Genomic DNA, 71,894 nt, shown 5'->3' on the forward strand with positions numbered 1-71,894 from the left:
TCTTTTTTTTTTTTTTTTGCTGGTAGGGTTTCGCTCTAGCACAGGCTGACCTGGAATTCACTCAGGGTGGCCTCAAACTCATGGTGATCCTCCTACCTCTGCCTCCCGAGTGCTGGGATTAAAGGCGTGCGCCACCACGCCCGGCTTCATTCTTTTATTGTTGTTGAGTGTGGTGGCGCATGCCTTTATGAGAGAGAGAGAGGGAGAGAGAGGAAAGAGAAAGACAGAGAGAGAAATGGTGTGCCAAGGCCCAAACACTGCCATCAAACTCCAGACACGTGTGCCACCCTGTGCACAGGTGTGACCTTGTGCGTCTGGCTTATGTGGGACCTGGAGAGTGCAGCCTGGGTCCTTAGGATTTGCAGGTAAGTACCTTAGCCACTGAGCCATCCCTCCGGCCCATCTCCCATGTCTTTCAACACGTAGGGGCACCAATTAGGGTAAAATTCAGCTCTGCATTACAAAGCAGTGCCAGAAAACAACGCAGTGTAACAGTGGCCTTAAACAGGGTAGAAGTGCCAAGCAGTCTAGGGCTTTGCCACGGTATCTTTGCACCCAGGTGCGTGCAGACAGCTTCCATTTCTGCCCCAGCGGTGCTTGGTGATTGAATGGGTTCTGGGTCAAGGCACACACCAGAGGTGGAAGTGGGGGGGTGTAGGAGGCGCATGCCGTCCCTGTCTGGGAAGATTTCCCCAGAGCCACACATCATTGTGTGACTTTTTCTGGGCCGATATGAACAAGCATCTACTTATCTCAGATAGGGCACCAGCGACGGACTGAAGAAACGGTGCCAAGGCAGTCTAGGGTGGTGAGTTGTGCTTTACCGGACCTGCTTTCAGGGGCATGGGTGATACCCACAGCTGCAGCAGCGAAAAAATCCCTTCCCGGTTTGGGAGACCGCTCATGCAAGCTGGGGCTCCCCACCCAGCTCATGGGTTCCCTGCAGTCTTCTCTGCCCCAGCGAGACTGTTTATACTCACAGAGCCTTAGACAAGGGCCTCTCTGGGCTTGCTGAGCCCGGCAACTCCCACGAGCTTCCCAGCTCCCTCGCGCTTTGCTCCAGGCGGGGATGGTTGGGTTCACTAGAAAACAGCGGTGCACCCTTGCTTACATCGCTGTCAGAATGTTCGGGAAATATGGCCACCCCATGTAGATTGGGGTCATGTTAAGAAGGAGACGAAAATATTAGAGGTAGGTATTAAAATGTTGCATCTTGCAGAAGACACAGGCCAGGGGTGGTGAGTCGCTACCAAGTAGCGGTGTGATATCAGCAAAAGACACAGGGGCCTGGTGGAGATAATCTGGAGCTCAGAAACAGAGCCGGCCCGCCTGACTTGGCCCAGGAACTCTAGAGTGCTGGGAGGCATCCCTTTCTTACTGGCCATGTTTTCTTCAAAGCATAAAAGCTATATGTGCAGGGAAACACGCTTCTACTCTTATCAAGAACATGAGGAGACAATGTGTTTTTGTTCAAATGTTGCCATGACTTTGCCAGAAAAAAAAAAAGAAAAATGATAGGGTTTCCTCTGGAGACTCACAGAAGAAAAGAGAGAGAGAGAGAGAGAGAGAGAGAGAGAGAGAGAGGCCATGTCTGGATTAATTGATATTGAATGGGGCCCTTTCTGAAGGCTGCGGAATAAATTAGATTGTGTTTTAATTGATCTTTAAAATGAGTAATAAAAATAAATAGGTTTAAATAGTTCTTATTGGATTTTTAAAAAGTAACCAAATCGATATCCTGTTATTACGAGCATTGGGATGTGGCCAGATATGTTTTTTAATTTTTTGTTTTTATTTTTATTTATTTGTTTGAGAGCAATAGAGAAAGAGGGGGAGAAACACACACACACACACACACACACACACACACACACACAGGGGGCGGGGGGGAGGGAGAGAATGGGTGCGTCAGGGACTCCAGCCACTGTAAACGAACTCCAGACGCATGCACCCCCTTGTGCATCTGGCTAACGTGGCTCTTGGGGAATCGAGCCTTGAACCAGTGTCCTTAGACTTCACAGGCAAGCGCTTAACCACTAAGCCATCTCTCCAGCCCAGTGGGCCAGAGATTTTTAAAGCACTTAAAGAAGTTTTGGGACATTTAAATGTTTGAAATGCAGCTCCCACTGAACCAGCAGCAAACAACAGCTGGGCATTGACTTTTGTATCATCCATTCCCTTAAACAACCGGCACGTAACAACAATAGTAATGTAATAGCGTCGTCGTAGTAAGTACGACAACAACATACGGTGGTAAAATCATGTTAGTTTAATATCCAACCTCAACAAATTGGGCACACAAGCCAACAATAATTTCAAGAATCAGGAAACGCAGCAAAAACTAAAAGTAAGTAGAAAAATAAAACAGGTCAGGGACCAGGGTTATTCCAGCTTTGTGCACGGACTCCACTTTGAAATTGAAGCTTCCACTGCATATTTATGAGGCATAGTAATGAGGAAAGATGCCAGGTGACGGTGAATGTCACTTGTACCCATGGATCCCTGCGCTCACGGTTCAGTTAGTCTCTCATCAATAAAGTACGATGTTCGCCAAGGCAGACTGACCCTAAATGAAGATCGCCCAGTGACATGGTCTATTTTTTTTTTTTTTCTGGGTTCTTGTCTGTCCACTGGAAGACTGGAAGGGACAGCGAGCCCAGGGGATGCATTTACAAGGGAATGTGATAGCACCTTGAGTGCAGATTGGACTCCTGGCGGCCGTGGGTTTGCCAGCCCACAGGGCACGATGGTGTTTCAGCTCCGAGTCACAGTGGTCTTGGGGAAACCAGACAAGAGGCCCTGAAGCAGGACCCGAGACCACCTGAGCAGCAGCTGTCCCCTGCAGCTAGAGCCCATGCGGAGGCCAAGGCGGTAAGTCCACCGGCCGCTCTCCAGCCACCGGGGGCGCAGGTGCCAAGGAGAAGCGGGTCAGAGGCTGGAGAAAGTTCAACACCCAGAGGAGAAGTTCTGGGGACTCTTGGAGGCACAAGCAGGTCAAATGGTCTGTACAAGAGGCTCTGAAGTCCCCCAGGGGTCTCGGATCTAGTAGCCCAAGCAGCTCCCACGTGTCTTGGTTCTGATCCCCCAAACAGCACCCCCCAGAGGCTTCAGGTCTGGTAACCCAAGCAGCTCTCCTCTAGGACCAGCCAAAGGGAATCTTGTCACTTCCGAGTCCGTGGGATCTGCATCCTGAGGAGCTGAGGGCAAGGGCTTATATGGAACTCGGGCGGGCACTGATTGATGCGTGTGAATGAGGTGATCTCATGGGGGCCCATCAGAAGAGCCAGCGAACACTTGGACATTACAAAGGTCTCTCCAAACTCCCCATCTGCCACGGCACCAGCACTCACAAAGACGCCCAGCGCTGAGGGCAGTGGGATTCTGCCAGCACCCAATTGGTATGGGGAAGGGTCCCTCGTTCCCTGGCAGTGGGTGTGCTTGGATGTGAAAATGTACAAGCGACCATGTGCGGTCTGCAGCTTGCACCTGAGATTTCTCTGTGGTGCTGCCCACTCTGGTCACCTGTGGCATTAGTGTGACCGTCCCTGAGGTAGGGGACACGTCTGTCTCTAGGGGATATCGCGACAAAGACCTTTGGATTTTGATTCCTCTTCTAGATCCACAGCGACCAGAGGATTTTTTAAAGCAAATTTGATACACGGGACCTACATATCAAAAGTTACTTCCAGGGCTGGAGAGATGGCTTAGCGGTTAAGGCATTTGCCTGCAAAGCCAAAGGACCCAGATTTGATTCCCCAGGACCCATGTAAGCCAGATGCACAAGGGGCACATGTATCTGGAGTACGTTTTCAGTGGCTGGAGGCCCTGGCGTGCCCATTCTCTCTCTCTCTCTCTCTCTCTCTCTGCCTCTTTCTATCACTCTCAAATAAATAAATAAAAAGGAACAAAAAAATCTTTATCAATGACATGCATGTTACATGTACATTTATGTATATGTATATAAAGGAGATATGCATACATGAAATAGGAAATAAATTCCTCTGGCTTTCAAGTTTAAAGATCCCCAGTGAAGCAGCCATTCTTTTTAAGTGTCTGCAGCCGTGTATTTCCTTGTGGCAATGGAAAAGAGCTGACTGAAGAGAATGAGGTAGAAATGCGTCAGTGTGGAAGCTTCTCAGAGTAAGCAGAGGAGTGAAGTGAAGGCGGAAACCCAAGTCATTCCTCCTCCTGACCCTGTGATTGTCATCTACCATGAACCTCCCACTAGAACGCTACCTGCTTATTCCGGCCCACATGTTGTGAATGAACAAACCTATTTTATTTATAACGTTCACCTGCCTTGCGATTTTGTGATAGTAACAGAAAAAAGTCCAATATGAAATCTGTATCTTTCAAGACATCACTTCTATAAGCATAGGTGATTGGTACCAACTTCTATTATGTAGGCACAAGGCCATACTGGTTCTTTTCCTGTCTGTCTTGTGAAGGTGTAATTGACAAACTACAATCATACACACACACACACACACACACACACATATGTGTATGTATATGTATGTATATATATATTTGTGAACTACAATGTGATATTTTGAGATATGAAATGATTAAATTTAACTGACATGTCTGTCAGTTATTTTGTGTGTGTGTGTGTGTGTGTGTGTGTGTGTGTGTGTGGTGAGAACAATTAGTCAAGATCCAGTCTCTGTAATTTTCAAGCACAGAACGCATCATTAACTTTTGTCACTAGTCTATACAATAGAAACCTGGAGTCTTCTCTTAGAACCAAAACTCTGTGGGCTCTGGCTAATACCTTCCTGAAAGTCATCATTGCTACTGCAAACCTAAACACTTTCTCCGATGACTGTGTACTTGTATTTCTGTACTCAGGAGGGTGTGTGCCATAGAAGTTTATCCCCTAAAAGAACCCGGCTCTGAAACTCATCCACGAATCTGGATTCCCCTTCAAAGCTCATTAGCAACTAACCACTTAGACAGTTATCACCAGCACAGTGTTAACCTTTCGCAATCTCTTCCGTTGTTTCCTGCCAGAATTAATGTGTGGCTGTGGTGGGGAGGGGTGACTGTGTGGGGGACTGCTAAGAAGTACCCTGTAATTCGACCATGTAGGTCATCCTTAGTGTTATTTCTCTAGGTGACGATTATTCAAATTATTCCAGGGCTGACGGAATCCTCACAATTCCTGGGGTCAGGTATTTATGGACGTGACTTGTAAGCGTGACATGGAAGTGGCAGATTTCTCACACAGAGGATGAGGCTTGTTGCATTTTAACCCACTCAGACGCAAACTTCACCTACGCCCTTTCATTCAGAGCAACTTAGGAAAATAAAATGCCCCAACTGGCCCCTTCTGGAAGGCGGGAAGATAGGGCTTCGTGCTGGAAAGTCCTGGGGTGATGTGACTGCAAGGGAATCAACCAAGGATCTTGGCGTTCAGCATTTGCTTCACTCGTTCTTACAAGGAGAGCACGCACCAACAAGCCAGAGGCACAGAGATGGAAATTTCCTAAAGCAACACTGCATATAGATACGGGATAAGCTTCTGGGCTGGTGAAGCCCTGCTCCTGGGACATGTGTGAAAACACCTGACCCTTGCACGCACCAGCCGCTCCAAGCACCTCCACGATGTCTTTGGGGGACAAGGCTTGGGAAGAAACGCCTGTTAGGGCCGGGACGGCTTACCGGCCACAGCTACGGGAGTGGTTTTTGGCTGCGCATGATAACTAGCAAACTGAGGCAGCTGAAATTGTTAGAAACCATGCAACGCCAACTTCTACGGAACGTTCTTCAATTTCTCGTGGCTGCTCAGTTTCTATAGCAACCACGGAAAAGACAAAACAACGGCCTACACAATTTAGCCGGCATGAGATTGAAAGGCGATATTTAATGGCGCAAAGTGGCATGAGGCGTGATCGGCAGTTTTCCGAAAACGGACAGGTCTGCGTCCGAGCGTCTGGGGCAGGAGCCAAGATGGGTTCCCTGTGGCTCGGTCACTAAAGCTCACTCGTTCTGCACCACGCCCGGGGGGGCTTGCGACTCTTCTCCAGAGAAGCTAAGTGTAGACTTCATCTTGTCAGGCAGTGGAGGTCTTCTCTGATGCTTTAGATTGGAAAACAACTTTGATCTTCCACTTGGAGAATGCTATTCAGACTTTATTACATTTGGTTCAAGGTTTGTTTTGTTTTTTGTTTTTCCGACCTGGAAATCACTCTATAGTCTCAGGGTGGCCTCGAGCTTACAGTGATCCTCCTGCCTCTGCCTCCCAAGTGCTGGGATTAAAGGCGTGTGCACCGACGCCTGGCTGGGATTAAAGTTTTTAAACTATTTTTAAGTGTTCAATTCAGTGACATTAAGTATCTTAATGTTGGACGGTCACCACTGTGATCCATTTCCAGAACGTCTCCACCTGCTTTTGAGACTGTGTGCATTAGTGACTTCCTGCTGACCCAACTCCCTGGAAGCTGTATTGTGTTCTGTGTGTGTATGTGTGTGTGTGTGTGTGTGTGTACAGGTGCATATGCACATATATGCACATGTGTGTAGAACAACCTTGGATGTTGTTTCCTCAGGCAGTGTCCACCTTTTAAAAACAATTTATTTTGTTTATTTTATTTATTTATTTGAGAGCGACAGACAGAGAAAGAGGCAGTTAGAGAGAGAGAGAGAGAGAGAGAGAGAGAGAGTGGGCGCGCCAGGGCTTTCAGCCTCTGCAAACAAACTCCAGATGCGTGCGCCCCCTTGTGCATCTGGCTAACGTGGGACCTGGGGAACTGAGCCTCGAACTGGGGTCCTTAACTGCTAAGCCATCTCTCCATCCCTTTTTCCTTTTTTGGGGATAGTGTCTCTCTGGGCTGGAGCTTGCCAAATAGGGTAGACTGGAGCCAATGAGCCCAGGGATCCTCCTGTCTGCCTTCCCCAGCATTGGCATCACAAGTGCATATCAGCATGCATGATTTTTTTTTAATATTTTTATTTATTTATTTATTTGAGAGCGACAGAGACAGAGAGAAAGACAGATAGAGGGAGAGAGAGAGAATGGGCGCGCCAGGGCTTCCAGCCTCTGCAAACGAACTCCAGATGCGTGCGCCCCCTTGTGCATCTGGCTAATGTGGGACCTGGGGAACCGAGCCTCGAACCGGGGTCCTTAGGCTTCACAGGCAAGCGCTTAACCGCTAAGCCATCTCTCCAGCCCAGAATTTCATGTTTTTATGGCTGAGAAAGATGGTGCTGTTTCATATTCAGCTTTTAAAATAACCCATCTGTCTGTTGATGTGTGCTTGGGTTGCCTTCTCTTCTTGGCTATCATGAATAAGGCTCTGCTTCGTAGCCCAGCTTAGTCTTGAACTCATGACAATACTCCTGTTAGTATTGGGAAAACAGGCCTGGGCCCACCATGTGTGTGGCTCTCTTGTCTTTTTTTTTTTTTTTTAAGTATTTAAGCTCTTATTATTTGAACATAGTACACCTATAGCCCTCCTTTTTACTTCTTTTTCTTTTTAAAAACTATGTTTTATTTATTAATTTATTTGAGAGAAAGAGGAAGAGAGATAAGGAGAGAAAGAGAGTGGGTGTGCCAGGGCCTCCAGCCACTGCAAATGAACTCCAGATGTGTGTGCCCCCTTGTGCATCTGGCTTATGTGGGTCCTGGAGAATTGAACCAGGATCCTTTAACTTTGCAAGCAAATGCCTTAACCACTAAGCCACCTCTCCAGCCCAACTTCTTTTTCTTAAAGGCTTAAAAAAAACTTATTTGAGAGAGAGAATGGATGCGCCAGGGCCTTTAGCTGCTGGAAATGAATTCCAGATATGTGTGGTCCCTCATGCACGTGTCAACCTTGCGTGCTTAGGTCACTGTGTGCCTGGCTTACGTGGGACCTGGAGATTTGAACATGAGTTCTTAGGCTTCGCAGGCAAGCACCTTAACTGCTAAGCCGTCTTTCCATCCACATTTTAACTTTTTCCCCCTCTATTTTAGATTTATTTTTATTTATTTATTAGAGACAGAAAGAAAGGGAGAGAAGAGAGAGTGAGAATGGGTGCACCAGGGCCACTAGCCACTGCTAACGAACTCCAGACACATGCACCACCATGTGCATCTGGCTTACTTGGGACATGGAGAATCGAACCTGGGTCCTTAGGCTTCTTAGGCAAGTGCCTTAAATGCTAAGCCATCTCTCCAGTCCCCAGTGTTACTTCTTAAAGCAGGCTTCATGAGAAGAACTTCACTCAGCATTTCTTCTTCACTCTCCCCTTAGGGCAGCCTGCGCCTTCCCATAGTGCCCACGCCTTTTTCAACACCAGTGTGAGTTAAACAGAGTTACAAGATGTAGGCTGAGCCTCTTCTCAGGATTGTCTTCTGACCACGGTCAGGGTCAACAATGACAGGCCTCTCTCATTGCTTCCTTCAGCTTCTGGACCGCTGGTACGCATATAGAATAAGGTGGGATCCAATCAAGGGGGAGATGTCTTGCATGCAGTCCCATCCCTCCATCGAATGAAGCCATTCTGTTTCTTTAACCTTTCCTCTCTGCGTATCTGTGGGATTTTGTTCTCACGCGGTGAGCTGGAGGCTGAGAACGGGCTGGCTCTGAGGTAAGCATCAGCAGGCCTGAGAAACCTCGAGTCACTCTACAAATGTCTCCCCCACTGCTTCAGGCGCTCGGACCCTGCGCTCACCCAGGAGGTCGATGACGAATGGAGACCATCGACCAAGCACTGATTCCTGATTCCCGGTGAGGTAGGGTCTCACTCTGGCCCAGGCTGACCTGGAATTCACTATGGAGTCTCAGGGTGGCCTCGAACTCACTGTGATCCTCCTACCTCTGCCTCCCGAGTGCTGGGATTAAAGGCGTGCGCCACCATGCCCGGCTCACGACACACATGCGTTTGGAAACGGTACCTGTATAGAGAGCAGAAGTCATTTGTCTAACACTGGTGCTGAGGGCATAAGACTGGTGTCACCTGTGAAGCGTGCTGGGAACAAAGTAAACCAATATTGGTCTTGCATTTGACTGAGTTTCTCAAATTGCTTAGAAAATAAACATATTGCCTTGCTCTCGCTCTCTCTCTGTCTCCCTCCCTCTCTCTCTCTCTCTCTGTTTCTCCTTTATACCATGGTTAAAGTCCTAAGAACTTATCTTTTCTAGAAGAAACCCCTTTCTGTCTTTTCTTTCTTTCTTTTTGTTTGTGTTTTCAAGGTAGGGTTTCACTCTAGCTCAGGCTCATCTGGAATTTACTATGGAGTCTCAGGGTGGCCTCGAACTCACAGCCATCCTCCTACCTCTGCCTCCCGAGTGCTGGGATTAAAGGTGTGCGCCACCACGCCTGGTTAGGTGGCAGTTTTAATAGTGATGTGCCAAGATTCCGACTTCAAAGCAGCTTAGCAATTTCATTACCTGATCATCACACCATTCATATCCAGGACCAAACGCAAGAGTCAGAATGCCTCTAGGTAACCAGCTTCCCAGTGCATTTCTGGATGATCCACTCTCATGTTTCCTTTTTGGTAGGACTTCAGTAGCACCTTGGAGTAGCTAAGATATATTCAGACTTAAAGAAATACTTGAAACGGAATAGGCAAACAGGAGGCTTTGTTCCCTGCGTGGGGCAGCGAGAGGCCTCTGCGGAGTGTCTTCTGTGAGCCGCGCAATGTCTTCCTCCAGCATCAGGAGATTCCTGGCCTGCGGGCCTCTTCCCTCTTCCCCAGAGCCAGGCTCACAGCTGGGCAGAAAAGAGCAGCAGAGGTAACGGACTTCAAAGGAGGATGGTTGTGGAGAACAGACGCGGGTGAAATTTCTACGGACTGGAGGATTTGGGGAGGTGAAACATCACTTCTGGGGTTGAAAGGAGGGAAAGAACAGTGCAGGGGTTGGAGGAAGGTATCGCAGAGCAGAGATGGAAAAGTCCCCCCCTCCCCAAGCAATGAAACCATGATAGATTTTCAAAAATCCCTCTAGCAAGGTTGCACAGAAAAGGATATTAAAAATACTCTCGGAGCTGCGGAGATGGCTTAGTGGTTAACGTGTTCACCTGCAAAGCCTGAGGACCCAGGTTTGATTACCCAGGCCCCAAGGAAGCCAGATGCACATGGTGGTGGATGCATTTGCAGTGGCTAAAGGTTGGAGGTGAGGCCCTGGAGTGCCCATATTCTCTCTTTCTCTCTCTCATACACAGCACACACACACACACACACACACACACACACACACGTAAGTAAATTAAAACTTACTCTCTCTGAGGCTGTTAAATCATGACTACTCATTCATAAAAGGTGGGCCCAGGATAAATTTTACTGAAACTTCTTACAAGGGTCCTTGGAGGCTGAGAGAGATCCTGTGTTGGGGTTTTTTATTTTTTAGTGAGGACCATTCGGGAGAATAAGGATGGGCTCACGGCTTGGTTCATGGCAGGATCTATCGCAGTACTTCTTTGCGGGGGCGGGGGCTGAGGAACTGAATATCATGGGGGGAATGTCGGAGCTGTTGCCGTTCATGTCACATGCTTGAGGCCAGAGCTGGCGACACACATGTATTGACACCTGCTGCCTCCTTTCTGACTTACTCTCTATCCTAGAATCCTCCGTGAGACTTCCTCGGCTCCCTGCGTCCTCATACCTGTGTGCTGATGTCATCCTAAAATCAACGGAGGGCGCAGAGAGCAACTGGCTCAATGACACAAAGTCAAGTGGCCGCAGTAGAGAGGGCCCAGTTCCGCTCGCCAGTACCGTGCCATTTGAACAACGTCAGAACTTCTGCAGTCTCGTTAGCCAGAATAATTTCTTTCTTTCTTTTTTTAAATTATTTATTTCTTTATTTGAGAGCGACAGACACAGAGAGAAAGACAGATAGAGGGAGAGAGAGGGAATGGGCGCGCCAGGGCTTCCAGCCTCTGCAAACGAACTCCAGACGCGTGCACCCCCTTGTGCATCTGGCTAACGTGGGACCTGGGGAACTGAGCCTCGAACCGGGGTCCTTAGGCTTCACAGGCAAGCGCTTAACCGCTAAGCCATCTCTCTGGCCCTAGCCAGAATAATTTCTGTTGGGCAACTGTAACATGTGGTTCACAGGAAATAAAACATATTGATGTAGTTGGGGAGTTGGTTTCTGAGTATTTGAATTTCTTTATTTTTTTTTTTAAAACTTATTACTTATTTGTAAGGAGAGAGAGAGAATGAGTGTGCTAAGGCCTCCTGCCACTGCAAACGAGTTCTAGCTCCTACTTTGCACAACGGGATGTTTATGTGGATGCCAGGGGATTGAACCTGGGCCATCAGACTTTGCAAGCAAGCATCTTAACTAATGAGCCACCCCTCCAGCCTATGATATGGATTTCATGGTAACCCATCAGAAAGGGTAGAATGAGGATCTGGAGTAAAAAGCAAAGAAATGACAGTTCTTCATTTATCATTTATAAATCATATTTGTTAGCACAGGAAAACAAAAACTATTGACCCCAAAGCAATGTAACTATTTATCAGAAAATTAGTGACTATAGAAATATATCTATATCTATCTATCTATCTATGTATAAAACAATCCATATTGTGATGTCTCCTAAAGACATTATTGCATCAGGAGGGTGTAGCAAGAGGATTGCCACAAATTCAGGGCCAGAAGTGGGCTACAGAATGAGGTCCTGTCTCTAAAAAATAATTATTAAACTGGGTGTGGTGCCACACGCCTTTAATCCCAGCACTCCAGAGGCAGAGGTAGGAGGATTGCTGTGAGTTTGAGGCTACCCTGAGAATACAGAGTGAATTCCAAATCAGCCTGAGCCAGAGTGAGACCATGCCTCAAACCCCGCCCCCAAGATTATTATAAATCACTTGTATTGTTTTTCTGCCCAGAAAACAAATTTAAGATACTATTACTTACTTGTAAAGATTGAGTCTATTATCTATTTACATTCTGATGTGGATTTTCCGTTTTTTCTTGGACTCTAAAAATAAAAGCAAGGGGGAGGAAGGGGGAAGGGTTCAGTCCAGTATTTCAGCTGTTGATCGCTCACATTCACTAGACTAAGCTAATAACATAAAGGGCGTCTTCAGCCTGCAAGATGAAATTTTTGGCTTAAGGTCAGTATTTAATATAGATTAGAACCAAGTAGTTTTAAAAACTGAGGAATGGAGAGATGGCTCAGCAGTTAAGGCACTTGCCTGCAAAGCCTAACAACGCCGGTTCAGTCCTGAGTACCCACGTCAAGCCAGATGCACAGAGCAAAGCAGGTGTCTGGAGTTCATTTCCAGTGGCTGAAGGCCTTGGCACACCCATTTTCCCTCCCTCCCTCCCTCCCTCCCTCCCTCCCTCCCTCCCTCCCTCCCTCCCTCCCTCCCTCTTTCTCTCTCCTGTCTCTCTTTGTTTGCAAATAAATAAATACATTAAAAACTACTTGAGGGCTGGAGGGAAGGCTTAGCAGCTAAGGCATTTGCCTGCAAAGCCAAAGGAGCCAGGTTTGATTCCCCAGGACCCGTGTTAGCCAGATGCACAAGGGGGCACATGCGTCTGGAGTTCCTTTGCAGTGGCTGGAGGCCCTGGCGCACCCATTCTCTCTCTGACCTCCACACACGTCTGCTTGCGCACGCAGTGTGCTTGGTACAAGTTAGGCATATGACGTGTGGATATGTCTTCAAAAATCATCTTACTCCTAAGCTTCTTCATGGCACATTGAAAACAAACTATTTGTTCTACCCCAGATCCTTCTCTTCTGTAACTCACCAAGATGACCTCTTATTACTGTAGGATAAAAAGCAAGACTGGGGCTGGAGAGATGGCTTTGCGGTTAAGCGCTTGCCTGTGAAGCCTAAGGACCCCGGTTCGAGGCTCGATTCCCCAGGACCCACGTTAGCCAGATGCACAAAGGAGCACATGCATCTGGAGTTCGTTTGCAGTGGCTGGAGGCCTTGGTGCACCCATTCTCCCTCTATATATCTGCCTTTCTCTCTGTCACTCTCAAATAAATAAATAAATCAATAAATAAAAATTTCACTAAAAAAAAAAAAAAAGCAAGACTGGGGCTGGAGAGATGGCTTAGTGGTTGAGGCATTTGCCTGCAAAACCAAAGGACCTTGGTTTGATTCCCCAGGACCCACGTAAGCCAGATGCACAAGTTGGTACCTGTGTCTGGAATTCGTTTGCAGTGGCTGGAGGCCCTGATGTTGCCCCTTCTCTCTCTCTCTCTCTCTCTCTCTCCTTGTGTCTTTCTCTCTCAGATAAATAAATGAACAATAAAATCTTTAAATAACAACAAAAAAGCAAGACTGAAGAAGCTGCATGTAAAACTGATGGATTTTTGTTTCACCCTTTTTTTTTTTCTGCGCCGGTCACTGTGAGTTAGCAATAGCAAGTCTTCCAGTAATAGATAAATTACATGAACATGTAACTTCCCTTGAAGAATTCTGTTACATGTTCTTTCAAGGCAACAAACTGGTGAATTAGGATGTCTTTATCCAGTCTGTCATTAACTGATCTTCATAATACGTATGCCTGTCCCCACCCTGTGCAACGGAAATCAAAGGGACATTCTTATTAGTTGCTTTGTGAAACCTTGAACCTCATGCCCTGTTTCTGTCTCTCAAGATGGCAGATTGCACCATCAAAGCCCGTTGACGCAGAGCTGAAGAGCCAACCCAGGGCCTCATGCATGTTAGATAAGTTCTCTACCAAATGAGCATCCTCTCCAGCTTGAGCTTCCTGTAATTGAGACGCATATTTATCTGCACGTATTGAAAATTTAATGAATAGAAAGATTTTAAAGCTGTGAGCCGAGGCCCTAAAGGCATCAGAGCAACTCTCTCTTTGAATTATCACGGCAGAATACGACGTCCACACAGCGAACTATTTTATGGATGGTATGCAGCATTGAATAATCAGGTTGAGTTGCTACCATAGCAGAGAGATGCTTCAGGAAAATTAGAAACTGGGTTTCTTTGATCAAATACAGCGCTGAGGATGAGTAAAGCGGTGAAGGCTATCATTCACTGGAGGAAAGCAGGCTTATATTATTCTTGAGAAATTGTAAGTACTATATATGTGCATCTTTCTCATGGAGAAAATTTATTACTGGAGGAAACCTTTGATAACTTAGACCCTAATCTTATTTCACAGATTAAAAAAAAAAAAAGAACCAAGGCCACGATATATGGGGCATGTAATTTTATAAAATGGGACCTAGTAATTTACAGAAGTTCTATTTTATTTCTAAAAGGTGCTATCTCAATGCTACCATTCTAACACAGAGACTCTCTTACCATTTTATGGAAAATCCCACAATTCCAAAGAGGGTTCTTCAAGAGCACAGGCGAGGAGGCATGAGTAAGGGCGGTGAGAGCTGCTGACCTCCTCTTCCTCATATTCTCTATCTATCTGCTTCTCTCCCTCTCTCTTTCTCTATCAAATAAAATAAGTAAATAAAAAAGCAAAATGCACTTTTACCAAGTTTCAAAAAATTACACTGGGAGGCTGACGAGAGAACGCCTGAGTGGGAAGCCAGCCTGGGCTGTGTCGTGAGTTCCAGGCCAGCCCTGTTTCAAAAGTACAATAGAAGCCGGGTACGGAGGCATGTGCCTTTAATCCCAGCACTCAGGAGGCAGAGGTAGGAAGATCGCCATGAGTTCAAGGCCACCCTGAGACTCCACAGTGAATTCCAGGTCAGCCTGGGCTAGAGCGAGACCCTACCTCGAAAAAACAAAACAAACAAACAAACAAAGTACAGTGGAAAAATCACACACAGTCTTGATGGTCACGTGGCTCCTCGGATTCATCGGAACCCTGGCTCGGCAAAACAGCTACTTTTCAAGCACCGACTACAGAAGTTAGTCATCGAGATAAGCAGACGCGACGGACACGCTCACCCGACTTGCGTTAAGGGTTTAAAAATGGCAATCGTGGTCTGGAGAGATGGCTTAGCGGTTAAGCGCTTGCCTGTGAAGCCTAAGGACCCCGGTTCGAGGCTCGGTTCCCCAGGTCCCACGTTAGCCAGATGCACAAGGGGGAGCACGCGTCTGGAGTTCGTTTGCAGAGGCTGGAAGCCCTGGCGTGCCCATTCTCTCTCTCTCCCTCTATCTGTCTTTCTCCCTGTGTCTGTCGCTCTCAAATAAACAAATAAATAAAGAAATATTTAAAAATGGCAATTGTGTAGGACTGGCCTGTCCCTTGACGCCAACAGTGCTCTGAGATGGGCGGTGAGGGCTATGCCTCTGGCACAGGAGTGATCCGTGGAAGATTCAAAGTGTCAGCAGACTTGGGGTGGAGGGGGTGGAACTGGGGAAGGTGCAGCTGGCTGGGGGAGGAAGGTCACTGGCCACTTACGGGGACTGCTCCACTCAGATTCCTGGCTGAGATGAAGAGAACACTTTCCACCTTGTCATACTATGACACACTCCTCGCCACCAGCCCAGAAACAACGTGGAGCCAGCGCACACACATAGCAGGGACCAAAACCGACGAAACCGTGAGCCAAAATAAACGCTGCCTGTTTTAAGCTGTTTCACGTACTTGTTGCGGTGCTGGTGGAAACCTGACTAACATAATCATGAAGATCTGAGTCATACACATTACACACACACACACACACACACACACACACGCTGCTCCTTGGAACAAGTGTGTCTTTAGCTTGCCTACCTGGGGTTGGCACGGGCCTGGCTGACTGAGCTTGGAGCTGTTTCTCCGAGGTGCGTTCGGCTGTGTCTCTATCGACAGGCTCAATCAGAGGACAGTACGGGTGCGCCGGGAAGCTGGGGCTGCGACACCAAGGACTGCGATTGGGGAACAGGGTCGGTGGGGTTTCCTTTTCTCTGTAATGGGAAGAAGATCTACTTGAACCTCAAGGGCACTTTGGGCCACGGCATTAGTGCTGGGTGCTACTGCCAAATTAAAGTGAAAGGCTGCTTTAAAATTCACGAGGGGGCTGGAGAGCAGTTAAGCGCTTGCCTGTGAAGCCTAAGGACCCCGGTTCGAGGCTCGGTTCCCCAGGTCCCACGTTAGCCAGATGCACAGGGGGGCGCACGTGTCTGGAGTTCGTTTGCAGAGGCTGGAGGCCCTGGCGCGCCCATTCTCTCTCTCTGCCTCTATCTGTCTTTCTCTCTGTGTCTGTTGCTCTCAAATAAATTTAAAAAAATTAAAAAAAAATTCACGAGGGTGGCTGGCGAGATGACTCAGCAGTTAAGGCGCTTGCCTGCAAAGCCTAAGGACCAGGGTTCGATTCTCCAGGCCCCATGTAAGCCAGATGCACATGGTGGCACATGCGCCTGGAGTTCGTTTGTACTGGCTAGAGGCTCTGGTGTGCCCATTCTCTCTACCCCAATCTCTAATAAATAAATTAAAAATAATTTTAAAAAAAAAGAAGTTAAAGTCACAGGGACTATTTGGATAAGGTGGCACATGTGTCTGGAGTTTGTAGCATGCCCATTCTCTTTCTCCCTTCCTCTCTCCCTCTCTCTCTCTCTCTCTCTCTGTATGTGTCAAATAAATAAAAATAAAATATAAAATAATTTTTAAAAATTCACAAGAACATGGCTATCCTACACCTAGTGGGCAAAGTTTTTATTATCACATCAGAAGCATTTGCTTTGGAACGAATGGAACTTGGCACATCTGTTCACAGCTAGTTCCGGGGCAAAAATTCCTCGGCAGTGTACGCCTCTCCCCACCTGAGGACTACTAAGGACAACCTCACCTCTCTGCAGCAGCCTTGCCCCCAAACAGCAGTGCCAAAGGGCAGTGAAGTGACCCAGGGGCTCTCCTTATCACCTACTGAAAACACCCCCCTTCCCTGTCCTGCCTGCATACCAGTTCTCTGGGGTGTGTACACCTTGCACACGGAAGCCATGGCCTGCTGGTTTGTTCCTCACGTGCGTGTCCCTCAGGTGTTCCCGCATGCTCCCACATACTGATGGCGGGGGACTGGCTCCACAGAGCAAGTGAGCACCCTTACTTCGTGAGAGAAGCTGACGGTTGTTCGAGCTGACATCTTAAGGGGTCTTTCTTCGGTGGGACGTCTTTGTCTTGACTTCTTATCTCGGCCGTGGATGTCGCCCACCGAAACATGTGGGTCTGCGATGTAGGACTCACTATGGAGCATCTGTCAAACTCAATGTCGATCTGCAGCTTTTCCCACACCTGCTTCCAGTGAATGGGCGTGTACCAGGCGACAGCCTAGTGACGATGGGAAGACGTCATTGATGTCAAATGTTAAAAGTTGCATGCTCTCGGGCTGGAGAGATGGCTTAGCGGTTAAGTGCTTGCCTGTGAAGCCCAAAGACCCCGGTTCGAGGCTCGGTTCCCCGGGTCCCACATTAGCCAGATGCACAAGGGGGCGCACGCGTCTGGAGTTCATTTGCAGAGGCTGGAAGCCCTGGCGTGCCTGTTCTCTCTCTCTCCCTCTATCTGTCTTTCTCTCTGTGTCTGTCGCTCTCAAATAAATAAATAAAAAATTAAAAAAAAAAGTTGTATGCTTTTATTTTTGCATGTGTTTTGTGTGCATTAATGTGCATGCATTTGTGTGGGGGGGGGAGCACACATGTGGAGGCCAAGACTCAATTGTCCTCCACCTTATTTTTTAAACTTTATTGACGGCTTCTCGAAGTACAGGCAATAAACCCAAAAATTCCCATCCTCATCCCATTCTTCCCCTCTCAAATCCACCCTCCATTGAATCCCTTCCCCCTGCTAATTAGTCTCTTTTCTATTTGGATGTCATCATCTTTTCCTCCCATTATGAAGGTCCTGTATATGTAGTGCCAGGAACTGCAAGGTCTGGAAGATTGCATTGTAGGCAGTCCTACCCTTCCTTTGGCTCTTACGTTCTTTCTGCCACCTTTTCCACAATGGACTCTGAGCCTTGGAGGATGTGATAGAGATGTCTTGCTGCTGAGCAATCCTCTCTCACCTCCACCTTATTATTATTTTTTGAGACAAAGTCTCTTACTGAACCTGGAGCTTACTGGTTCAGTCAGACTAGCTAGCCAGCAACCCTAGAGACCCTCCTGTCTCCCCCTTCTCAGTGTTGGGACTGTAGACAAATGTCACCACACCCGACTTTCTTGTGGGTTCTGGGGATCTGAACTCAGGTCTTCAATTTACTAAGCGACCCATTTCTCCAGCCTCAGTTGGATATTTTTAATGTCACAGGTATACTGGTAACTGAATTTATTTTAAAACATTTTATTGTGTATTTTGGAGTTTCCAGCATCATGTGACAGACCACAAGCAGGACACACAAAGATTATCACGGTGAAGAAAACAAGTAGACAATATCTATCACCCCACATCATTCTGTTTTTGTGGCGAGTGCAGGCAAAATTTACTGAAAACAAAATTTCCCAAATCCTTTTTTTCTCTTCAAATTTTTATTAACAACTGTCATGATTATAAAAAAAAAATACCCCATGGTAATGCCCTCCCTCCCCCCACTTTCCCTTTGAAACTCCACTCTCCATCATATCCCCTCCCCATCTCAATCAGTCTCTCTTTTATGTTGATGTCAAGATCTTGTCCTCCTCTCATGATGGTCTTGTGTAGGGAGTGTCAGGTGCATGTGCACGTGTGTCTTCACACATGTAGAAGCCAGAGGACAGTATCCGCTTTTTTTTTTTTTTTTTCAGATAGGCTTGGAGCTTGTCAAGTAGGTCTAGACTGTCCAGCAAGTCCTAGGGATTTGCCCATCTGTCTCTGCCTCCCCAACACTGGGATTAAAAGTGCACGCCACAGATTATTCCAAAGCCAGTAGGATCACAAGTATAGAGTTTATTTCCTGGGGGGCGGGGGAAGCAGACAGTTTGTGGCAGCCCTCCAAAGAAGCTCTAGCCCCGAGCTGAGATTTTATTTCCATTTTACACTTTTCAGAGCCAAGAGGAGGAGTGAACGAACAAAAAAGACGTGGCCATTTGCATGTCCATCATTTCTGTAGTCAGGCCACCCTAAGGAGGAACTCCATTTTACTTTGTTTTAGCCTAAACTGTCTTTCCTTCCTATTGTCCCTTGGAGCACTTTCTGGACAGTTCCTTCTTTGGGATTTTTCCATCTGCTAACAAAGATAAGTTTCAGGTCCTCAGCAATTAACTCTTAGAGTAACTCAGTGAACCGGTTCAACTTGTGGCTTCTTTTTTAACCGCACCAACATACTGGGCATTCTGATGTTGACCTTAGGGACTGAAGTCAGGCTCTCATGCGTGCATAGCAAGCACTGACCTGGCCGAGTTCTCTCCTTAGCTCTGTGGTACATTCCTTTAAACCCCTCTTCAGTGGGCTCCTACTGCTCAAGACAGGTCTGTTCCAAACCTGGAAAGTGCCAGACACTCAATGAATGTAAGAGACAGGCTACAGGTCCTGTAGAACATCAGTGTGACCAAGGGGCAAAAAAAAAATAGCCTTGTTTTAAATATCCACGGACTCATGGAGTCTTAGTGATCCTGGTGTATAAAAATCTCCTATTTTGCAGGTGAGAAGATGGAACTATTAGTTACCCACACAATGAGCAAAACTCGAATTTGCTTTTCGTTTTGTTTTGCTTTTCGAGGTAGGGTTTCACTCTAGCTGACCTGTGAACTCTCAGGGTGGCCTTGAACTCATGGCGATCCTCCTACCTCTGCCTCCCGAGTGCTGGGATTAAAGGCATGTGCCACACTAAGCCTGGCCCTACAATTTATTTTCATTTCACTGCATAGACTTGTAGATGTGTCTGCTATCACAGGCGACCATGTTCAGGATTCAAGAGACAAAACGCTGGTCTGAGTTATGCCGTGCAGGTTTCTTTGGAGGTGACCCGTAAATGTAATGTTGTCTTGGCTCCATCGCAAGACAAAAGCATGGGTGAGGTCCCGAGAAGGCCTGCATGGTGCTCATCTTCTCCCATACGTTGGGCGGGCTCCGTGGCTTTCCCAGAGGATGTGGTTTATTTCTCCCTGCCAGAAAGCAGCTCCAGGGTCCTAAAGAAATCTGCTTCATTTAAACCAGGCGTGGTGGCGCACGCCTTTAATCCCAGCACTCGGGAAGCAGAGGTAGGAGGATCGCCATGAGTTCAAGGCCACCCTGAGACGACAGAGTTCATTCCAGGTCAGCCTGGACCCAGAATGAGACCCTATCTCGAAAAACAAAAAAAAAGAAAGAAAGAAACCTGCTTCTCTCTCTTTAAGGAAAATCTGTCTTGTAATTACCCATGGTGAGGTCTAGTGTTATTGAGGTAGAAATGAGAATGAACAATTTCTTTTTTTTAAAATATTTTTTGTTCATTATTTATTTATTTATTTGAGAGTGACAGACACAGAGAGAAAGAGGCAGATGGACAGAGAGAGAGAATGGGCACGCCAGGGTCTCCCAGCCGCTGCAAACGAACTCCAGACACGTGCGCCCCCTGTGCATCTGGCTAACGTGGGTCCTGGGGAATTGAGCCTTGAACCGGGGTCCTTAGGCTTCACAGGTAAGCGCTTAACCGCTAAGCCATCTCTCCAGCCTGCAATTTCCTTTTATTTTAAGCACAACTCTGGATTTGCATTAGGGTTTTAGGTTCATGTGGAGCCTTCTTAGTTGAGAGACATTTCTGGCTGAATAAAATCATGCTTACTGCTTTGTCTCACGGCTGGCTTCTTCCAGTGGGATGTGACCCAAAGACTGGTCTTGACATGGGGTCTGAAGAGCCAGTAGCAGGAGCTCGACTCGACTCCTGCTTTGAACGCTTGGTGGCCAGTAGGTGGTGCTGTTTTGAGACATCCTGGAGACTTCAGCAAGCAGCATCAAGCTGGAGGAACAGGTCCCTGAGGGAAGGTCTCCGAAGGGGAACTATCTCTTATCTTTTTCCTAAAAGCTCTCTCTGCTTTCTGTCCAGTGTGAACTGCTGGCCTCCCTCACATATGCTCTTGAGGCCAAGGTTTTTTGTTCCACTGTTGCAGGGCCAAGAAACTGTTGGTCTGAACCCTCCGAAACTGTGAGCCAAAATAAATATTCCCAACTTTAGGTTTCTCTGTCACGTATTTTGGACACAGCAATACGGAATTAACTGATGTAAGAGGTCATGTGGGGCAAAGAGTGTGTCTAGGAGAGTCAGACCATGAGCAAGGACCCCATGGCTCAAAGAGGCCGTCGCTCGCTGGGAATGATCAGCAGTAAGGAAGGGTTTATTGAGGGTCACAGCTTTGGGGGCCTCAGCCCGTCACGGTGAGGAAGGCGTGGGCCGCATGGTTCCACGGTGGCAGGAACGTGTGACAGAACTCCGTGAGTTGGGCCAGACCAGGAAGCAGGGGGTGTGGCAGGAAGGAGCTGGGGTAGACCATCCCTCAGGGACGTACTTCAACAAGAGCGCAGACCTATCACGCTCAAACCAGAACAGGCCGGATCTGGGCTTACTGAGGAGGTCTCAGGAGACCAAGTAAATAACTCTGATTATATACTGTCATGTTTTCCAGCCAGTGAAAATTATCAAAAGTATTTTAAAACTTAAGCTGGTCACGGTGGCTCATGCCTTTAACCCTAGCACTTTAGGAAGCTGGGGTAGGAGGACGATCATGAATTTGAGGCCAGCCTGGGTTATAGAGTGAGTAGGTAGGCCTGGGGTAGAATAAAGATCCTGCCTTTAAAAAAGCAAAAACAAGTATTATTGTAATATTTTCTTTTCTTTTTTTTTTTTTTTTGATTTTTCAGAGGTAGGGGTTTCACTCTAGCCCAGGCTGACCTGGGATTCACTATGGAGTCTCAGGGTGGCCTAGAACTCACAGCAATCCTTCTACCTCTGCTTCCCGAGTGCTGGGATTAAAGGCATGCACCACCACGCCCGGCCAATATTTTCTTACATGAAATAACTAAAGTTTGAACAGATAAAGACAGCAAAAACTAAACAAAGACTGCTAAATCCTATCTGTTGAATATTCTCCCAACTGAATGGCAACTATTGTCACACAGACATAAATGGTTCTCAGAGCGAAAGTTATCCCACACATCAGTATAACAGAGTAAGAAAGAAATCTAGAGACAATGGTGCCCACGTTACGTGGGGTAGTAGTTCGATGACACTGCAAGTTGGTCTGTGGATAAGAACAAGAGACCACTCCTTAGGAAACATCTAAAGAGCTGTTTTGAAAGAGGAGAGACATCTGGTTGTCGTGAACAGTGAGACCTTGGACCTTGCTGGCATGCCTGTGGTGCGCAATGTGCGCTGTGTTTTGGCACTGCCACGGGGTGTGTGGGTGGAGGGGGTGCGTCTCTGAGGCGTTGTGGTATGTAGGGGTGACCGTCAGCCAGGCTTTGCGGAGACTGAAGAATCACCGAATGAGCTCACGGGGGAAGGGGGATGTGCGGCTGCTGAGAACCGGACACTCACCTCCCCGTGGGGTTGGCACAGGATGGTCGTGCAGTCTGGACTCGACCTGAACCTGTCCTGTTCCTTCCAGACGAAGTCTGTGGGTGGCTGGTGCTTCGCCTCTGCAGCCGCTGCCCACACCTGCGAGAGGGCATCGCGTCACGACGGAGCCTACTGGCGATGGGCTCTTTCAGAGCAGATGAGATTGCGGCACTTTGTAATTAGCTAGCTAATTAGCATTTATCTCTTTATGGAAATGGGTGATCGTCTGGGCTTTTCCCAGTCTGGACTTAAACTTTCTGGACTCAAGTGATCCCCCTGCCTCAGCCTGCTGAGTCGCTGGGACCAACGGGTGTGTTTCTGAAGAGGTGTGGAGACATAATGTCACACCAAACAGCCACCACCACACAGAATCAGAGGGACAAAGGACAAGAAAGTGGGGCATCGAAACTGAGCAAAAGCCGGGGGTGGTGGCGCACGCCTCTAACCCAAGTACTTGGGAGGCAGAGGTAGGAGGATCGCCATGAGTTCGAGGCCACCCTGAGACTACAGAGTGAATTCCAGGTCAGCCTGAGCTACAGCAAGACCCTGCCTCAAAAAACAAACAAACAAAAAAAAAAAAAAAAAAAACTGAGCAAAGACTCCTGTTGCTTGTCTGAAAAATGCATTTTCTTCTTGGTTTCAGGACCATTAGAATCTCGTGTCGTAGCTAAATGGTAAAACCAAACTCTATTTACCCACTGTATGTTGGGAGCTATGAACCAAACCTTGGCCACGTTGACAGAAACCGCCATATAGCAAGTTAAGTTTCTATTTCCTCATCTAATGATCTATTACCAGAAATGAAGGAGCCGTTACGCCTGGGTGACAGCCTCTCCTGGTGCTACCGGTAATTGATGAAGAAACAAAGAAATTGCATTTAACCAGTAACCCTGTGATCTCTGGCCTGAATATGACTCCTTCCCCCTACAACCCTATAAAAACCTATGGGTAAAAAATAAACTTCGATGGGGCTGGAGAGATGGCTTAGCGGTTAAGCGCTTGCCTGTGAAGCCTAAGGACCCCGGTTCGAGGCTCGGTTCCCCAGGACCCACGTTAGCCAGATGCACAAGGGGGCGCATGCGTCTGGAGTTCGTTTGCAGAGGCTGGAAGCCCTGGCGCGCCCATTCTCTCTCTCTCTCCCTCTATCTGTCTTTCTCTCTGTGTCTGTCACTCTCAAATAAATAAATAAATATTTTAAAAAATAAATAAATAAATAAATAAACTTCGAGACCTTGACAAATACCTAGCTTGGTCTCCTTCTTGTGTCTGTTTGCCTCCCCCATTCAGGTTAGCTTCTCCCCGAGTCCTTGTTAACTCCCCGCTGGCCGGGGCAACTGTACGTGGACCACATGGCACGATTTAAACCAAGAGCCGCAGAAGTCACATGCATTGGGACCAGCAGGTGGGGGCGGTGCCACCGTCTCCATAGAGACTGCCTTTCATCCGTGAACCCAGTGCCCACGTTGGCACCTGGTACTCACAGTCACTGTGGCGTGGGCCTGCATCGGGATGTTTGGGCGGAACTGGTACATGGAAATCGGATGTCCGTCCACGTTCTGCTGAAGGATATGGCGCCCAATGTCCACTTCTCTGTCAGAGGAGCAGTTGAGGATCTTCACAAACAGACCCTTGACGTCCACCTCGGCTATCTGAATGTCTCCGAGAGAACTGGCGAGTGAGCACAAAGATCACAACATGGCTTCACACAGGGATGCTTTCTGCTCACGTTAAGAACCCAGTAATACGGCACATGTCTACGACCCGTGCACTCGGCAGGCAGATGCAGGAAGACCGCAAGTTCAAGGCCAACCTGGTCTGCACGGGAAATGTCAGGCCAGCTAGGGTTATATGGTAAGATTTGGGTCTCAAAAGACCAAAACGGGAAAAAAAAAAAATCGTAAGTACGGCTAAGTATATGTCCACAATTGACTTATGGCATAGTATTTAACATATGTACGCATTGCCTGAAAGAACAGGCTTTTATTTTTATTTTTTTTTTAATTTTTATTTATTTATTTGAGAGCGACAGACACAGAGAGAAAGGCAGAGAGAGAATGGGCGTGCCACGGCTTCCAGCCTCTGCAAACGAACTCCAGACGCGTGCGCCCCTTTGTGCATCTGGCTAACGTGGGACCTGGGGAACCGAGCCTCGAACCGGGGTCCTTAGGCTTCACAAGCAAGCGCTTAACTGCTAAGCCATCTCTCCAGCCCAGAACAGGCTTTTAGAAGCCTTCACTTTTGATGTCTCCTATGGCTTGGGTTATGAGTTAGGTATAAAATGACCCTCGCGGGTTCATGGGTTTAAACAATACCAGCTGGTGGTTCTGTTTTTTGGAGCTTGTGGAAACTTAAAGAAGGAGGACCTCGCTGGAGGAAGCTGGTCCCTGGGGGCGGGCCTTGGGATTGACAGCCCGGCCCCCCGTACATCCACCCTCCACCCCCAGCGGCCTGCCTACATTCCTTCCCACCAAGGTGGACTGTGAGCCAAAACAGCCCCTTCTCTCCCTAAGGCGCTTTCAGGTGTTTGGTTACAGTGCCAAAAAAAAAAAAAAAAAAAAAAAAAGTAACATACAGTGAGTGTAGTTTAAACTTCTAAACTTTTACTATGAAGAACCACATTTGCCGTATTTCTCTTTATAGTTCCTGATTTCTATGTTCTCGGTGAGACTCTTTCCCTGCCCACAGTGATAGTTGCCTCTGTCTTTAAAGATTTGCTTTTCACGCCCTTCATCTCTGTGTGTGTGTGTGTGTGTGCGAGTGTGTGTTTCAATTTATGATGGGTCTTCACCGCGCCCCCCCCCCCCATTAAGTCCATGACAAATTGAAAATACCGTGAGCCGCAAAGGCACTGAGTGCAACATCACGTACCGAATGTCATAGCTTAGCCACAGACGGCTTTAGACAATTTCCGTTTTTCTTCTTGGAAACGTGTCTGCCCTCGAGCTGAAGCTGCCGTCCAGAATCAAGAGAGAGCCCCGTGGCGTACTACTGGGCCAGGAAAAGGTCAGAATTCCGAATAGGGTTTCTACTAAATACGTTAGGTCAGGCTCTCAGAAGTAAGGGACCATGTGTGTGGGGGGAAGAGGGTAAGAGAATCAGATAATTTCTCTAGCTATGCTCATGAAATTTTCCATTATCTTTCTTCTGAGGATGAATGCAATGGCTGTCATGCAGCAATTTGCTAAACATCATAAGATTTCCCATCTGTTTTTTTTTTTTTTTTTTTTTTGATTAGCTGTCCTTTCTATGACTATGACAGATGGTTTTAATTTACACTGCTTGGATTTTTTTGTTGAATAATTCTTTTGTTATTTTCTCTTTTTGAGCAATGTGTTAGCTTTTTTTTTTTTCCCCTGAGGTAGGGTCTCGCTCTATCTAGCTCAGGCTGACCTGGAATTCACTATATAGTCTCAGGGTGGCCTCGAACTCACGGCGATCCTCCTACCCCTGCCTCCCGACTGCTGGGATTAAAGGCGTGCGCCACTACGCCCGGCTCGTTAGCTTCTTTTATACTTCTGTGGTATACGGAATGACTGCACAAATAGACGCATCCCTTGCCCCTGGGTTTTATCATGTTATGTTCCATGGCAAGAAGATTATGCATGTAATTAAACAAGTAGATGTAAAGATTGAGTGACTATCCCGGATTATACGGTAGGCCCACTCTCATCAAGTGAGCCTTAAAAATAGAGAATGCCTCCAGCAGAAGCAAAGGAACAGACGCTGCTCTGAGATGCAGGGCGCTGTGCAGTCCGGGAGATACTGGGAGGGACGTCCAGAAATCAAGGTGTTGATCGAAGGCTGGCGGTCAGCGGAGAACCGAGGCCTCGGTCCTGGGGCCGCCAGGAGCGAATGTGGCCCACAAACTCAGAGCGCCGCGCTGCACGGTTCTCCCACCGGAGCCTCCGGCTAGAATTCTGCTATCTGGAGCTCTGACTTTAACTTTGTGAAACTTTACGAAGAAAAATCAGCTGAGTCTGTCAATCCAGACATACAACTTACAAGGCTGTGTGGTTAAAACAAAGTGGGTGCCCGGGCTATGGCTTAGGGGTAGAGTGCCTGTCTAGTATGTACAAAGTCCTAGGTTGATCCCTAGCACTGCTTAAACTGGGGAGTGGGTTCAGGACCACGATACCAGCACTCAGGAGGCGGAGGCAGGAGGATTAGAAGCTCAAAGTCACCCTCTGCTATATAAAGAGTTCAATGCCAGCCTGTACTATGTGAGAACCTGTCTTATGGGGTAGGTACCAATGCGTTATGGCAGCACCTGGAATCTGATACACACTGCTCATGATTCTGCAATCAGAGAGCCAGGACGCTTGTCCACTTGGCCTGTGACTGAAGTCCCAATGTCCTCACTGCAGGCTTATTTCATTGTCCCTCCTCTTCTGTTTTTCTGTCGAGACACCAAACGCTAGCCAGTGATTCCGCTATTTCTTTAGAGGATAAAAATTTCTTTGTATATTCTGTTTAGGAACAGTTTTGCAATGTTGCTAGGTTGGGCTTTATTTTTTTATTTTGTCATTTATCCAACCGTAAGTTGATAATGACTCCAGCTTAACATCTTTCACTGCTTTGGGGAAATTTTTTTGCTGTTGGTGAAAATTCCATCCAGGGTGTTCTATCTCCATCCTCCCCCCACACACCTTCTTTGATAACTACAAGGGTAAATAGTCAGATTTCCTCTTCACCCTGCCTTTATATGTTTTTCTAACCTCCTTGTTCCCTATGATGATATCTCTCCAGATATTCTTAGGAAAATATTCCAGTGTAAACTTTCTCTCTTCTGCTGTGTCCAGTGTTGAAATGGCAAACTCTATTGTGTTTCAGATTCTAGAGTTCACGTCTCATTATTTTATTTTAGTGTACAGATCTATGCCAACATTTTTATGTTTTCACTTAATTCCCTGAGTAGTTTAGCCATTGTGTATTTAAAATCATTCCCAGATACCTACAATATCTTCATCTCCCCACACCTTTCTCTGGTGTCCACTTTGGGCATTTTTTTTTTGCCAATTTTTATTATGCTTCCTGTTCTTTTTATTGTTTCTGATATCACAGAATTAAAACTGTAGAAATCAGTTGACACTCTATATGTTTTGTCACTCAAGAGAGAATATATATATATTTTTTTGCTTCTAGCAGCCATTTAAGTTGAAAAGTCAGGTCACTTTAATTGAATCTGGGTGTGACACTGGCGTAGTTTATTATAATATTTAAGATGTAATAGTTTCATTTAATTATAAGGAGAGAGAATTCGAGAAAAATACACAGAGAGAGAAAGAGAATGGGAATACCAAGGTCTCTTGCCACTGCAAACAAACTCCAGATGCGTGTACCACTTTGTGCATCTGGCTTTATGGGGATACTGGGGAACTGAATCCAGGCTGCCAACCTTTGTAAGCAAGAAGCTTTTAAGTGCTGAGCCATCTCATCAGTCCTAGTGATTTATTTTTCATACAGTCTTGCTAAAAGGTGAAAATCCTTGAGGATGTTTTTTTTTTTATTTTGGTTTATTTTTATTTATTTATTTGAGAGCGACAGACAGAGAAAGAGGCAGAGAGAGAGAGAGAGAGAGAGAGAGAGAGAGAGAGAGAGAGGGAGAGAATGGGCGCGCCAGGGCCTCCAGCCACTGCAGACGAATTCCAGACGCGCGCGCCCCCTGTGCATCTGGCTAACGTGGGTCCTGGGGAACCGAGCCTCGAACCGGGGTCCTTAGGCTTCACAGGCAAGCGCTTAACCGCTAAGCCATCTCTCCAGCCCGAGGATGCTTTTTTTTTTATCAAATGTGATAGGCCCCAAATGCCAGTTTTTAATTCTGTGATCTCGCTCAGCCTCTTAACTGCTGTCTTCAAATGGGAAACTCTCTTGGGTGGCCTCCCCCCCCCCACCCCGTATGAGATGGTGCCACCTGGGTTCCAACTCTTTGAAGAGGAGAACGATGGGCACCTCTGGGGACACTCCCTATCCACCACCAACTTCCCTTCGCAACACTCAGGAGATGCAGTGCGTGAGAACCCCGCGTCAGGGCTCACATCACAACTTCCCACAGGCCCGTCTTGTCTTCTCCTCTGTGTATTACCACTTCGGTTGTGACAGAAGTGTGGGTGTCAGAATTTACTCTGACGTGTCTGGGGTTCCTGCCGGGCCACTCTCATCTTCCTGAGTTCTCCGTGTGATTCCTTTTAGTTTTTGATGGAATACATGGTTTTTGTTGTTGTTTTCTTTGCTTTCAGACTCACTTTTCCTTCCCATGAAGATGATCTCTGTTTAACTTTTATTTTTTTTTTGAATTTTTTAAATTTATTTATCTGAGAGTGACAGACACAGAGAGAAAGACAGATAGAGGGAGAGAGAGAGAATGGGCGCGCCAGGGCCTCCAGCCTCTGCAAGTGAACTCCAGACGCGTGCGCCCCCTTGTGCATCTGGCTAACGTGGGACCTGGGGAACCGAGCCTCGAACTGGGGTCCTTAGGCTTCACAGGCGAGCGCTTAACCACTAAGCTATCTCTCCAGCCCTCTGTTTAACTTTTATTTTGAGACAAGGCTCTGGAAGAGCCCACTTGTCCTTTGGTCATCATGACATATAGTTGAATATCTGTGGTTGCTTTCCAACAGTCTCTCATTAGTCAAGTGAACTGTTTATCATCTGAAACTCTTGTGCATGGGAATCAGATAAATTTGCTTGTCTGGAAGAAAACAGAACTTGGCCTGTATCACAGCACTTCCCTTGTCTTCTCTGATGTAAACCGCAGGAAAACACCTCACACAGTACGTGGAAATTCACAGAGGCCGCTGTTAATCCGGTGTCGTGCCTTTCCTAATTATCTGTTCTCTTCCCTGAAAGCCCACACTTTTATCTTGAGCAGGAGAGTGCTGTACACTTCTGCTTATAATCTATGACGGGCCAAGAGCGTACTGATGTTCCCGTCGCCCTGTTTGTGGCCTGGGCACAAACTTCATTAGTGAAGAAACTGGAAAGACACAAGGCTGTGTCACCAGACAAAAATACCTCCTGTTATTTAAGCATCGACGCACCGGGTTCTTGGGTTCTCCTTGATGGCACCATGCTCGCTGTTGCCAAATTTTCATTACTCTTCAGTTTGCTGAAGTTATCTTTGGAATTGTAGATCCTCCAACCAACATCTGCCAACACTCTCTAGACAGGTGGCCTTAACTGTCCCAATAACAGCCAGAGATTATTAGACTGCGTAAAAGAACAAGTTACAACTATATGCCACCTACAAGATATGTACTCCAGGGCTGGAGAGATGGCTTAGCAGTTAAGTGCTTGCCTGTGAAGCCTAAGGACCCTGGTTCGAGGCTCAGTTCCCCAGGTCCCACGTTAGCCAGATGCACAAGGGGGCGCACGCGTCTGGAGTTCGTTTGCAGAGGCTGGAAGCCCTGGCGCGCCCATTCTCTCTGTCCCTCTATCTGTCTTTCTCTCTGTGTCTGTCGCTCTCAAATAAATAAATAAATAAAATTTAAAAAAAAAAAGATATGTACTCCATAAGCATGCAGGTTACAAGGAAAAGGGAAAAGATATGCCATGCTAACACCAAAACAAGATACAGGCCAGGCGTGGTGGTGCACGCCTTTAATCCCAGCACTCAGGAGGCAGAGGTAGGAGGATTGCCGTGAGTTCGAGGCCACCCTGAGAATACAGAGTTAATTCCAGGTCAGCCTGAGCTAGAGTGAGACCACCCCCCCTCGAAAAAAAAGTAAGATATGGTGGTATATTAATATCAAGTAAATATCGGCAAAACCGGAAAGTAACATATTAACCAATGTGACATTTATGAAATAGTTCAGTCAACAAAAGCAGAACACATTCCTTTTCAGTCACACCCGAACTTTTACCAGGGAGTTCTGAATATAAAACAAGCCTCAATACCTTTAAAAGAAGTATAAAGAAATATAACAAGCCTCAGTGCATTTCAAAAGATTCACTTAATAGTCCATATAGTCTTTTGCTACACAGAACTTAAGTAAAAATCAATAACCAAAAGATATTTGGGCCAGGTGTGGTGGCGCACACCTTTAATCCCAGCACTCGGGAGGCAGAGGCAGAGGCAGGAGAATCGAATCACTGTGAGTTCAAGGTCAGCCTAGGACTACAGAGTGAATTCCAGGTCTGCCTGGGCTAGAATGAGACCCTACCTCAACAAACAAAAAACAAAACAAAAAGATATTTGGAAATCATTGGGCCTGAAATAGCTGTAATACTTGGCAAACTGATAACATTATAAATTACCTAAGGGTCAATGTAGAAATAAAAAAAAATAGGCATTTTGAACTGAATGCAAATGAAAATACATTTAAAACATTGTGAGCTGTGACTAAGCCACGTGCCCAGGGAAACTTATACCGCTAAGACCTGTAACAGAAGGGAAAAGTTATCCAACCATCATCTCCACTTCCGCCCTAAGCAACTTTTTGAAGACCTGAAAAGGGAACATAGACCTCAACCACAAGCAGTGAAGCAGAAAAGCAGACAAAATTAGAGGAAATCCGTGAAAACCAACATTGGTTCTTTTTTTTTATTTTTTATTTTTTCAAGGTAGGGTCTCACTCTAGCTCAGGCTGACCTGGAATTCACTGTGTAGTCTGAGGGTGGCCTTGAACTCACGGTGATCCTCTTACCTCTGCCTTGCGAGTGCTGGGATTAAAGGCATGCGCCACCACGCCCGGCCCAACAGTGGTTCTTTGAGAACTTAAGTAACACTGTGACATCTGTAATAGGGACTGGTCAGGCACAGGAAGGAAGGAAGGCAGCAGGGACTAGGAAGGTGCGGGAGTGTGGGTTCGGCAGAAAAAGGAGGGATCCTGAGAGCATTTCATGAACCTGTTGGCAGTGAACTTGATATCTTTGAGGAAGCGGACACATTCCTTGAAAGACACGAACTACCTAAGCTTACACAAGATGAAATATACAGAGAGCCTGACTGGTTATCTATTTAAAAATAGAATTTCTAGTTAAAAAAATACTTTCTGGGGCTGAGAGATGGCTCAGTGGTTCAAGGCACTTGCTTGCAGAGCCTGAAAGCCCTGATCAACTCCCCAGTCCCCACATAAAGGCAAGATGCACCAAGTGGCACATGTATCTGGAACTTGTCTGCAGTGTCAGGAGGCCCTAGTGTGCCCATTCTCACTCTCTCTCATAAACAAATAATATATATATATATAGTTTTAGGGCTGGAGAGATGGCTTAGTGGCTAAGGTGCTTGCCTGAGAAGTCTAAGAACACAGGTTCAAATACCCAGTGCCCATATAAAGCCAAATGCACAAGTGATGCATACATCTGGAGTTCATTTGCAGTGGCTGAGGCACTGGCACACCCATTCTCTCTCTCTCTTTCTCCTTTCCCCTCTCTGTTCTCTCCCTCTGTCTCTAATAAAGATATAAATAAAAATATAATTTTAAAAAAAGTAACATGAGCTGGAGAGATGCCTTAGTGGTTAAGCACTTGCCTGTGAAGCCTAAGGACCCCGGTTCGAGGCTCAGTTCCCCAGGTCCCACGTTAGCCAGATGCACAAGGGGGTGCACGCATCTGGAATTCGTTTGCAGTGGCTGGAAGCCCTGGCGCGCCCATTCTCTCTCTCTCTCTCTGCCTCCTTCTTTCTGTCGCTCTCAAATAAATAAAAATTAAAAAAAAAATTTAAAAAAGTAACATTACACTTCTATGCCAAGAGTTCTAGTAAATGAAAGGAGAAGGGGATGCCATGTGTTCCCTGCCCATCCCACGCACAGGCAAGCATTACTAACCCGTCACCAAAGCAAAGACAGCCCGGGATAACCGAGCCAAGTGTCCTTCATGCGCAGAAACAGCAAGCTTGAAACAAGAGGTCAGTAAATTAAACTGAAGAACATATTGACAGGATAGACATGATGACCAAATGAGATTGATTCTAACGCAAGGTTGCTTACACACACACACACGCGCACACATGCGTGCACACACACACATGCACGCGTGTGCACGCAACCATCATTGGTATCAAAAGGTATCAGACGGGTCCCAGCACTATGCACACTGTTAGATGTGCTGGACCACATGACTCTGTCACCCACTGCTTGAACCTTTCCCACCCACCTCCCACCAGTGAGGTTTCGATTCTTCAGCCTGGAATTTAGGATTCCCTGTCAGCCTGTCACCTTGTCACCTACAGGCCCAGCACACGAGTCACAGTATGTGATTCTGTGCTGCTTGCCCGTCTCCTCCACTGTGTGTACTGACTGGAGGCCCAGGCTGCTGCTTCTCCACCAAGGCTGTGCATCCACATCGCCAAAGTAATAGCAATTACTTTTTTTTTTTTTTCCAGGCAAGCCCAACAGACTGTCCTTTTGTTGAAAGAGAGAGAGAGAATTGGCATGCTGGGGCCTCCAGTCACTGCAATCGAACTCCAGATGTGTGCGCCACCTTGTGCGCCTGTGTGACCTTGAACATTCGCGTCACCTTGTACGTCTGGCTCATGTGGGACCTGGAGAGTTGAACATGAGTCCTTAGGCTTCGCAGGCAAGCGCCTTAACTGCTAAGCCATCTCTGACGCAGTAATTACTATTAGTTACATCACTATTCATTACTATTACCATTACTATTTCATTGCCATGAACTACTATTATTAATTACTATTACCATTATTAATGACATTGCTATTAATTACCATTACTATTAATTGCATCACTATTAATGACATCACTGTTAACGTAAAAGTACCTGATGCCCAACTCGGCCAGCACGGATTCTGACTTAGTTTAGCGTCAGGACATTAAAGCTTTCCCACCAGGTGATCCTATTGGGCATCAAAAGCCAGTGATCTAGGGCTGGAGGAATGGCCTAATGGTTAAGGCGTTTTCCTGCAAAGCCAAAGGACCCAGGTTCAGTTCCCCAGGACCCACGTGAGGCAGATACACAAGGTGGCGAATGCGTCTGGAGTTCTTTTGCAGTGGTGCACCCACTCCCTCTTTCTCTCTGTCTCCCCTTGTGTCTTTCTCTCTTCCAAATAAATAAATAATACAATACTAAAAATAAAAACAAATAAAAAAATTTTTTTTAAAGCCAATGATCTAGAATGTTCTCTCAGATTGCAAACATGAGTATCCCAGATGAACCTGCCTTTCCAAGCTTAGTCTAAACAACCCAATCGTCACGCACCGTTCCCTGCGGGGCATCCCAGATGGGGATCGCGTTCATCTCCGTTTTGGGTCTTTCCCCTGAGTTACGTTCTGAGATGCATGGTCAGAAGTTCCTATGCAGCCTTTGCCCCTTCAAACAGTGCATCACTTAACATGGCGAATGTGAGTGACGTTGACCGAGTGTGTTCCTGTGGCTGGACAACATGTGGTTTCCTCCATTATTAGTTAGATGGCTAGAGGGCCTGAGTGGCTGGTTTTAGGAATCATGCCATGAGGGTCACTCAACTCTACATACCAATGTCTCAGCTCTCAAGCAAGTGGATTTTTAAAATCTTTATTTATTTTTAAATTTATTTTTATTTGTGACAGAGAAAGAGAGAGAGAGAGAGAGAATGGGTATGCCTGGGCCTGTAGCCATTGCAAATGAACTCTAGACGCATGCGCCACCTTGTGCATCTGGCTTATGTGGGTCCTGGGGAATCGAACCTGAAACCTGGGTTCTTAGGCTTTGCAGGCAAGTGCCTTAACCAAGCAGACAAGTTTCCATTTAGTCCCCATATCAGCTTTCTCTTTGATCAATTCTTTTTTTTTTTTAATTTTTATTTTTTTATTTGAGAGCAACAGAGAGAGAAAGAAGAGAGAGAGAGAATGGGCTCGCCAGGGCTTCTGGCTACTGCAAACGAACTTCAGATGCATGCACCCCCTTGTGCATCTGGCTAACATGGGTCCTGGGGAATCGAGCCTCAAACCGGGGTCCTTAGGCTTCGCAGGCAAGCGCTTAACCGCTAAGCCATGTCTCCAGCCCAGTGATCAGTTCTTTTTCATAGATACTGACTACCACAAAAAATAGACTACTGAGCAAAAAAATTCATTTCTCTTTTGTCCAGAACTCAAAAGCCTCATATGAATAAAAGTTAATCCATTTGAACAACTGACCAACAATAAAAGGGGTCCAGGCATAATTAACTGAGTAGCCTTGTTTTCCCAGGTGTCTTTGGGAAATTCACGCTCCTTGCTTCATTCCCTGGAAAACTACACCCATTGCTTGGTTGCTCATCCACTTATCATCCAAGGTGCTGCCTGCGATTCTTGATAAAAAACAGTGCATGGCACAACAGCTCAGAGCCCTGATCTGTACTGACCCCCCAGTCCGACTTCGGCAGAAGGTCCTAATTACAAGCAGAATGTGTACCTGGTTGTACATTTGCCAACTTCTTCCAGAATCACAGAAAGGTGTGTGAACAACTCCTGGGAATTAGGTGATTGTGCCGCTGTGAGCTTCCTCGACTCCCCAAACAGAGAAAGGAAATAGTCCTCGCCTTCCCCAAGAATAAGGCTGTCAGGGTCAAGGGTTGGCACTGGCTGTTTCTTTGCAGGTGAGAAGTTCATGCCTTTCAAAGAAATCAGAGAAGCAAAAGAGAAAAAAGACCGAAATAAATAAATAGCAAAAGAACTCAAGGCCGTTACCATCACTCCCTGCTCCTACCAAACCATATGTCTTTATTGATTTTACTGCTCCTGTCAAACTCAATGAGAAAAGTTAAGAGGCCTTAACGAAAAATAAAAATTTAAGTGGAAGTCTATAAAATAGACACTAAGTGGATACTTTCAGTGACACCTCAATTCCTTCAGATTATTGCAGGTGTCTTAAAGTGCCCTTCATATAACCAGTATAATGATTACTTAACGCAGTATGCAATTGTACAAGAATCACCATTTGAGCCTATCAAATTTGGATATTTTATAGTTGACATGGTTTTGTATTACATTATGTTTTATCCACTTTTTCTTAGCCCTGTGTATCCACTGCATACTATTTAATATATTGCTCAACTTATAACCCTTCTAAAGCCTTTGTCAACTCCTTCACCACTGGTTTACCAGATAAAGACAAATTGTCTTCTAAAAACTAAAATATGTACTTTATCAGAACAGTAAAGTACTACTTTAATCAGATTCTATTATGCCCTTAGAAATCTGCTCTTCTGAAATTCTCACCCCTAAGACTCAAATATATATATATATATATGTATACAGGTCTTGTGGTTTTTCACAGAATTCCATGCAGGACGGATCGAGATTGTATCTTCAAAGAAAGAAGTTAAAGGACAGAAATGTGTTAAGGTGAAGTAGACAGATGCTTCTTAGGTTTAGACAGCTCTGTGATGCGATCCCAGATCTGCCACTCATAAGCCAAGTGATTCAACTTCCCGGACATGTAGCAGGACACGGCCTCATGTCAGGGCTCTGAGGACTGGAGGTAAATCTGAAAGGTGTCTGGTACTTGGCTTACATTCCGAGAATGTAGCCATCTTCACAGAACAAGGGCTTATCGCCTGTGACCCTGGGCCCAGAATCCTCAAAGGATGAAGGAAGTCTAGACTATGCACGGGATTCTCATACCATCAACAGAACCAAAGCAAGGCAAATTATATAAAGGACTAAAACCACAGCTTTTTGTTTGTATTTATTGATGCTGGGATTGAGCCCAGGGATCTCAAACAGGTTAAGTCCATAGTTACAAAAAGAAAAAAAAGGGTTCCTCAAAGAACTGTGTTGAGTAGACACCCTAGAATTAAATGTTCATTCCCAGGCCGGTCTAGTGAGAACCAAATGGCCAGATTCCTCTGGGAAAGGGCAGCGCGTAGCGTTCCTCCAAGCAGGCCAACCTCGGGAATGCGAGCTTGTGTACCCACAGGACAGGGAACATTAATCGTGTTGCTAACATTTGAATCCCGGGGACAATGAACAGTGCAACTTATCTCCGCTGCACAGGCCTGGCTGGCAGCGGAAGGAAAAGACCACAGCCCAATCCGTCTCGCCTTGCAAAGGGAGCCACCGTGTTTCGGTTTCAGGAGCGTTTACAGTCTAACCCCAACCTAAAACACCTGCCCTCACGAGCTGCGTGATGACAAACGATGGAGGAGCCGCCTCTGCATTTCCAGCGTGTGGCTGGTGCTTATTGCTAAGCGTCAGGTTAAGGGGTGTCTTAGAAAACTTCTCTCAGTCACACCAACAGTGAAGCTGGAAATTACGACCATGAGAGCGTCAGGACAAGACGGTGTGTATTACTGTCAAGGATCTTGAAGAAGACCAGAAATCAAGTTAAGTATAGATGAGAAACTGACTGATGGTCCAGGGAATGAATGAGAATGCGTGGCGTCAGGCTATCATGGGGTGCCGTGTGAGTAGCTGCGAAACTTGGTACTTGAGTGCCCGACTGAAATACAGAGCCCAATGCCCACTGTCTAAGAGAAGGTGCTATGGGTAAGCTAGGATTTGGAGCTGACTGTGTTTGTATGTGTGGGGTGTACGTGTGAATGCATGTGTGTGTGTATGTGTGGGGTGTGGATGTGAATGCATGCATGTTTGTATGTGTGGGGTGTGGGTGTGAATGCATGTGTGTTTGTATGTGTGGGGTGTGGGTGTGAATGCATGTGTGTTTGTATGTGTGGGGTGTGTGTGTGAATGCATGCGTGTTTGTATGTGTGGGGTGTGTGTGGATGCATGCGTGTTTGTATGTGTGGGGTGTGGGTGTGAATGCATGTGTGTTTGTATGTGTGGGGTGTGTGTGTGGATGCATGTGTGTTTGTATGTGTGGGGTGTACATGTGAATGCATATGTGTTTGTACGTGTATGGGTGTGTATTGTGAATGCATGTGTGTTTGTATGTGTGGGGTGTACGTGTGAATGCATGTGTGTTTGTATGAGTGGGGTGTGTGTGAATGCATGTGTGTGTGTATGTGTGGGGTGGGTGTGTGAATGCATGCGTGTTTGTATGTGTGGGGTGTGTGTGTGAATGCATGCGCGTTTGTATGTGTGGGGTGTGTGTGTGAATGCATGTGTGTTTGTATGTGTGGGGTGTGTGTGTGAATGCATGCGTGTTTGTATGTGTGGGGTGTGTGTGTGAATGCATGCGTGTTTGTAGGTGTGGGGTGTGTGTGTGAATGCATGTGTGTTTGTATGTGTGGGGTGGGTGTGTGAATGCATGCATGTTTGTATGTGTGGGGTGTATGTGTGAATGCATGCGTGTTTGTATGTGTGGGGTGTGGGTGTGAATGCATGCGTGTTTGTATGTGGGGGTGTGGGTGTGAATGCATGCGTGTGTGTATGTGTGGGGTGGGTGTGTGAATGCATGCGTGTTTGTATGTGTGGGGTGTATGTGTGAATGCATGTGTGTTTGTATGTGGGGGTGTGGGTGTGAATGCATGCGTGTTTGTATGTGGGGGTGTGGGTGTGAATGCATGCGTGTGTGTATGTGTGGGGTGGGTGTGTGAATGCATGCGTGTTTGTATGTGTGGGGTGTGGGTGTGAATGCATGTGTGTTTGTATGTGTGGGGTGTGTGTGTGAATGCATGCGTGTTTGTATGTGTGGGGTGTGGGTGTGAATGCATGCATGTTTGTATGTGTGGGGTGTGGGTGTGAATGCATGCATGTTTGTATGTGGGTGTGTGTGTGGATGCATGTGTGTTTGTATGTGTGGGGTGGGTTTGTGAATGCATGTGTGTTTGTATGTGTGGGGTGTGGGTGTGAATGCATGTGTGTGTGTATGTGTGGGGTGTGTGTGTGAATGCATGCGTGTTTGTATGTGTGGGGTGTGGGTGTGAATGCATGCATGTTTGTATGTGGGTGTGTGTGTGGATGCATGTGTGTTTGTATGTGTGGGGTGGGTTTGTGAATGCATGTGTGTTTGTATGTGTGGGGTGGGTGTGTGAATGCATGCGTGTTTGTATGTGTGGGGTGTGTGTGTGAATGCATGCGCGTTTGTATGTGTGGGGTGTGTGTGTGAATGCATGCGTGTTTGTATGTGTGGGGTGTGTGTGTGAATGCATGCGTGTTTGTATGTGTGGGGTGTATGTGTGAATGCATGCGTGTTTGTATGTGGGGGTGTGGGTGTGAATGCATGCGTGTGTGTATGTGTGGGGTGGGTGTGTGAATGCATGCGTGTTTGTATGTGTGGGGTGTGGGTGTGAATGCATGTGTGTTTGTATGTGTGGGGTGTGTGTGTGAATGCATGCGTGTTTGTATGTGTGGGGTGTGGGTGTGAATGCATGCATGTTTGTATGTGTGGGGTGTGGGTGTGAATGCATGCATGTTTGTATGTGGGTGTGTGTGTGGATGCATGTGTGTTTGTATGTGTGGGGTGTGGGTGTGAATGCATGCATGTTTGTATGTGTGGGGTGGGTGTGTGAATGCATGCGTGTGTGTATGTGTGGGGTGTGTGTGTGAATGCATGCGTGTTTGTATGTGTGGGGTGTGGGTGTGAATGCATGCATGTTTGTATGTGGGTGTGTGTGTGGATGCATGTGTGTTTGTATGTGTGGGGTGGGTTTGTGAATGCATGTGTGTTTGTATGTGTGGGGTGTATGTCTGAATGCATGCATGTTTGTATGTGTGGGGTGTATGTGTGAATGCATGCGTGTGTGTATGTGTGGGGTGTGTGTGTGAATGCATGCGTGTTTGTATGTGTGGGGTGTGGGTGTGAATGCATGCATGTTTGTATGTGGGTGTGTGTGTGGATGCATGTGTGTTTGTATGTGTGGGGTGGGTTTGTGAATGCATGTGTGTTTGTATGTGTGGGGTGTGGGTGTGAATGCATGCGTGTTTGTATGTGTGGGGTGTGGGTGTGAATGCATGCGTGTTTGTATGTGTGGGGTGTGGGTGTGAATGCATGCGTGTTTGTATGTGTGGGGTGTGGGTGTGAATGCATGCATGTTTGTATGTGGGTGTGTGTGTGGATGCATGTGTGTTTGTATGTGTGGGGTGCGGGTGTGAATGCATGTGTGTTTGTATGTGTGGGGTGTGTGTGTGAATGCATGCGTGTTTGTATGTGTGGGGTGTGGGTGTGAATGCATGCATGTTTGCATGTGGGTGTGTGTGTGGATGCATGTGTGTTTGTATGTGTGGGGTGGGTGTGTGAATGCATGTTTGTATGTGTGGGGTGTATGTGTGAATGCATGCGTGTTTGGATGTGTGGGGTGTGTGTGTGAATGCATGCGTGTTTGTATGTGTGGGGTGTGTGTGTGAATGCATGTGTGTTTGTATGTGTGGGGTGTGTGTGAATGCATGCGTGTTTGTATGTGTGGGGTGTGTGTGTGAATGCATGCGTGTTTGGATGTGTGGGGTGTATGTGTGAGTGTATTCATGCTTATATGTGTGTGAGAGTATGTGCAAATGCATGTGTGTTTGTATATGTACAGGTGTGTATTGTGAATGTATGCGTGTGTGTATATGTGGGTGTATGTGTGAATGCATGTGTTTGTATTTGTGGGGTGTATGTGTGAGTGTATGCATGCTTATATGTGTGTGGGAGTATGTACGAATGCATGTGTGTTTATATGTGTATGGGTGTGTATTGTGAATGTATGTGTGTGGGTGTATGTGTGAATGCACGTGTGGGGTGTATGTGTGAACGTATGCAGGTTTGTTTGTGTGGGGTGTATGTGTGATGCATGTGTTTGTATGTGTGGGGTATATGTGTGAACATATGCAGGTTTGTTTGTGTGGGGTGTATGTGTGATGCATGCATGTTTGCATGTGTACAGGTGTGTATTGTGAACGTATGTATGTTTATATGTGTACAAGTGTGTATTGTGGATGTATGCATGCCTGTATGTATGTTGAGGTGTACATGTGAACGGATGCACGTCTGTATGTCTGTGTTTAAGGCCAGTGGACCACTCTGTATTCTCATGCAGGCCTCACACTCACAGCCATCCTCTTACCTCTGCCTTCAAATGCCGAGATGTTGGCATGTGCCACCTCACCCAGCTCCGCCTCTTTCTCATTCAGAGTTTTCCCGGCTCTGGCGCTTACCATCTAGGCTAGAGCAGCCAGCCAGTGAGCTCCATGACACGTCTGTCTCCCCAGTGCCAGGACTGCATGCATGTCCCAGCATACCTGGATTTCTACAGGGCGCCAGGGAGTGACCTCGGGCCCTCATGCTTGTGAGGTCCACACAGTGCCAGCTGAGCTATTTCCCCAACCCCCGGCCCCAGCCTGCAGCCGAGTTTTACCGAGTGCTTGTGTGTTGAGCTATGTGCTAGGTGACTGCCGTACACATCCCTCCTCACCGATGCGACGCTCTTGCATACATGACCTTTGTGTGACCACTGCTCCGGAGTGACAACTGAGACCCACAGGTCCTAATACTTATCCTCTCGCTTGGTGGAGGGCAGAAAAAGGAGTTGCCCTGTGCTTCCAGAAATGGAATGTTTTCTGTGAACCACAGACCCCGCCGAGTCATGAGAAGAACCAGCCCTCCCCGGCAAGCACGGGTATGGCCCACAGCACTGCGGACTGCTAATAAAACCTCGCTTCTCATGAGCACAGCGCGTCTCCCATTTCTCTTTTCTCCAAGTTCCCTTTATTGGCCCCAATTCTTTGTGCTATTTCATCATCATCATTTGTGCCATATTGTTGTTATTTTATTATTATGCTTTTTATGCCTGTTTCTTACTTGGGCCATTAAGTCCTCTGACAGCACAAACCAGTTACAACACTTCTCTTTGCTCTAAGCAGTTTTCTGGGGAAGGTCCCTTCATGCCACTGGACGTTTTAATTATCTGGCAACTGTTGAACCTGCTGGCACTCAACACACAGCCCACCGTGCTGGCGCCAGGGATCTCAATAATTAGACAGAAGATAACGGGGACACTTCTTAACCCTTCCAGCAGCATCCCCAGCAGAAGGTCCTGGTGCCCAGCAGTGGCAGAGTGTGTCAGCAGCAATACATGCACCCGTGGAGCGGCTGTAGGGCATCTTAGTCATGGGGATGTTGTACTTGCAACCTGAATTCGCATGCATGGCTGGAATTGAAAACTACAATGCCAGAAGGGGTTCTAGACCCTTGCCCGTCATCAAGTTAACTGTGCGTGTGCCACGGAAACGGACATTGTTGGTAACAAACAGTGAAACGTCACTTAGGCTAGGAAACCGAGAAAGAATCTACGGAGACACATGCTTTTAAAAAGACGCGGTACATACTTTGCTTTCCCAGGCTGTCTGCTCGAGAGCCGCTTGTCAGGGTCGTCTTGGAAGTCAAAGGTGCCAGTGATGACAAGGTTATCCTACTAATGTCCACGCAGTTACTGAAAGGCATATCCTGGGACAGAGAGAGCGACAGCGACTCCGGCATCGTCGTGGAGTCCGAGTCTACTATCCTCGGGAAAAAATGGACTGAAGATGACAGTTTCTGTGGGTCCAGACTACCATGTTTGTCTTCTTCTCTGGGTACAAAAATCATCACAAAAAAGTAAGGAAATAACCATGGCTACAAGTGCAAGAAGCTGAACAGCTGATGCTCAGGATTCTGCTTTCCAAAGGATTCGCACATCAAACATAAGCACAGGCATGTCTCATGATTCTAGCCTTCACAATCTAAACAAATCACTTTAGCATTGACTATTACGTCTTTCGTTTTAAAGTCAAATAAACAAAAATTTCTGTTATTGGTGATTAAAAAAATATAAATGAGTAGAAAAATGGTAATCAGTGTAAAGTCGCCTTTTTGAAAATGAAAGTCAAGACATTAAGCTCTCCACTTTTGTCACTTTTCATACAACATTTTCTATTTTCATTGATGTTATAAAGATCCATGGTTTAATATATCTTCTTCATTTAATTCCCATAGCTGCTAAATTAACTTTCCAATAATAACAAAAATTCTGTGGTGAATAATTCCTTGCAAATGATTTCTCTATTTCCCCTTCAGAAGGACAGAATAGGGGAGGAATGAAAAATTTCTGGAACCACCATTATAATTTACTAGAAGAGCACTTGTTAACTCTCACACAACCATTTTAAGAGTCCCAAAATGATAGTCCAACTATTTTACAAGGTTACATAATAGTCTCACAATTCCTCTCGAGGGAAAGCTCCATGAGGGCAGAGGAAAGCGTGGCATGAGCAGAGGATGGGCATCGCCTCCTTGCCAACCACAGGTGGAAAACAGCAGGAGAGTGAGCTGAACTAACAATGGCAAGGGAGGTGCTGGTACACTTAGGTCCACCCCAGGGACACACCTCCTCCAGCAAGGCTGTGCACCTCCAGCTGACATCGCTGGGAACCAAGCAATCAGAACACATGAGTTTATGGGAGGACAACTGATTACAAACACCACAGCCGCCACACTGTGTGTCACACAATACTCTTCCCGGAGATCTCGGAGAAGTGTGGTGTGTGTGTATGCACGCTTCTGCACGTACACATATAATGTTTACATAGAGACAACTGTCCTCTGCTGAAAATATTTATCATTCTGTAAAATTGGCCAAACGGACTGACTGTTCAGCGACTGCCCCTCCGGGGACTCCAGATCTGTCCACTATAAGTCAGAAGTTAATTGTCTCCCTTGTATAGGTTCTCTCTCTTTTGATATTCTGTCTAGAGCATTTATGTAATGCCTAATCTCTTTTAGCCTTATTTTTTTTGTTGTTAATTATTTATTTATTTATTTAGGAGTGACAGAAAGAGGCAGAGAGAGAGAGAGAGAATAGGTGCGCCAGGGCCTCCAGCCACTGCAAACAAACTCCAGACGTGTGCGCCCCCTTGTGCATCTGGCTAACGTGGGTCCTGGGGAATTGAGCCTTGAACCAGGGTCCTTAGGCTTCACAGGCAAGCGCTTAACCGCTAAGCTATCTCTCCAGCCCTTTTTTTTTTTTTTTTTTGAGGTAGTATCTCATTACCCCAAGCTGACCTGGCACTCACCCTGTAGTCCCAGGCTGGCCTCGAAGTCACGGAGATCCTCCTGCCTCTGCCTCCCAAGTGCTGGGGTGAAAGGTGGGGGCTTTAAGGACTAATCTTGACTGTTAACTTGATGGGATGGAGAGAGGGGCAGAAGATTCATGAAGCCACTTCTGTGTCTGGGACAGTGTTCTCAGAGATGTTCATGGAAGACGGCTCTGATCTAATGGGTCATTGAATCCAATGATGACTTCAAACTCTGGGCAGACTGCTGAGGGGTGGTGAAATTGTAGACAGTGGGACCCAGCTGGAGGAAGCAGGTCACTGGGCGTGTATCCTCGGGGCTTATATCTTGCCCTTCCCCTCTTCCTGTTACTCTTTGCCTCCTGTCTTCCGTAAGGTGACCATCTTTTCTCTATCACGCCCTTCCTCCATGATGTCATTGCCTTTCTACTGTCTAAAGGCAATGGAGCCACCTAACTGTGGTCTGAAACACGACACCATGAGCCAAAATAAATCTGTCTTCCTATAAATTGTTTCTCTCAGGGGCTGGAGAGATGGCTCAACAGTTAAGGTACTTTTCTGCGAAGCCTAAGGACCCATGTTCTACCCTGCAGGTCCCATATAAGCTCGATGCCCAAGGTGATGCAAGCATGCAAGATTGCACATGCCCATGAGGTGGCACATCTGGAGTTTGACTGCAGTGGCTGGAGGCCCTGGCACCCCAATTCTCTCTCTCTCTCCTTGGGGGAGGGCAGTCTATGAGGCTTACCTAAAAGTAAAATAGTTTCTCACACTGGCAAAAAGGTGTGAGTAGCGCATCTTATGAAGTCATTTTCAGCCAGTCTCAAGTTGGGTTTGTTTTCTTATTATGGTTTCCACAGGGAATGAGGCTGGAGTTTTCTCCTCTGCTGTCTTGGTGAGGCTGGCATTGCCTGTGTTTACCAGGACAGATTCACAACCAATCTGTTTTTCAACCTGAAAGTTCCTTTGCTAGGAGCCTTTTAGCTGACAAGCTATGTATTCAACATCAACTTCTATTAAATATACCTCTCAGGAAGCACAGTCAAAATTTCAAAGTTTCAGCTGGGCATGGTGGTGCACGCCTTTAATCACAGCACTCGAGGCAGAGGCAGGAGGATCGCCGTGAGTTCAAGACCACCTGAGACTCCATAGTGAATTCCAGGTCAGCCTGAGCTAGAGTGAGACCCTACCTCAAAAAAAAATTTTTTTTTCAAAGCTTTAAAGAACTTTAAATGACATTACCCTTGAAACATGCATTTTCTTTCCTTTGTCCAGTGCTTAGTAAGGTTGACCAGTTGCCATGGAGCTAACACTCCAGGCACTCTTTTTGTTTTGTTTTCTTTGGCTTTTCATTTTTGTCAGACATTTTTAAAAAATTTGTTTATTTTTATTTATTTACCTGAGAGTGGCAGACAGAGAGAGAAAGAGGCAGACAGAATAGGAGAGAATGGGCACACCAGGGCCTCCAGCCACTGTAAACGAACTCCAGATGCGTGCGCCACCTCGTGCATCTGGCTAACGTGGTCCTGGGGAACCGAGCCTTGAACCGGGGTCCTTAGGCTTCTCAGACAAGCACTTAACCGCTAAGCCATCTCTCCAGCCCTTGTCAGACATTTTTGTCAGAAGAATTCTAGCCTCCCGAAGACTCTCTCTGACAAATGACCACAAAGGCAGTGGAATGGACACTACAGAGTCAGAAGGCCAAAATACAAGGGTTTCATCTTTTTGTCTAGCTAGAGACAGGGTCCCATGGCCGGGCCTGTCCCATCTAGAACAAGCAGGGGACCCGTTTCTTCCCGGCGTTCCTCACATCTGGGCTTCACTACACTCTGGCTGTGTCTTTTCAGCCTGCTTATTTTGTAAGCTCTCAGGGTTCTTTCCCTTCGGCAGAACAGCAGTGTTTCCCAAAGCATTTAATTCCACCAAAGATTCCCAGTCACCCTGTGTACCGCTGGGTCAGAGAACCTGGCTGAGGGCCATAAGACGCCTCATTTCTGCAGCCAAAAAGAAAATGTCTGATGGCCCGCTTGTATCTTGGGGAGAGCTTGAACATCTCAGGGCCAACTCGTGGGATGCAAGGGGTGAGATGCATCTTACGCTCGCCCCCCCACCAGACCCTGCATGCAAGATGGAAGAGTCTTCTTCCTCCCTAGCTTTCCCCTGAACAGGAGCATTTTTTTCCCAATCTCTTTTTGGCAGTCAGCAGACTCTGTAACTAAAGGCACTAAAGCAGGCGTATTGATGGGAGCTCAGGGCCAGCCTGTCATGTGACCTCAGAGGATGCTGCTTTTGTGATTCTGATGTCTATTGTTTTTCATTTCTATACAAAATACTCTAAATCTTAAAAAAGGGAGGAGCTGGAGAGATGGCTTAGTGGTTAAAGCGCTTGCCTGCAAAACCTAAGGACCCAGGTTCAATTCTCCAGGCCCCACGTAAGCCAGATGCACAAAGTGGCGCATGCGTCTGGAGTTCGTTTGCAGTGGCTAGAGGCCCTGGTGTTCCCATTTTCTCTCTCTCTCTCTGTCTCTAATAAATAAATAAAAATAAATCTTTTATAAAAATACTCAAGACCTGGAGAGATGGCTCAGTAGTTAAGGCGCTTGCCTGTGAAACTTAAGGACTCATGTTCAAATCTCCAGGTCCCACGTAAGGCAGACGGAATTGCGTGACGTCGCATATGCACACAAGGGGGCGCACGCATCTGGAGTTCATTTGCAGTGGCTGAAGGCCCTGATGTGCCCACTCTCTCTCTCTCTCCTCTCCTTTTCTTTCTCTCTCTCAAATAAATTTAAAAAAAATATTATTCAAGAGTGGAGTAGCATGGAATTGCAGATACTAAGTGCAATGAGAGAAACAGCTTTAAAACATGCACCCTCCAGAGCAAAATTCATTTGTTGGTGGCCCTGGGAACCAGTGACAATGCTTTAACCGGCAGATGATCAACGTCAGTGGTGGAAACAAGAGTGGTGACTTTATGTAGGCATGCCCTGAACCACACACTGTAGAATGCTCCATGCCCCTAGGATAACGGAGCAGGCTGGCTGTGGGTTTTGTTTTTGGCATGTGTACGTGGGGCGTGTGTGTGTGTGAGCGTGTGCGTGTCGGTACCATGTGCGCATGTGCGTGCGCATGCGGAGGCCGGAGGTCTAGGTAGCATGTCTTCCTTGTCTACTTCTCCACCTTATTTTTCTAAGACAGGGAATCTCACTGAACCCAGAATTCTCCGTTTCAGGCAGGCAAGCTAGCAGGCAGGCATCCTGGCTCTGTTCTCCTTCCCAGCGCTGGGACGACAGGCCCTCAAGCCTGGCACTTATATGGGCGTGAAGAACGCAGACTCAGGCACTGTACCTAGTGGGGCATCCCCGCGGCCCCCAGATTATTTTTGGGGGGGGGTTTAGTGGTCAACGTAGGGTCTTACTCTGGCCCAGGCTGACTTGGAATTCACTCTGTAGTCTCAGGCTGGCCTTGAACTCACAGCGATCCTCCTACCTCTGCCTCCCGAGTGCTGGGATTAAAGATGTGCGCCACCACGCCCGCCTCAGATTGTTTTTGTGTGTGTTATTGTTATTATTATTATTTTTAAATTTGAGACAGGATTTTACCCCATAGCCCAGGCCAGTCTAGAAATTGTGGTGATCCTCCTGCCTAAACCTCCTGAGTCCTGGGATTACAGGTGTGCACCACGCCGGGCTTAGTTGAGCAGTTTTAAAGTTCAGTGCTGATGTCCTCAGCACCCTGAATGGCAGCGATGGCTCTAAGCCAGTCCTCCTGTGGCAGGGTTCTGTCTAGAGGGAACTTTTGTGTCACTCAACGGCTGGGATCTTATAAACAGATGCTGATGAGATACTTAAATGCCCGTTTGTTACATTTAGAAACCTCACGGAATCGTTTGCTCTCGTGACTGAGCGAGCTGTTTTTAAACAGCTGTCTAAGTCAGACCCCCCCCGCCCCCCCACCCCCCGCGAGGCCGTTCTCACGCTTCTCTCTCGAGCTGGCATTTCTGCCCGTCGCTGTCACTCTGCAGAGTCTCCGAAGCTTCCTGAGCGCCCCGTGTGTCCATCCCGGCGGGCAGAGAGCCCTGCGTGCCGTCCTGGGGAAAGCAAATCGTGGCATGAGACCAGGGCCGCACGCAACACCAAGTTCAAGGCAGAACTTCTTTCCAGACTGCTCTCACCTGCCAACTATCCTCAGCCTATCAGACGGACGGTTCTCTGCCCCACAGCAGCGCGGGAGGAAAAACCGTTCTCGTGAAAATACGTAACTGTCAACATAGCCAATACTTGGATTGGCTCAGAGTATGAGACGAACCCACGGTGTGGGTGAGGGTGAGGGTGAGGGGGTGGGTGTGGAGTGGGGCCCCCGGAGGGAGGGACAGCAGCTCAGAGGGAGGCTGAAGCCCAGCAAGCGACCTCTATGACAAAGACTGAATGAACATCTGGCCCACGTGGCCTCTTAGAAGGCGATGAGGTAATGTCTCCATAGTTACTAAGTTCCAGGATCTGAGCAGTTGCCGTGTGGACGTTGCATCTGCTCTGCGGTTTGCACAGCCTTAAATGAGATAACTTCCTTGAAGGAAAGCCAGGCCTCCGACCAGACATCGATGCTGAAATGTTTAGTGTTGGGTCGAGGTCAGTATATAAATATGGGGAGGAATTTATCACCACTCTTTCCTCCCCTCACTTCTTGCCCTCCCTTTTTCCATCCCTTACTGCATCCCTCTCTCCCTTGATCCTTCCCACAAAAACAAAAAACAAAAAACAAACAAACAATGCAGGCATGGAAACAGCCAAGCACCAGGAATGGAAAATGTAATTATAAAGCCCAAAGACGCCTTTTGATTGGGATAATAAATGCTTTAGCTAGGGGAAGAAAAAAACAAAAAACAAAACAAAACAAAACCTAACTTCTACTTTTGCTAGCAGCATGCTCTAGGGGAAAACCCACTGAGCTCTGTTTCTACCAAATGCCGGCCTAAGACAGGAGCAGATGTGAAAGTATGAGGCTGTCACACAAGAGTTAAGATCTTCCACCGGTGGGTGGACTCATTTAACAAATATTGAATATGAGTGTCTTTTAGATGGCCAGTGGCTATGAAGTCATGATGCTTGGCTTAAGCAATAATGACAAGAGACCGTCCGAGCTAGATTCGAACAAGGTGCCCGCTTTCGGGATGAGGAACAATATTTAAATCCAAAGGCTGACGGAGAAAGGAACTTCCAAGAAAAGAAGGAAAGCTAGAGAAAACATTTTGGGGTGTTCTCTTTATTTCAAAGATGAAACCCAGTTCTTCACAAGCATGCTGGGTCTGTTATGTCTATTAAATTGTACCCAGAGGGCTGGAGAGATGGCTTAGTGGTTAAGGTGCTTGTCTGTGAAGCCTAAGGGCTCAGGTTCGATTCCCCGGGACCCACATAAGCCAGATGCACAAGGTGGCACATGCGTCTGGAGTTTGTTTACAGTGGCTGGAGGCTCTGGTGTGCCCATTCTCTCTTTTTCCCTCCCTTTCTATCTCAGATAGAAATAATTTGAAAAAAAAAATCACTCACACCCAAAGATTAATAAATTGGGCTTGTTTTTTAGAAAGAAATCCAAATGGACTCTTCCCATGCCATACCTTTACCTTGAAATTCTTTGTTGGCTGTTAAAATTTTCTCAACTTGAGCGCCATATCTTAGCATGGAGACCTTATGACCTCAATTGTCTTATCAAATAATCTATGTCATGGCTTCATAGCTTGGCGAGATAGAATTTTGCCATTTCAGGTCCAGAAGTTCGTGTCCCAAAATGCTTCTCCCTCCCCCTGTTACCTCTTACATTCTTTCCTCTCTTCCACAGTGTTTCCTGAGCCTCGGAGGGAGTGATAAACATGTCTCATTTAACACCGACCCCATCAGTAGTTTTATATCAATGATAGGGGAGGATGATTTTAAAAAACGAGACATCAAAATAGAAGGACTATTTGTAGAGGAGTGGTGGTACAGAGAAATAGGGACCAGGGAGGAAGAAAAAAAAAAGGGTAATGGGAGGGTATAGTCAAATTACAGTGTGCTCATGTGTTAAATTTTTCAATAAAGACATTATTTTGAAAAAAAAACTGTCAACCGTGCGAACCTTTTGGAAGCTTTATGCTGGCTAATGTTTCATCCCCACACTGTATATTTTCCATGATATTAAGGCCAGACTGGCCTCCATAGAGAGTTCCAGGCCAGGGCACCACAGAAAGACCCAGTTTCAAATATCACAACAACATTATAATACTGAGCTTCATGTCTTGAGCTTTGTACCCCAATTAAGCAAAAATTAAAAATGGCAAAAATCCCTTGTTCTTCTGTTTTAAAATGGGCAAAACTGTTACATATACATAATTTCCAAAGAGTCAAAGAGGACAAAGATACAGCCTTATGCAATACAGTCCTTTCTCAGCACATATGGACAACATCTGCACAGCAAGGTTTCTTTCTTTCTTTTTTTTTATTAAGTCGGAAATGGAAATCAAATGCCTCGGCATGAATGAAAGCTGCACATATGAGATTTTCCTTTCCTTTCCAGCCATGGGTCATATGCGTGTGAGTGACGCAAAACTTAGTGTTACAATATAAAACATCACGACACGTTCCAGTACCTCACATTCAAAGGGAACTGGAAGACAATTTCCTACCTGCACCGACATAAACCAAGTATGCTAAAGCATTATGCTTGCCTAACGATGTCCTGGGTCCTTTCTTTCCTTTCATACATATCCACGTGAATCGAACTCGGCCTCACTCACAGATGCTATCATTCTGCCTTCAAGTCAGGGTCAAAGGAAGGGCTTGCCAGAAGTAGGCAAGAAGGCTATAGGTCACTTGTTGGGAGACCGGAGTTTCAGAGAGTTGGTTCAAATAATCCTGAGAGGCCTTCCCGATCAGAGATATTCTGCCACAAGCACAGAAAGACAGACATCATGGTTTGTTTCAGATGAAAGACTGTAATTTAAGTTGGTATGTGCGTGTGCACATGTTTGTGTGTGTGTGTGTGTGTGTGTGCGTGCGTGTGTGTGTGTGTGTGTAAGTTACTTAGGCCTTGCTGGGATAGAACAGCCCAACCAGAAGCATTTTATGGAAGGAAACATTTAATTTATCTTATAGTTTTTTAAAATTTTCATTTATTTATTTGAAGAGAGAGAATGGGTACATCTGGGGTTCTTGCCACTACAAACTCCCCAGCCCAAGTTTACAGCTTTGAGGGTAAGTCTCTCATGGTGGGAAAAAGCATGGCGGGCACAGGCAGCTGACATCACATCTTCCCAACGCCAGCAGGATGTAGGAAGCATGAGCTGGCTGAATCCAGCAAGTGGGGCTATAAAGCCACATGGCCCCCCGCCAGTGACATACTTCCTCCAGCAAGACCCTGCCACCTAAGGGCTCCACGACTTTCCAGAACAGTGCCGGCAAGTGGGGATTAAGCACTTAAATACATGAGTCTAGGGGTGACGTTTCACATCCAAACTACCACTTCCTCTCCCTCTCCCTCCCTCTCTCTCTCTCTCTCTCTCTCTCTCTCTATCCATATACATACATACATACACACACACATATGACATGAAAATAGAAAGGGGACTTTGAGAGGGGAAAGTCTAAAGTGAGAGGAAGAAAGAGACAAATGTGGGTACAAATATGGAAGTAGAAGAGAATGTACTAATGTACTATTTGTGGGGAGAAAGAGGACCAACCTGGGCAGGGGCGTTGGATGAGAGTGGGTAGTGGCGGATTACCTAAGTACAAAACATAATGATAAGTCCATACGTAAATGCCATGAGTGAAATCCATTATTTTGCTACCTGTCTGAGGCTAGCCTGAGCTACAATCTCAAGGAAATTAACAAAAAAAATGTTGAAAAATAATAGCAAAAGAGGTCTTATTTGTGTGCCTGTGATCCTGAATTTGGGTGTCTGACTCCCCAGTAATGGCTTGTACATAAATGCATGCTCACCTGGCACACTGGTTACATGCGTTTTGTGTGTGTGTGTGTGTGTGTGTGTGTGTTTGGGTGTGCACGCATGCACGTGCTCATGAACTGGAGCAGCTATCTGCAATTCAGCGTGTAAACTGCTGTCTGTCCTCTCTCATCAAGCCCGCGGTTGGAACACATGTGGAGTTGATGGTGGCAGTGGATGTGAGAGCTGATTTTTGTTTTCCTTTTTCTTTTTTTTATATATATATTTTAAAGTTTTTATTAGCATTTTCCATGATTATTTAAAAAATCCCATGGTAATTCCCTCCCTCCCCACCCCCCACACTTTCCCCTTTGAAATTCCATTCTCCATCATATTACCTCCCCATCACAATCATTGTACTTACATATATACAATATCAACCTATTAAGTACCCTCCTCCCTTCCTTTCTCTTCCCCTTATGTCTCCTTTTTAACTTACTGGCCTCTGCCACTAAGTATTTTCATTCTCACGCAGAAGCCCAGTCATCTGTAGCTAGTATCCACATATGAGAGAGAACATGTGGCGGAGAGCTGATTTTTGTTATTCTTTTGACATTTTATTTATTTGTGACAGAGAGACAGAGAAAGAAGGAGGAGACATAGAGAGAGAGAGAGAAATAAGAGAGAGGAATAAGAGAGAGGAATAAGAGAGAAATAAGAGAGAACGACCACACCGAGGCCTCTTGCCGCTGCACATGAACTCCAGAAGCCCGCGCCACTTTGTGCATCTAGCTTTACATGGGTGGCTTGGGGCTTTTCCAGCAGTCACCTCTAACTGCTGCGCCATCTCCTCAGCCCTACAACTGATTTTTCTAATCCTAGTGGATGGAACCCTTCTACCTGTTATGCTAAGGGTTCTTTCCGCCTGGTCGTCAGAGAGAGCATCGGGAAGTGGTGCATTCATGCAATCAAACATGTTAGAGAAGGGAGGACACACACATGGCATGTGTGTTTGCCCACACATGGGGGAGGAGGGACGTCACGGAAGACCAGCCAACCAACCATCTTTACGGTGATGGGGACACACCTAAATGTGGTCAGGTCCTCAGTGGAAGGGTCAGTGGCACCAGAGAGGGAGAGTGTGATGGTCTGTACTGAGGGTCAACTTGCCAAGACCCGTGAGGGATTATGTAGATTAGGTTAGCCTCTGCGCACATCTGTGAGGGATTATGTACATTAGGTTAATTAAGATAAGAGGACTCATCTTAGCTGTGGGCAGTGCCATCCCAAGGGCTGGGACTCCGCACTGCATGGGAAGGAGAGAGCGGGCAGAGCAGCAGCGGTTGCCCCTGCTTCCTCACCGAGCACTGAACGTGGCCAGCTCCGGCAGCCGTGGGCCCCTGCCGCGATGGACCGTCACCTGGAGCTGTGAGCTGAAATAAGCCCTTCCTCCCTCCAGCTGATTTTAAAAAATACTCATTTTTATTTGTTTGAGAGAGGGAAAGAGGCAGAGAGAGAGAGAAAATGGGACGCACCAAGGCTTACAGCCACTGCAAACGAACTCCAGATGCATGCACCGCCTTGTGCCCCTGGCTTATGTGGGTCCTGGCGAATCGAACCTGAGTCCTTTGGCTTTGCAGGCAAGCGCTTAACCACTAAGCCATCTCTCCAGAGCCCTCCGACTGATTTTTTGTTGTTGTTGTTTTGGTCAGAGACTTTGTTCCAGCAAATGAGAAGCTGACAGTGGGGTAGGGGGAGGGGAGGGAGATCTGGGAACAGAAAAGAGGCAGGCTTTGGTGGTAACCTTTGGGCAAGCAGAGAGTATCAGATACAAGATAAAGAAACAGTGGCACCAGCAGAAGGACTATATCCCAAACCAATTGGTAATTGTGTAGCTTATCCCTTCCCCCCTCCCTCGCCCAGGATCCCTGTTGGGGCAAGCAGCCAACTAAAACTGGAATATGCATTCAGTGTGGTTTTAGATATCGACGTTTCCCATGTAAGTGAGTCAGTTCAACTCAAAGTCTCGTGAATGAGGCAGCAACTCAACGTGGAGCCAACGTGACGATCCCAACCACCCTGACCATACTGGCAATTGCCCCAGTTGCCAGTTGCAGCGGGCCTTACGTGGACCCATTATCATACAACCAGATACGGTCAGGGTCCACAGCTGCAGGCAACGGAAGTCTGCTATGAAGACCTGTCTCGGGGATACTGACAGATCAAACTCCGCCTGAAAAGCAATCCGGATGCAACCTGACTTTATCAGTATGACAAAATCCAAACAGGACAGTGTCGGTCTTTAAAGACATTTTTGTGTCATTTATAAAATATGGAATATGGTCTACAAGGTCACTTAAGTAATGAAACCTAACGGCACTGTCATGATCCAGGAAGACCTGTTTGGCCTCCCCACTCTGTTCGAGGCTCAGCCCAGAAACCCCTCGGAGGAGCGTTCTTCCCCACCTATCTCCTGAGGGAAGGGCCGCTTCACAGTGGCTCCCCCCTTACGAGTCATCTGTCCAGTCAGTGTCTGGATACATGCATCCATCATCAGGCCAACGGGTGGACTCTCAGTCGTTGCAAAACCTCCCGCTGCTTGCTCGATGCTCCATCCGGGTGTTCTTCATGTTACACTGTGACTCAGACCACGCTCATTACCTCGCTCTTCCTGAGCATCCTGGAGAGGCGGTCCCCATCTGCGTGCGCTCTGTAAAAGCCACCCGGGTTTGTACAAGCCAATAGCTCTTTCTTCCTCTCAATGATTTCACCAGCCTTTTGTGTAGCCTAAACACTCCCTGCATCCAGGTTTTCCTTGAAGTCCCACCCACACAGGCAGGCTCTCACTACATCTCCCCTGAACCCCTGAGTGAGACTTAAACAACTCCCCTCCCCAGAACCTCCCCCCATGGCGCAGCACCAGTGCCTGTTTGGGCTGAAGTGACGGCCCCTTGGCTTGGCTTCTGTCCCACGTGACCAGGCTGGGAAGAGGCTCTTCATCAGGCCTAGACCCTCACTGAGCCCTGTACTCTAACCACAGCGGGCATCTGGCCATTTCCTGATGCCTGCCAGCCTCGTTTAATTTTATACTTTCGTTACCTGAGATGCCATATCTTTTTTTTTTTATCTGTTAGGAACCTCTCGATGTTTGCTGAGGGTCAAATTACGTGTCATCCCTGCTTTATGTCTGTGTGTGTGTGTTTTCAAGTAGAGGGAGACAGAAGAGAGAAAGGGAGAGAAAGAGAAAGAGGGGAAATGGGCACGCCAGGACCTCTAGCTACTGCAAACAAGCTGCAGATGCATGGATAATGTAACACGTTGTGCATCCGCCTTTACGTGGTTATTGGGTGATTGAGCCCTGCTCATTAGGCTTTGGAAGCGAGCTCCTTAACCACTGAGCCATCTCTCCAGCCCGGTTTTGTGGCTTCTCATGGTCACATCCATCACTCCCTCTCACCCCTTCCCAGATTCGCTTCCTGTACTGACAACGTTGACATGCAGCCAGCCGCGTGGACCGTGGAAGGCGAACCCTGACGCCTGCAACTGTCCCCTGATCGACGTGTGCACCCTGTGGCCCATGTGGCCCCTTCGCTCACACACACGAACACTCACACGGACGCGCGGTGAAAACGAGTTACGGTTTGATCCACACTCCCACTTCCCATTGCAGCTCAAGAGGAAAACGTCACGCAAAAAGGTGCGTATAGGGCTGGAGAGATGGCTTAGTGGTTAAGGGCTCGCCTATGAAGCCTATGGACCCCGGTTCGAGGCTCGGTTCCCCAGGTCCCACGTTAGCCAGATGCACAAGGGGGCGCATGCGTCTGGAGTTTCTTTGCAGTGGCTGGAAGCCCTGGCGCACCCATTCTCTCTTTCTCCCTCTATCTGTCTTTCTCTCTGTGTCTGTTGCTCTCAAATAAATAAATAAAAAATGAACAAAAAAAATATTTTTTTTTAAAAAAAAGGTGCGTATAAACACATCGCTATGAGGAATAGCGAAAATACAGAAACAACTTCAGTGCCCGCGGCCCAAACGAACGGATAAATAAAGCGTGGCACGTGTCCATCGGTGGATTAGCGGTCAAAGAAAAGGTGGTGTATGGACACAGCATGACACTGGCAAAACTGGAAAAAGAAACCTTGCTGTCTGAGTCACCTGCACTTGAACCTGAAGGCATCGTGTTAAGCAAAATAAGTCTTGAGAAGTAAAGGCCACGCGGTCTCACCTGTACGTGGAACTAAATGTGTTTCGCTCACAGAAATGGAGACTGTTGTCTCCCGGGGGCTGAGGTGGGGCCAGGGATGGAGATGGGGAAACATTGGTTCAATGATAAAAATTTCCCTTAAAGAGGAGGAACGTTCTTGAGAGATCTCCTGCCTAAAAATGTGTTGTTACTTAACCTTTCTCATCTCTGTGACCAAAGACCTGACAAGAAGTAACTTAAAGTAGGAAAGATTTGCTCTGGCCCATGGTTGGGGGGCACAGTCCAACCAGTATGGAGGGGAAGGAGTGGCTGAGCTCAGGGTGGCGGGCACATGTTTCTGGGGTTCCTCACACCTCAGTGAGTCAGGACAGAGAGGGGGTGTTCTATGTGACAGGAAGTGGAACTGCCCCGCCAGGGCAAGTCCCAAAGCAGTCACGCCTGCCAAGGCACAGCTACAGTTTGAAACCATGACGGTGAGATAAGCCAGTGACGGGAACCCACGTATCTGGTTCCAATTGTGTGAAACGTCCAGAATAAGTAAATCTGAAAAACCAGAAACTAGATGGCCATGTGCCTGATCTTTGTTGCCTGGGAGTGGGGAGTTGGTGACGGCTCATTCTTTGGAGAATGATGCAGATGTCTGAAAATTAATTGTTGGACTGTCTGCACAACCTGTAAATATAACAAAATGTTAAACAGTACATGTTAACTGAATGTTAGATAAACCCCCTCTCGATGTATCTGTTAAGCAATAACATCCTCTTCACAGAGCAGAGCTTCTGTTTATTTTTGGATGCTGGGATCTCATGTAGTCCAAGCTGGCTTTGAACTCCTGATTCTTCCGTCTCCACCTCGTAAGTGCTGGGACTATAGTTGTGCGTCATCATGCCTAGTTTGAGCGGTGCTAGGGGTGGAATCCTAGTGTCCCAGGCATACTAGACGAGTCCTCTACCAACTGAGCCACACCCCAGCCTACTCTATAGAGGTCTTTAAGTGGTACTTGCCCAGCGAGTGAAAAGAGGTCTGGAGAAGGCTGGCGGTGTCACACCTCATCCCAGACCTTCAGGAACGGGCTGAGGTGACACCTTGCCCCAGGCCTTCAGGAATGGGCTGAGGTCACACCTCGCCCCAGACCTTCAGGAATGGGCTGAGGTCACACCTCACCACAGGCCTTCAGGAACTAGCTAAGGTCACACCTCGCTCCAGACCTTCAGGAACGGGCTGAGATCACACCGCGCCCCAGACCTTCAGGAACCGGCTAAGGTCACACCTCGCCCCAGACCTTCAGGAATGGGCTGAGGTCACACTTCGCCCCAGGCCTTCAGGAACGGGCTGAGGTCACACCTCGCTCCAGACCTTCAGGAACGGGCTGAGGTCACACCTCGCTCCAGACCTTCAGGAACGGGCTGAGGTCACACCTCACCCCAGGCCTTCAGGAACGGGCTGAGGCCACACCTTGCTCCAGACCTTCAGGAATGGGCCACTACTGCTGGGGTTTCTCATTTTCACTTACCCATGTTTTGAAACTGGTAAATAAATATTACAAGGGCATGGTGGCACACGCCTTTAATCCCAGCACTCGGGAGGCAGAGGTAGGAGGATTGTCATAAATTCGAGGCCACCCTGAGACTACACAGTGAATTCCAGGTCAGCCTGGGCTAGAGGGAGACCCCCTACCTTGAAAAACCAAAAAAAAAAAAAAAAAAGTTACCAGGTGCTTGCCTATGAAGCCCAAGGATCCATGTTTGACTCCTCAGATCCCACATAAGACAGATGCACAAGGTCACACATGCACAAGGTGAACAGTGGCTAGAGGCCCTGACGTGCCAATTCTCTCTCTCTCATTAAAAAGTCTAGTCTGGGGCTGGAGAGATGACTTAGCAGTTAAGTGCTTGCCTGTGAAGCCTAAGGACACTTGTTCAAGGCTCAATTCCCCAGTAGCCACATAAGCCAGATGCACAAGGTGGCACATGCATCTGGAGTTTGTTTGCTATGGCTGGAGGCCCTGGTGCGCCCATTCTCTCTCTCTCTCTCTGCCTCTTTCTCTGTATGTCTATTTCCTCAAATAAATAAATTTAAATTTAAATTAAAAAAAAGCCTAGTCTGTTGGGCTTGCCTCAAAAATATTATTTATTTATTGTATACATGATGTTTTAAAAATACGTGTATATATTTTGGAAGATAGACAGATAGATAGATGGATGATAGACAGATACTGTGGCTCAGCTTGGCTAATTAATGTATTACCTTACCTACTTACTTTTTTGTAATGATGACACTTTGAAAATAGCTCCAAATAATTTTCTAATATATCATTATTAACCAAGGCTGCCATGTGATGGTCTGACCGTGAAATGTCCCTGGCAGGCTCACGTGTCTGAACACTTGGTTCCCAGGTGATGGCGCTATTTTCAGAGGTTTTGGAACCCCGAGGAGGTGGGGCCTCACTGGAGTAAGTGGATTACTTGGGGGGCAGTGTTTAGGACTAATAGCCTGGCCTCTCTTCCAGTCAGATAGAACCCCTCTGTCCTGACTCACCGAGGTGTGAGGAACCCCAGCCACATGTGCCCGACGCCCTGAGCTCTGCCATGCCTTACCCTCCATACTGGCTGGACTGTGCCCCCCAAGCATGGGCCAGAGCAAATCTTTTCTACTTTAAGTTACTTCTTGTCAGGTCTTTGGTCACAGAGATGAGAAAGGTTAAGTAATAACACCATTTTAAGCAGGAGATCTCTTGAGAACATTCCTCCTCTTTAAGGGAAATTTTTATCATTGAACCAATGTTTCCCCATCTCCATCCCTGGCCCCACCTCAGCCCCCGGGAGACAACAGTCTCCATTTCTATGAGCGAAACACGTTTAGTTCCACGTACAGGTGAGACCGCGTAGCCTTTACTTCTGAAGACTTATTTTGCTTAACACGATGCCTTCAGGTTCAAGTGCAGGTGACTCAGACGGCAAGGTTTCTTTTTCCAGTTTTGCCAGTGTCATGCTGTGTCCATACACCACCTTTTCTTTGACCGCTAATCCACCGATGGACACGTGCCAACTGTAATGACCATGGGGGCTTATGTATGTTAAGATTCAAGGATTGCTGTAATGAGAGTATATTCTACATGTGCATGAAAATAAACACCCTGAAAGTATTACCTACATATTCTAAACCAATGCATAGAAAAGAGTTCCTTAGTAATACTAATGATCATTATTATTATACTAAGATACATTGTTTTATATATATATGTGTGTGTGTGTGTGTGTGTGTGTATATATATACATACATATATTAAGATAGCACTTACAGCTGGACGTGGTGGCGCACACCTTTAATCCCAGCACTTGGGATGCATAGGTAGGAGGATCACCATGAGTCCGAGGCCACCCTGAGACTGCATAGTGAATTTCAGCTCAGCTTGGGATACAGTGAGACCCTACCTTGAAAACCAAAACAAAACAAACAAAAGATATCATTTATGTAACACGTTGCTAGTCAGTATTTTTGGTATTTTCACAGGCTGTGCAGCCAGCCCAACAATTAATTTTCAAACATCTTTCTCAAAAGAATAAGTCTGTGACCACCTTCCCACTCCTGGGTACCAAAGATCCAAATTTTTACTCCACATCTGTCAGGGGGAGAGACAAGGAGACAGAATCTGCCACCGGACCCAGAGAGCTCCTGAACGGAGCCAGTCCAGTGGGCCACCTCGGTCCCATTCCCGAGCGCTGGGTTTGGAGGCGCGTACCACTACACCCCGTCCTGAGGTTGGTACTGGGGATCTGAGCTCAGGCCCTCATGCTCGCATGGAAGAGTCTTACCAACTGAGTCATGGCCCCAACCCACTACTGTTATTATTTACAATGTGAGGGAATAAATTAATAAATTAACAACAACAAAAGAGCCCACAACCAACTCCTCTGTCAAGAGAGAGGGCAGTACTCACAACGGAATCTCAGTCTGCGGCAAGTTCACGCTTAGCTGGCTCCCTGTCTGCCTCAGGAAGGTGCAGTGAGGAATTCCTTGTAACGCTGTCTCTGACATCCTAAAAAAAAAAAACAAAAGCAAAACACAGCAACCTAAATTCAGTACTTAAGTAATTCTCTGCTTAGCCGAATGGGACCGTCTGCATTTAGTACAATTATTTCCACAGTTCCTGTTTATTATAGAGTTGAACCCTTAGATCCCGTTTGAAATGCCAACTTCAAGGGCAAATTAATGCCGCTCCTGAAAACGTTTTCACACATCATGTCATTTAAGTACTATAAAAATACTATATAATAGAAAGCATGTTATATGTATCTAGTATTATAACAGTTTAGCGCGATTTATTTTATATTTAAATAACATATAAATAATCTCTAAAATACCTTAGATAATACAGAAACACCAACATTATTTTTTTTTTCCTTTGCTCCAATGTCACAGAGTCTTATCTAATTGGTGAATAGTCTATGGATTTATCGTCTCTTTCATTCTCACTGATTGGACCGTGACAATCTGTCTTCATTCACTTGGGCCTGGGGGGGCACCCACAGCCTCTACTGGCAGAGGAAACACCACACGGCGGCCTAAGGCTGGGTCGATTGCAAAGCCTGGCAGGGCTTGGCAATGCGGGGAGAAGACGGCGGGTGGCCGCTGATAGAGGACAGTGAGCTGACAGCAAGCTGCTTCCCAGGCTCCGTCCGCAGGAGGACGTTGGGTCTCAGACACCTTCAGGTTCCCTGAGATGGACTTCCAGACCAGACACAGTTATGGAGGAAGGGATATTTATTGAAGCTTACAGATCCAGGGGAAGTTCCATAATGGCAGAAGAAACTGGCCTGCCTTCACAGGACCAAGGAGAGAGAGAGAGAGAGAGAGAGAGAGAGAGAGAGAGGGGAGCACAGGCCAAACAGCCAAAAGCTACACAGCCCACTCCAGGAACTCCAGCCAGGCACACTTTGCATATCTTTAGATTGAAATCTAAAACCCACCACTGCACCTTAAGATCCACCCAGTGACACTGCCTCCAGCCAGGTGGCTGCAGATGCAAACTACAAAGAAATAAAAAAGCTGAATATATTGAGGGCCATCTATTCAAATTACCACAGTCTCCAAAACAGAAGGCAAAGTCATCAGGGGCCATGGCTGAGGAGTGACAAGATCAGCCTTCTGTTTGAGGAGGACCACGTTGACTTGTGTATTGAAAATAGCCTGAAAAAGGGCAAGAAGCAGAAAGACGAGAGAGGAAGAGACAGTGCAGAGAGAGAGAGAGAGAGGGAGAGAGAGAGAGTGGCAGAGGAAGCAGAGGCAGTGACGTGGTCCGACTCTGGCCACAGCGTGAAGGCTGTGCTACGGGATATGTCAGTAGATTGAAAATGAAATGTGGGAGAAACAGACAAGACAAGATGACTCCAACCACCGAGGTCTGAGCCACTCAAGGAACAGAGCGGCCCGTTTACACACACACGTGCACACGCATGTAGGCACAGGCACACATATGCACAGGCAGCACATGCAATGTATTCACTGCTATTTCCAGTTGAAACAATCGCAAGCTAGCCACAAGAGAGGTTAATTGGTTCACCCAAGGTTACCATGGAGACCAGCCTTGGCCGTGGACTGTGGCTCCCACAGAAACACTGAACCTGTTCCTTAGGCAACAGCACAGTCCCTCCCACACACCGGTCAGAAAACATTCTATATGGGGGCTGCAGGGATGGCTTAGTGGTTAAGGTGCTTGCCTGCAAAGCCAAAGGACCCAAGTTCAATTCCCCAGGACCCACCACGTTAGCCAGATGCACAAGGGGGCGTTTGCAGTGGCTCGATGTCCTGGCACGCCCATTCTCTCTCTCTCTCTCTCTACCTCTCTCTACCTTTTTCTCTGTCAAATAGGTAAATAAAAATAAAATATTTTTTAAAAGACATTTAAAAAGAATTCTATATGGTATCTTGACTTTTGAAAAGTTGCTTCTAATTTAAGGGCTCAACACACTCAGGAGCATCTTGTAACCCTAATCCAGAAAACAACAGCAGATGTCCACTATAGAACTCAGGGTCCTATCCTGCAAATGTGCCCACATGCAACACTTTCGGGAGTCAAGACACTGGCAGTTCGACATCTAAGTCTCCATGTGCAAACAATGGTTAATTTGAACATCCTACGGGCAGAGCTGGAGATCATCTGGAAATGTGAGGAACCTGAGTGAATTCAAAATTAACCCTGTCATCAAAGTCATATTTGCATTTCAGTTTGGACACTGGGAGAATGTGTGTTTTCATCTGAGCCCCCGGGGCTAATACTTATTCAGTGAGGACTAGTTTTCTTTGGCCGAAAAGTGTAAATTTCATACTAGACATCCGTTCTAAAATATCATCTTTGATATTAGATTTCCAAACAGTTTCTGTACCAAGAGACACACTCTCCAAGTACAACACGCTGTGTCTGCTGAAAGCGTCACCGGTTCCCGTCGAAGTGGCTGATTTTCTTTCCCCAAAGAGTCTGACCTTGAGGATGGCCGCCAGTTGGCACTGACCACCAGGGAGATAACAGTGGCTTGGGCCAAACTAAACACCCAAGCGTTCCAATCATGTCCCTAGGCTTGAATATCAATGTAAGGCATTCGGGATCTTGGACTCAAGCCTTTCCGAAAGTCTAGCCCTCAGCACCCTTGCCCTCCCACACAGTTTAGAAAACCCACCTGGTCCTGCCAGCTATGGGACTTGCAAAGAACCACGGGCTCGGGCTGCGGCCTTCAGCTGAATTTGGATTTAGGAACTTAGCAAATTACAGAGCGTTCTTCCTGCAGCAGCCCATGCTGCCGCCATGTGTTTGTGATGAAACGGGTCATTCAGGTCCCTTGGTGTGTATGGGGGGGTGGGGGGCTCTGTGAGGTGGGGCAGGGGGACAGAGCACACTTGACCAATCAAAGAGACAAGCGCTTCCTAATCGAAGGGAGCTGCTTTTGGCTGCCGCCCCACCCCCGCAGACGCACTCACATAATTCAAAGAGCCACCTTCCCTCCCCGTGTAAAATCTGCTGGAGTCGGGCTGGAGAGATGGCGTAGCGGTTAAGCACTTGCCTGTGAAGCCTAAGGACCCTGGTTCGAGGCTCAGTTCCCCAGGTCCCACATTAGCCAGATGCACAAAGGGGCGCATGCATCTGGAGTTCGTTTGCAGAGGCTGGAAGCCCTGGTGCGCCCATTCTCTCTCTCTCCCTTTATCTGTCTTTCTCTCTGTGTCTGTCTCTCTCAAATAAATAAATAAAATTAAAAAAAAAAAATCTGCTGGAGTCATTTTGAAATGTAACCGGCCAAACCCGCTCCACAAATTCATGAAGTTTTAATGCCTCCAGATTCCCACTAAACCAGGTCTCCACAAGCGAAAGCAGCTGTGCAGTTAATCATACGGGGAAGTAAGCTTCCCTGAATCTTAAGATCTTGCCTCGGAGAACCGTGTGTGTGTGTGTGTGTGTGTGTGTGTGTGTACATACCTGTTACGCCAGCCTGGGGTGAGGACGCTCCATCGCAGCTATGCTGGACTGGGGTGTCGCAGTTACACACTTTGGTCGCGGGAGCGAGTCGAATAATCCAGTGGCCGATCGGGGACTCAGGCACTGGTAATCCCAACTTTCTTATTTGACAGAGGCAGAAACTAAGTCCCGGGGGAGTTCAGTTGCCATGACCATCGGTCCATCTGATCAATTTAATCTGAAATTCGACTTTCCCCTGTCCGCCTTGTGTGTGCGTTTGGGTGTGTGCGTGCACATGCGTGCGTGTGGGCACACGTGTACCAATCACTCTCCAGCATTAATTACTGAGGTGGGGGGTGTCTCTCACTTGAGCCCAGAGCTCACCCATCTGGCTAGTTTACCTATCCGGCTAGTTCCAGGGATTTCCCCCCCACCCATCTTTACCTTCCATATCCTGGGATTTCAGGTGGGCTGCCACACCCACCCAGCTGTATATTATAACCAGAGTGCTGGAAATCCGAACTCAGGTCTCCAGACTTGCATGGTGTGTACCTTGACAAGCAAGCCATCTCCCCAGCCTTCTCACTAGCTTACTGGCATTATTTGTTTGTTTAGACAGTCTTTAGCCCAAGTAAGCCCTCAAACTCGTTATGTAGGGGAGAATGACCTTGTACCTGCTTCCATTTTCCCAGATGTGGGGATTACAGGAGTGAGCCGGCATGCATGCGTGGGGGGGGGGGATCAGGGGTTCATGCGTGCCAGACAAGCACCCCACCAGGTGAGGTACAGTCCCCAGCTTCCGCCTCACTGCACTGAATAGGAGAAGGCCAAACAGCCCCCCACGCCACTTCAGCATTAGGGCCGTACCTACCCGTCAGTAAACCCTTACTATTTGGAAGAAACGCTAGGAAAAGTTTCAAAGGCAAGTGAACTTTTTTTTTTAAATATTTTTATTTATTTATTTGAGAGCTACAGACAGAGAAAGGCAGATAGAGAGAAGGAGAGAGAATGAGCGCGCCAGGGCCTCCAGCCACTGCAAACGAATTCCAGATGCGTGCGCCCCCTTGTGCATCTGGCTAACGTGGGTCCTGGGGAGTTGAGCCTCGAACCGGGGTCCTTAGGCTTCACGGGCAAGCGCTTAACCGCTAAGCCATCTCTCCAGCCTGCAAGTGAACTTTTTCATTGGTAAAAATACTAATTTGAGCCGGGCGTGGTGGCGCACGCCTTTAATCCCAGCACTCGGGAGGCAGAGGTAGGAGGATCGCCGTGAGTTCGAGGCCACCCTGAGACTACAGAGTGAATTCCAGGTCAGCCTGAGCCAGAGTGAGACTCTACCTCGAAACCCCCCCCCCCCAAAAAAAAAGTATTAATTTGATTTGCCCCCTTCTGTTTTACGACAGGGAAAACTGCCCCTAGAGGTACTGCTATCTGCTCAGCAACCGAGGGCAAAAACCAAACCTTGTTGTTCCGCCACTGGACCACCAAGAAATGGCTCCCAGAGCTTCTTGCATGCCAGGCAAACGCCGTACCCTTGAGCCACGTTCCCAGCTGCACTGCCAACCGTCCGGTGGCCCAGTGGCTCTCCACCCTTCACCGCAGCCCTCATGACCACCCGTGGCTGTGGCGTGCTGTCTACCTAACGTCTGTGCCCGCTCCGTCTTGTCAGCGGCCAACCAGCCTGCCTCGGTCACAATGCCACTCCCCGGCTTACTGCGGAGTCGGGGCACAATCACGTGACTCGGGCAGGCCAGTGCGAGGAGGTAAAAGAGCCATGTGGCAGGTTCTGCTTGGTGACACACCCTCTCTGACTCTCCACCCTGTCTGCTGACACTGGGTTAAGTTGGTGACCCAAGAGCTGCCATGCAGGAGGTGGCTGGGCTCTGGATGTGGCGTCTCGCAGGTGACCATGAGGTGGGGCTTTGAACTAACTTTTTTGTTTTTTTCCTTTTGGTTTTTCGAGGTTAGGGTCTCACTCTAGCCCAGGCTGAGCTGCAATTCACTATGGAGTCTCAGGGTGGCCTCGATCTCACGGCGATCCTCCTACCTCTGCCTCCCGAGTGCTGGGATTAAAGGCGTGCGCCTCCACGCCTGGCTTGAACTAACTCTTAAAGTATTGGTTTGTTTTTTTTTTAAATTCACTGCCAATTAACTCGATCCTCACGCTTAATACAGACCTGAAAGCCTAAGTTGTACAACATCCTGGAGGTGGCATTTCTAAAACACGTCACATGGCTCCATATACAGCCACACTGCGCCCATCAGACCAGACTTCACCTGGTCAGCAGCCTCCGGGCTCTTCCTGCTTTGAGCTCCAGCCATGCAGGGCTACAAGGGGCCTCCTGGGCGAGGTGTTCACCCACATTGCTTCTCTTGGCTGGAAATTTTCTTTCTTTCATTCTTTTTTTTTTGTTTGTTTCCTCCCTTTAAACCCGCTCTGCTTTCTTCCATCTCCTGTATGTCTCTCCTTAACCCCTTGACGGCTTAGAGAGTTACTCTGTGGCTCCTGCCTTGTCCTTAAGGCAATGATTGTCTTTATACTATATTTTCGGATGCCTAACTTTTTTTCCCTGGACTATGAACAAGATGAAACCACTCGTTCTCTTTGCTGGCCCTAACTTCAAGGTATCGGATATGAAGTGTGGGCATGGAAAAGTTAATTGCTGATTACACTGAACATAACATGTTCAGGAATGAGGTAGCAATAAAAGAGAAATAAATCTGTTACCATAGCAACTAACTGGCAACTTAACCCAATCTCCTGAAAGATCTAAAGTAAATACAAAATTTTGTAAATCAGGTAAAAATGGGAGACATAAGGGACTTTACATGAATATGATTTTGTTTGGGGTTCATATGCATTTTAACTAGGATAGTACAATGTAACTTTGGGATACAAAGTGGTAAGACTGAAATAATACAGACTTCCAAACCCTGGATACTAAGCATATGAGATGCTAAGTCTTACAAACAGACTGTTGGCCAAAAGCACATTCATAGGATGAAGTGCCAAGGAGCACACCAAACCTTGTCGTGTGTACGCATGCGGCCTATGAAGGGAGCACACGTGTGTGTGTGTGTGTGTGTGTGTGGGGTGATATACATGGGTGCATGAATAGGTAACATGGTATAAGAAAAACAAACAAATAATTTTCCAAAACATCAAGTCCATGGCTGCCTCTAGATGATGGCGAAATTAGAGTTGCGTCCCTGGAATCCTAGGAATGCTTGACCGAGGTCATACTTACACAGTGATATTTTCTTAAACTGCTTACTTAATTACTTATCTATCTTTCTACCTACCTGCCTGTCATCCATCTATCATCTACCTTATATATATATATATTTCTGTTTATTTTTATTTATTTATTTGAGAGAAACAGAGACAAAGAGGCAGAGAGAGACAGACAGAGACAGAGAGAGAGGGAGAAAGACTGGGCACATCAGGGCTTCCAGCCACTGCAAACGAACTCCAGACGCGTGCGCCTCCTTGTGCATCTGGCTAACGTGGGTCCTGGGGAATCGAGCCTCGAACCAGTGCCCTTAGGCTTCACAGGCAAGCGCTTAACCGTTCAGTTATCTCTCCAGCCCCTACCTTGTAATTTTGTTTATAAAATATTACTTCACAAGAGGGGGGAGCACACACATTAACAAGAAAAGCTCAAGCACCCCAACAGAAGAATAGGCAACCCCACCAGAACTGAACGATCACTAAATATTATTAAAAGGGCTCAACCTTATTAGAAGGGGGAAGAGCCACACTAATACACTCTTTCAGACTCATCATGCGCTTAGGAAGTACCCACAGGGCTATGAAGAAATGGAAGTGTGAAGGTAAGACAAGGATTGGACAGCCTGTGACCCGGATATATGGCAGGACACATATGCAATGACATCCATAGCATCATCCTTGTTACACCACCATTTTAGAAATAACTTTATTTATTATCACATGAAAGAATAAGACCTCCATGTATATGGTAACGTGTCAGAAATACATCCCCAGTGCTATATGATTCGGCACTGGGCAGGAATCTCATACCTGGCTAAGGAGAAAAAGTCACTGGGCAAAGAGGAGGGTGTCTTTCATACAGGATGGAGAAAAAAAGGCGCATATCAACATTATATATGCACACATTAGGGGAGACCACCGAAGGGCAAGGTTACAAACACGTGCACGAACTGGAGGAACACAAAGTTTGGGGTTATTCAGGATGGCACTGTTTGTCATTCAAGGCAGGGACGGGGGGCTGACCCACAGAAAACGTCAGCAACTGCTAACATTCCTTTCATTCTATTTCTTGGAACGGAGAGTAGGTTGCACATTTTACTCATTTCCGGATCATATAATTTTTTTCTAATAAGTTAGGTTTTATTTATTTAGTTTTTAATCTCCAGATCCCACACATGCCAGATGCACCAGGTGACACACGCACGCAAGGTCGTGCAAGCTCACAAGTTGGCGCCCACGTCTGGAGTTTGAGTGCAGTGGCTGGAGACCCTGGTGCACCTAATTCTGCCTTTCTCTTTCATTGAAAAGAAATACAAAAAAGGTAAAAAAAATCTATAACTTCATTTACATAATTTTTATTAAATTTTTAAAACATTTTTTTATTTATTTGAGATAGAAAGAGGCAGATAGAGTACGGGTGCACCAGGGCCTTTAGCCACTACAAATGAACTCCAGATGCATGTGTACCACTCTGTGCATCTGGCTTTACGTGGGTACTAGGAAATCGAACCTGGGTCCTTTGAGTTTGCTGGCAAGTGGCTTAACCGCTAAGACATCTCTCAAGCCCCGTATTTTATTTTTTTTCTACTTTTTAAAAAAATTTTTATTTATTTGAGAGCGACAGACACAGAGAGAAAGACAGATAGAGGGAGAGAGAGAGAATGGGCGCGCCAGGGCTTCCAGCCTCTGCAAACGAACTCCAGACACGTGCGCCCCCTTGTGCATCTGGCTAACGTGGGACCTGGGGAACCGAGCCTTGAACCGGAGTTCTTAGGCTTCACAGGCAAGCGCTTAACCGCTAAGCCATCTCTCCAGCCCCCGTATTTTATTTTTAACTTGAAGATTAAAGGATTTGAGGGATTGGGAAGATAGCTCAGTTGGTAAAGTACTTGCCCTGCAAACATGAAGACCTGTGTTAGAATCCACATTAAAAAAAAAGTCAAGGCTGGAGGGATGGCTTAGTTGTTAAGGCACTTGCCTGCAAAGCCAAAGGACCCATGTTCGATTCCCTGGGACCCACATAAGCCAGATGCGCAAGGAAGTGCATGCATCTGGAGTTTGTTCGCAGTGGCTGGAGGCCCTAGGGTGCCCATCCTCTCTCTCTCTCTCTCTCTAATAATATATATATATATATATATATATATATATATATATATATATTTTTTTTTTTTTTTAAAGTCACATGTGGTGGCATGTGCTTGTACTCCGAGGGCTGTGGAGTTGTGGAGACAGGTGTCCCATCCCTCTAGACAGTTTAGTCTACTTAGGAAGATCCAGGCCAAGGAGAGACCTTGTCAAAAAAAAAAAAAAAGGTAGGAGAATCCTGAGGTATGACACTGAGGCTGTCCGCTGATTTCCACGTTCACCCGCACACACGTGAACGCGCACACAAACACATACAGCTGAGATTATTGTATTGAGATGCCTCCCACCTGCCAGTGAGGTTTTTAAGAGGGGATCATGGGATTAACATCCTTCTCACAGGACTATTCTACGTGGAATCGTGAGACGACAATCTTTCTAGTCCATACAACAGGCTGAAGATATGACTGATATTCAGACACCCCACACACTACCTTTTGCTCTGGGGGTGGGGGGAGGGATCTCTCGCTGTTTGGGAAGTGAAGACTGAGCCTGAATCAGTCAGCCACCTCGACCACGTAAGTGCAGTGACTCGGTACATCGTGAAGACTAAAGCCCGGAGAAGACTCAAGGCAGGCTCCCATGAAACAAAGCTAGCACCTTGGGAACACAAGATGCCACTTTATTAGAAAAGAAAATCAAGGGCTGGAGAGATGGCTTAGCGGTTAAGCACTTGCCTGTGAAGCCTAAGAACCCCGGTTCGAGGCTCGGTTCCCCAGGTCCCACGTTAGCCAGATGCACAAGGGGGCGCACACGTCTGGAGTTCGTTTGCAGAGGCTGGAAGCCCTGGCGCGCCCGTTCTCACTCTCCCTCTATCTGTCTTTCTCTCATGTCTGTCGTTCTCAAATAAATAAATAAATAATGAACAGAAAAGAAAATCAATACTTAATTTTCAGTCTTTGTGTTCCACTTGTGCTGAAAACCAAGGGAATTCTTTCCTAAATGGTCCATCAAATCATAATGCCCACTTGATGAGCATGTTTTAGGTAATAATGTCAGAAACTTCTTTTCATTCTATCTACTCTCCTTCTTTAATTAATGCTACCAGAAAATTAGCATGGCATTGGAACATTCTGTGTTTGATATCTTTCAATCTCTTTCTTATTCTAAAAAAAAAAAAAAAAAGTGCAAAATCCCACCTGCCACGGAGCAACATGACCCTGGTGATCACTTATGAATCCTCCATTTCTCTATGTGTCAGGGCATACAACCAGCTAACAAAGAAAGAGGCCCCTCGCCCTTCCTCCCGATTGCCTTCTGCCCACACCATGATTGATTTTTCTTCTGTGTTAGGAGAGAAGGACTTCGGGACATTACTGACTTTGCTAACTCTCAAGTCATGGACATGATGGGACCCCTGGCACTTCCTCTTTTGGTAACCTTCCCATTTCCAAGCTCCTGCACCGGAGAGCTTTTTCTCTGATTTTTCTAAGGGACTTCTAGTTGCTCATTGCCAGAAGGCCCAGGTGGCTATTTCTCCCAAAACACTCTTATTTCTGACCTCCTCAAACTGCTGGTCAGTCATCATGACGTCTGCATATATATTTTTTTTTTCTGAAGACGGAGTCATGCATTCCAAGTTGGAATTTGACTTTCAAAAAATTATTTTACTGAGTATTAGGGGGGGTGCAGACAGAGGGGGAGCAAGGGGTTGCGTCAGGCCCTTCTGTCACTGCTTATAAACTCCAGACACATGAACCACTTTTGTGCATCTGGCTTTACGTGGGTACTGAGGAGTTGAACCCAGGCCATTGGGCTTTGCATGCAAGCACCTTAACCACTGAGACATCTCTCCAGCCCTAGTACCCTCTAATCTTTGTCATTCTAGCACTGGGAGCAGATAGAAGGAGGAAAATCAGTTAAGAACTTGGACTTATTGTCCAATATCAATTCCTCTCTTGCTTCCTCCCTTCATCTTTCTCTTCCTCTTTTCCTTTCTTTCTATTCCCTCCCTATCTTCTTTCCTGTTTTCCTTTCTAAATCTGCCCTGTTGAGCAGCCCTTCCTCTGACTTTTGACCAGCACACATTTCCATAAGTTCAACTGAGGCACATCTGGACTCTTGGCAGCCATTCACCAGGCAGAAAAATCCGATGGAAATGTGCTGCTTTATTCTGAAGAGCAGGAGAAAGGGGAATGGTAAACAAGTGCTGAGAGTTTCTGACTCATCACAGCACCATGTTCCTCTCTTACGTCTTGGCACAGTTCATTTCTTTTTGATGGTCTCAATTAGGCAATCCTTAATTTTTGTGAAGCATTGATTTAGTATTACTTAATTTTATTAAAACAAATAACCAGATGTACGATTCTTTAATTTTCAAAGTTCTATTGGAAACATGTGTGGATATCCCAAAAGGAATGTTGCAAAAGTACTTGAACAATAAAGGTATCTATATTTCAAAATCAGATTTTCAAACTTTCTTATAAAACAATTTGACATTGGAAAAGCCCGCTTGATAATGGGAAGGTTGCTTGGCTTAGTTTTGAGTTTTGTAAATTTGTTTATTAGCTCACAAAGAATTAGGTTCTGGCTGGAGAGATGGCTTAGCAGTTAAGGCGCTTGCCTGTGAAGCCTAAGGACTCAGTTCAACTCTTCCAGATCCCACACAAGCCAGACACACAAAAGTGAGGCAAGCACAAAGACACACATGCCCACTAGGGGGCGCAAGCGTCTGTCATTTGATTTCACTGGCTGAGGCCCTGACATGCCAATTCTCTCTCCCCGCCCTCATGAAAAAAATAAAGGGCTGGAGAGATGGCTTAGTAGTGAAGGTGTTTGCCTGCAAAGCCAAAGGACTCAGGTTTGACTCCCCAGGACCCACATAAGTCAGATGAAAAAGGGGGTGCATGCATCTGGAGTTTGTTTGCTGTGGCTGGAGGCCCTGAGCGTGCCCATTCTCTCTCTCGACCTGCCTATTTCTGTATCTCGCTCTCAAATAAATAAATAAAAATGGAATATTAAAAAGTAAATAAATAAAAATATTTTAAAAAAGAATTAGGTATCATTGTGGTGTTTTCATGCAGTTTTTCTTGTTTCCTTTGCTCCCTCACCCCCTCTTTTCCTCCCCTTTCATGCCCTCCCTCCAAATCTAGCCTCCTTCCTGTTTTCATACAGCACACTTCTTTTTGTCCTTCCCCAGCTCACGTTTGGGCTTGAGAGAGACTTGAACACAGGCTGTGAGCAACGGGAAGGGTGAAGCTGAAGGAAGTGTGACCGAATTGGAATCCTTGACTCTGTAACTCACTTCCCATCACCCATAATTTTACTCCAATTGGGTAGATGAGCTGCAGAGTTTATGTCTTTTCTGAACACTCACAGGATACCTTAATGAACAGAGGGAAAATTTACTGGAATGATTCCTAACATATTCTTATGGGAATAAATTGACTTCCTCTCCTTCATATTCACATGTATATATGTAATGTGTATGTATACATACACACACAAGAGAGAGAGGAAAAGAATGGGAGAGAAAGTAGGCCATGACTACAGCTGAAAAATTTCTTGGACATATTTTCTAGGGAAGGAGTCTTAGACAATTAACCTGATCCCAGTTCCCTAGGAAACAACGGCTTTTTATTCAAAAGATAGTTCGGGGGCTAGAGAGATGGTTCAGCAGTTAAGGTACTTGCTGGAAAAGCCCAACGAACTGGCTTTGATTCCCCCAGCAGGCACGTAAAGCCAGATGCACAGAGTGGCACATGCATATGGAGCTCCTTTGCAATGGCAGGATGTAGCTATCATCCATCTACCTGTCTGTCTGTCTATCTATGTATCATCTATCTATCTATCTATCTATCTATCT

The 71,894-nt window shown here is 46.7% G+C and overlaps 1 protein-coding gene across 1 annotated transcript; it reads right to left on the minus strand.

Moving 5' to 3' along the window:
- Positions 1 to 3,161: 3,161 nt before the first annotated feature.
- Lmntd1 (lamin tail domain containing 1) lies at positions 3,162 to 47,247 on the minus strand. The gene is made up of 9 exons (XM_045139603.1): positions 47,132 to 47,247; positions 41,433 to 41,674; positions 34,639 to 34,837; positions 23,793 to 23,979; positions 22,291 to 22,410; positions 16,915 to 17,135; positions 15,603 to 15,775; positions 5,585 to 5,641; positions 3,162 to 3,364 (listed from the first exon to the last, which is right to left on the minus strand). Exons 1-9 carry the CDS (start codon positions 47,212 to 47,214, stop codon positions 3,162 to 3,164), a joined length of 1,485 nt encoding a protein of 494 aa, XP_044995538.1. The 5' UTR covers positions 47,215 to 47,247.
- Between the last annotated feature and the right edge of the window lie 24,647 nt (positions 47,248 to 71,894).

The sequence above is a fragment of the Jaculus jaculus genome, chromosome 22 (assembly GCF_020740685.1).
Source record: "Jaculus jaculus isolate mJacJac1 chromosome 22, mJacJac1.mat.Y.cur, whole genome shotgun sequence".
Taxonomy (NCBI): Eukaryota; Metazoa; Chordata; class Mammalia; order Rodentia; family Dipodidae; genus Jaculus; species Jaculus jaculus.

Excerpts from the sequence above, each read along its gene's own strand:
- Lmntd1 (XM_045139603.1), bottom strand. The coding sequence starts at position 47,214 with ATGGACACACGGGGCGCTCAGGAAGCTTCGGAGACTCTGCAGAGTGAC. Across the intron at positions 41,675-47,131 it reads TGCCAGCTCGAGAGAGAAGC|AGAAGAAGACAAACATGGTA; the intron begins GTGAGAACGGCC and ends TTTTGTACCCAG. Across the intron at positions 22,411-23,792 it reads AGGCCCACGCCACAGTGACT|GTGTGGGCAGCGGCTGCAGA; the intron begins GTGAGTACCAGG and ends GCCCTCTCGCAG.